A 72,089-nucleotide genomic window follows, 5' to 3' on the forward strand; every position below is an offset into this window, starting at 1 on the left:
AAAAAGTGAGCTATGTATCCTCCTCCACATACAATTCAAAGCCTCCCCTATTGTTGCACCTGAGGCCTTATGTTACTGTTAATTAGGTATTACATTTACATAGGCATTCTAATTATGGAGTAGAACCCACAGGCTGATTTTCCTTCATAATACAGTCCCCATAGTGGATCCACTTCAACCGATGGATTCTTTTACATGTTTGGAGGACCTTTCGGAAATGTAAAGTTTTTAAATTCCTTTCAAATGCTTCAAGAGGCTCTAAGTCTGTATCACTCCAACCCTTAGATTACCATGATTACTTTCTCTTTCCACACCTGTTGACACACATGTGGAACCCACAACACTGCCCAGAGAGAAGGGAGAGTAGCTAAAACACACATATACAAGATATTTGGCAAGGGAAAATATTTAAAGCACAAAACCTTTCTTTGGAAGGACAATCCAGTCCCACCCAACATTTGTGTTGATCGAACTGATCATGCATTCTCCACTAAAATATAATACGCAATACTTTGCCTCTGAAGGAAGAAATTGTTCATACTAACCGTTATTATGCATGGATTTTGCAATTAATAGTCTACATATTATAATATAAGGCATCTAGGATCAGATTAATCACAATTTCATGCAACACAAAGCAGCAAGACATCTTGCAGTTCTGTGTTGTGTTGTATGAAGAGGCGAGGACAGGAAAGAGCCATACTTAACATCACATGGCTTAATCCTGTTCTCTCCTTGCACAGTCCCAAAATGCGTTGCCTTGCCCCAGTGCAGGCACCCTTGAGTCATGGTACAAGTGCACCTACAATGTAAGCAGAATTCCTAAATGTGTTGCTGAATGAAATAATTAGTTACGAAGAGCTGGGCTGTTTTTAATACAAATACATTTTTATATATTGTGTGCTTTCACTTTTCATACCTATTGAGCATCATGTGTGCTTTCAGTGCGAATAACATCCTGTGTGGTGAGTCACCATTTGTAAAGTACCCATCTTTAGTGACATTAGTATACTTAAATCCTATTGTGTTCAATGTATTATTCTAAATATAGTAAAAGCAAGCATTTAGCCTTGAAAAGACCTCAGACCTGTGAGCCGCCCAAGCATGTTGGCTGTCCTGAGTTCAGAGGATCCTCTTTAAATTAACAACAAATGGAGTGAAGAGAAACACTATAAATGCCATCCCCAACCAGATGATTTGCTAAAAGGAAAGGAACATTGATGTCTACTATTTTGAGATTGACATAAGTACCTGGAGAGCAGGCATTCTATCTATGTATATGCATGCCTCTATGAGTGTTTGTATTTGTCCATTACCATGCACCACTATTACTCTATGCCATTTGCATTTACCTGCAAGACTCTGCTTCTTTAGCACTGTGTTCCCATTGATTACACACATAGTTTCTGAATATGATGTCAGGCAAAAAGCCTCCGACCGTTGGCCGAAGACTTTCCGACCGACAATGCGGTTCTCAATTCCGACCGCAAAATTACTATCAAGGAGCTTGGAATTTAAACCGGCCAGTCATTTTGGCTGGACTCCAAGTGACTTAAGGAGCCCGTTGGCCAGTCAGAGATTGCCAATAGGACCCAATAGGGCGGCCACTGCTCAGGTGTATCAGCATGACCCCTGACCTCCTGGCCACAGTCCCGCTCTCTGCCCAAGCAGCACCACTGTTGTGCCTTCAGCCGTGGCCCCCGACATCTCTCTCCTGGGTAGGTGGTCGAGGACCTCCTCAACCCGGAGGCTCCTGCCTGCACTTCATCCCTGGAGGTCCAGTGAGAGAGCCTTACTCTTCTGCTGTTAAACTATCGTCTGTGTGCATTTTTTGCCTATTTTTTTCTTTGTGTCTTTTGTCTGTCTCTTTACTGTAATTTAAGGGTAATTTTTGTTCCTGTTTGTCTGTGACTATGTGTTTGCCCTTTTTATTCATTTTGTGTGCCTCTGTTTTTGTCCTCCATGCCCACAGTGGCTCCCTTGTAGCCCCTCCCCTCTGCCATTCCTGCTCCCGCCTCCCAGCAGCACTTACCTCCCCCCTTCCCTACTTAATGGGGGCCACTGACAGCAGGTATGCCGCTGGTGTGGCAAAGGCGTGCCAAAGATAAGCCTGTCTGCTCCCGTCCACAAACCAACAGCTACCAGTGCTAGAGAACCTGGATCTCTGACCACGCACCGCTACGACACTGCTTCGTTCCTGGCAATCAACTCTGATTGGAACAACAACTGCCATATGTCTTCAACAAAGTCCACCCTCAGCCAGTGCTCCTGCTGACACTGCCGCTGAATCTTCACCACCCTCTCCACACCCACAGTGTCACCCCCACGCCGAACGTCAGCACCCCCGAAGCCCTGAGGTACATCTGGGACCTCCTCAATATCATCTTTCCAGACGTCGCCTTCTTCACAGAAACATGGACCAACTCCACCTCCACCCCAAACATTTCCACCGCCATCCATGATGGATACAAGATCCAGAGGAAAGACCGCCCAGGAAGAGGACTCGTCATTGAAGACAAGAGCTCCCTCTGACTCGCCACCTCCAGCACAAGCGACTCCCTGTCCACCACCGAGCACCTCCATTTCCAGATACAGACCAGCCCCAGAACCACCCTACGCGGCACCCTGGCCGACAGGCCCCTTGGACCATGAACCGCATTCACCTCTACCATTGACGACCTCGTCACACCCGAAGACATCGCTTCCATGGACTACCTGCTCATCGGAGACCTCTACTTCCATCTCAACAACCTCAACAACCCCAAATCCTCCACCATCCTGGATAATCTCGCCAACCTCAAACTGAAACAATTCGTTAACACCCCCCCATAAGGCCGGACACACCGTCGACCCCATCTTCACAGAACATAATAACATACACTTTAGCCACATCACTCAGCCCCTCTGGATGAACCACCACAGGGTACACTTCCATGTCAACAAACCCACCACCCCCCCAAACTTGGACCCTGCCCACCGCAAAGGAACTGAAGCAAGGTCACCAAGGAGCACATCAACGCCACCCTCAAACCCAATGCCCCTTCCCCTCGACCAACACCAACCTCGCCACCAAAGAACTACACAGATGGATCACCAACTGCACAGAGGAAACTCGCACCCCTTCACAGCCCCGACAGACAGTGCCCCCATGCGGCCACCTGGTTCACTGCCAACCTCCAAGAATGCAGACACACTTGCAGACGACACGAGAAAAATTTGCCACACAGCAAAGCTTCGGAAGACCACACCACATACAAGAACCCCATTACAAAATACCACCAACTCATCAGATCAACCAAAAGGACATTCATCCAGAACAAGATCACTGTCAACTCCAGCAACTCGAAGGAACTCTATAACATCATCCTAGAATTCAGAGAAGCCCCCAGCAAGGCCACAGACATCACCCCCTCCCAGGAGTTACGCAACAAGCTCAGCGCCTACTTCCATCTGAAAATAAAGTCCCTCTAGGACAACTTCAAAGAACTGACACCAGAATGCGAAACCACCTACTCCCCCAGCAACGCCAGCCAAGCCACCATCTCCGCCTGGATCCCAATCACCACCACAGACACCAAATCAACCATGAAAGGAATCCACTCAAGAGCACCCACAGACCCCTACCCTCCACACATCTTCCACAGAGCCGCCGCCGCTATCGCACCGGAATTAGGACGCACCACCTTCGAAACCAGCACTTTTCCGAACGACTGGAAACGCACAGATGTCAAGCCCCTACTCAAGAAGCACTCAGCAGATCCCTCGGACCTCAAGAACTACCGACCCACCTCTCTCCTCCCCTTTGCGGCCAAAGTCACTGAGAAGAAACTCCCAACTAACAAAATTCATCGAAGAGAACTCCATCCTCGACCCCTACCAATCCAGATACCACAGTACCGAGATCGAAGTACTCGCCGCCACAGATGACGTCCGCACCCTCCTCGACCAAGGTCACTCCACGGCCCTGATCCCCCTGGACCTCTTCGCAGCCTTCGACACCGTCTCCCACTGCACACTCACCGCCAAACTCCACGATGCCCTCAAATGGCTTTGCTCCTTCCTGACCGGAAGAACCCAAAGAATCAGACTACCGCCCTTCCTCTCCGAACCCACAGAGATCACCTGCGGAGTACTCAAAGGATCACCACTCCACCCTACGCTCTTCAACATCTACATGGCCCCACTCGCCGCCATCGCCAGACAGCAGAATCTTAGCATAGAATCCTATGCCGACGAAACCCAGCTCATCCATTCCCCCAACAATTAACCCATCACCACCAGGCTCAGCTTCCAGGAAGGAATGAAGGACATCCCATCCAGGATGAGCAGCAGCTGCCTAAATCTCAATTTAGAGAAGATAGAGGGCGTCATCTTCAGACCCTCTCCCACCGCATGGGACAACACCTGGTGGCCCACTGCCCTCCGCAGCCTGACCACCCCCACGGACCATGCCTGGAACCCAGGCATCATACTCGACCTCTAACCTCTCCATGACCCAACAGATCAACGTTGTCACTTCCACCTGATTCAACACCCTCTGCATCCTTTGCAAGACCATCAAATGGATCCTCCCGAATCAAGAAAGACCATCACCCACACACTCATAACCAGAAGATTGGACTACGGAAATGCCCTCTATTCCGAAATCAACAAGTTTCTGCCCTGCAAATTTCAGACCATACAGAACACTGCAGCCAGACTTGTCCTCAGCATCCCTCAACAGGAACACATCTCTTAAAACCTGTGAGACCTCCACTGGCTCCCAGTCGAGAAGAGAGTAACTTTCAAGATACTCACCCACGCCTACATATGCCTCAAAACAACTGGACCCCAATACCTCAAAGAAAGAATCTCCTTCCACATACCCAAGAGAAAGTTCTGATCAGCTGACCACGCCCTGGCCAAAACCCCATGCATCCTTAGAGCCAGAATGGGTGGAAAAGCCTTCTCATACATCGTGGCCAAGACCTGAAATGAGCACCCGATCAACATCAGATGGGCAACTTCAAGAAGACCCTCAAGACCTTGCTCTTCGACTGACCGGAGCTGCCTACCCCCCCCCCCCCCTCCCAGCACCAAGAGACCCTCGCGGGTGACTAGCGCACTTTACGATTCCCTGATTGATTGATTGATTGATTGATTGATTGATTGATTGATTGATTGACTGATTTCACAGCATTTCCGCCGTCAGTAATACAATGTTGTTTCTGACAGATTTTCCGTGCCGGCATTTCCGACACGGAACGGCTTTTAGAAGGTGACTTTTGGGGGCTTCTGTGCCTACAGTTGTGGGCCTGGGGGACACCTATGGTGCCCCCCAGTAACTCCCTGCACCGTGTGGCAGGCACCTTGAGGTGCCTGCCACAGGGTGCAGGGATTTATATGAACTACCAGCTGTAGCACAAGCTCCCATAGAGAAATCGGAGTGTTCAACCAAACAGTGTGCGGTCCTGAATCCTTGACGGTGTAGATCGGAGGCAACTCCAACCAACATCATAATTGGCAACATGGATGTTTCATTACACTACCAGATTGTGTCTGTAGCAGACTGCCTGTAGTTCTGACAAGCTCTACTGGTAGCACCAAAGCAACATATTCTTTTAATGATTATTGTAGGACATATATATATATAATATGATTTGTGTATGTCTCTGTGGTGGTCTCTGAAAAGCACTCCGCTGCACAAGAGACCAGGGCTGCTCTATACAAACATCATAAATAAACAAATAAATAAATTGTGTTATGCCGCAGGTTGATAGGGAAGGGATGTTACATACATATATTCATAACTCTTCAGTGCTTTGCAATAAAATGCTCATGTGTAATTTTTGAATAGCGATTCTACTGCTACTACTACTACTTTAAGGGTCACATGTACCACCATGTGCTATTGCGACTCGCAATTTACAAATTTGAGCAACTAGCTATTTGCGAGTCTCAAAGCAAACATATACCAATGTGTCTCAGTCACGTTTTGCAATTCCCAATGTGGTCTCAAATAACCTGACTCATCAATTTTCATGAGGCAGATCGGATTTTGCAACCCATTGGGAACTGCCAATAACACTGGGATGGTAGCCTGCTGGGGATTGCAGACCCCCATTTATGTGTTTATTTTTTTAAATAAGTGGGCTGAGGAGGGTTTAACTAAGCATTCATTCATGTTAGTGAATAAAATGTCAAGTTGTAAAATATTAAAATGTGTAAATTACGATGCAATTATGTGAGTTCCAAATGAAAACCTTGAATTTAACAAAGAGAATAACAATAATACTCAGGACAAATCTGTTTGATACCTACTGGTCTAAAAGCAAGTACAAAGAAGGCAGAATGCGTCAGATGAAAGAAAAATTCCACATGGACAACAAAGGCCCAAAACGGATGCCTGTGAAATGTTTTCATTCCAGCGTAGATCACTTCTGACTTCCCTTTGTTCTTCGCAGTACAGATTGCACCGAAGCAAGAACTGAAGGATTTTTAAGACATTTGACAGAGTCGTTTTTGACAGGTGATCAAATCACTGAACACGTCTTCATGCAAAACCGTGTTCAAATGCAATTTAAGCATATAACTCAAGACAACCTGAACATGCCTTCCTGTGCGCTGAGGTGCATTTGAATAACAGAGTATGAAAGCAGCATTCCTACTAACAACGGCTCGTATCCCATGCCTTCATGTTTGTCACCTCCCGTAACGCTGCTGGTTGAGGATAGCATACAAAATTTGAAGAGCAATTCTTTAACCTAAGTGTGCCTGCAATCCATGAAAGCAAAGAAAAGGGCAAGATGTATTTTTCCTGCAATAGGGTTGTTCACTTTTTTAAAGAAAATAAAAATCATCAAGGTGTTTGAATTTACGATGCTAAATTTGCATAATGTTTCGTGGTAACCATCTAAATGTTATTTAGATATTGTGAACACTTAAGTTAGGCCCAGGTATAATTTTAGTTACGCCGGCGTAATCCTGGGTAACGTTCGCCATGTTGCAATACACTTTGGGGCTTATTTACAAGCCCCTTGCACCACTTTTGCATCAATTTTAACATGGGAAAGGTGACGTACGGGTGGTCTAAGGTGCTTGTAAATAAGCCATTTTATGCGAATTTCCCGATACCAAGGCACTCTGCCATGATGCATAATTCCGCTCAGGTAAAAATTGTATTGCGGGTAAATGGCAACAAAACAAATTAATAGAACATGAGCAGCCGTCTTTGCGGCACTTGTGTTTTTTATACAATTGTTTATCATAAAATTCATCTTCATGTAAAAAACTAATAGGAAGATACATTTTACTCGAAAATATAGTGTTAAAAACTGGGGGGCATATTATCAAGAAAGGGCGTTACATTATCGCCGCTTTTATCGGCAGGAAACTGCCGATAAAGCGGCGATAATGGGCTTGATAATATGCTCTATGCAATTCCAAACGATGCCCATGTTAGATGTCTTCACATCTGACATTGGCATCGATTGGAATTCATAGAGCATATTATCAAACCCATTATCGCCGCTTTATCGTCAGTTTCCTACCGATAAAAACGGCGATAATGTAACAAGCTTTCTTGATAATATGCCCCTGGGTTTGCATTTTGCATAATTCTGTGTTACGCAATATATCTGAACTTTCACTTAATTAATCAAAACAATAGTAATCGAGGGGGCATACCATCAAGGCCATGCGATAATTATCGCTCAGAGCTCTTAGCGCGAGGATAATTATCGAGGGGGCATACCATCAAGGCCATGCGATAATTATCGCTCAGAGCTCTTAGTGCGAGGATAATTATCGCCGGCCAACTCTGAATTATATCGCAGAGATAGCATGCTATCAGCAATGCTCATCTCCAAAGCGATAAAATTCAGAGCCCAAGCTGCCAATACAGCGATAATCGCAGAAGGTTTGTTGAAAGCTTGCTGATAGGGCAAGGCATACTTAGCCATGATATCCACCTTACATAGGATATCATGGCTAAGTCAGTTTTGAAGCAGGCATAAGGAAAGCAGTGATAAGAGAGGTTATCGCTACTTTGCTTGTCGCTCTGCAGGTTAGCATGCCCATTGATAATTGGAGTGAAGTAGTGTGGCTCACTAGTTAGAGGCGGCAGACCCGAGAGCAGAGGACGGCCCGGGACCAGGGTTCGATTCCCGGCGCTGCAGGTTTCTGGACCAGGCTCAGCGGACTCAATAATTCTCTCGCCTCGGTGCCCACTCTGATCAGCGATCACACTCGGCAACTCTGGGCACTAGCTTGCCTCATCTTCACTAACGGCCCCACCAGACCGCCGGGGATGCCTGGTCTCACCCTGGAGATACACATTAAGGGACCATCTCTCAGGGAAGCCAGGAAGGGTTTCGCAGGGGTCGAAGCGCCTTGGGACCCTACGGGTAAGTAGTGCGCTATATAAATGCCAATACACACACAGAATTCAATTCTCCAGTTATGTCAGGGAAGTAACGCCCACTTTGCATCTCATTAGAGATGCAAAGATGGGCGTTGGGGGAAAGGGCAATAATGCAAGTATTCACGTGATAGCGTGGTCTTGCTGATTAGGCGATAAAATTATCTCCGCTTTCAGTCCGAAAAAGGACGCTAAAGTGGCGATAATTTTATCTCCGGGGCTTGATGATATGCCCCGAAGTTTGCACAACCCTTTTTTAACTGGAGTTTAGGTACCCAAAATGTGAACACGTTTTGTCCATACACATACATTTAATCTCCCTGACACTATCTTAATTGCAGCTGTGATTATCAAAGTTATCTGCAGGGAATTTAACTGTATGTGGGACCCAGCCAATCAGAAGGCTCTTTTTGAAAGTGATGTTTGGAATAATGTTTTCTGGCTGAATATTCTTTTCAGCATTATCACGCGATGGGTACTATAGATAATGTACCAACGTATTATTCACATGAAAAGGCGGAACCCCTCAAGGGCCCTTATGGTCCGAGTGCACCACGCTTCAGAGCTGCGTATATTACTCATTTAATGCATACAATAGTACAATGTGATGTATTTAAACGGATCAAGCTAGGATGTGCTTCTCATACTGAAATGTAAAGTGTAATGATTTCTCTTCTTCCCCAAACAGATTCGAGTGGAGCCTAATTGTGCTGGAGCAATATATTTCGCTACCTTCAAATGGCATTGTGAATTGAGTAAGTATTGCTGCTGTAACCTTTCCTCCTAAAGCTTTTTGTATGATGCAAAGAATCGTCTACGTTCGCGTCTTGTTTTCATTTTTGTTTGTTGTCTGAATATTTCTTCTGCCTCATTCCTTGCGGTACATTGATAACTGTATAGAAATTAACCGATTTGCTGGTTTTAAGACCCAAGATTCGTATCTGATTCTGTTAAAATATGTTGAAAATTGCGGCCACGACCATTAAATGAAACTTAAAGGACAGACCGTTGTTCCTTGTCCTGTTTTGAGCACCGCATTTAATAGTTAACATGCATATCACTGAGAATCATTTAATATTGTCAGCCCCTGATAACTGTGTGATTGTCAGCCCCTGATAACTGTGTGGTTTTCCCGCCTTGTGAAATGCACCACAGTTAGGAAGGGCAATGTCAAAGGCGCCATAGATCATTTGTTTCATTCTTTCATTTCTCCATAATGTACAGAGCAATATCCTGTTGTTGCTATCAGTCTCGAAAGGTTTCCGGGCTTAGTTCATGTGCCCCAATAGCAGCCATGTATCTCTGTATCTGTTTGTTTCCTTCCAGCTGCCTTCTCTTACAAAGAAAACGGTTTTTAGGCTTCTGATAAACTACACTTGCTAGACCAGCGTGTGACAAAAACAACGAATACATTTTAATAGACGTGTTTTTTTTTCTCAGATATAAAGTCTGTGCATTTTTCCACAGAGATGTAAACATCTGGATTCAAAATTCAATTCTCTATATTGTAATTCGAATTGAATCAATGGCATATAACATCACCTTAAGTTGCTAAAGTTTAACGTTGACTACACACAGTTGCAAACAATAATAATTTAAAAATGGTACCATCAATTTGCAATGCGCCTACCGGGTTAATAGATGACGGTCACAGCTGCAATGCCCTTGGAGCAAAGGCAATAATTACTCAAATATCAGCTTTAAATATATTTTAGAAAAACAGCCATTTATCCTTAGCTAATTGTATGAATTCTGAATGTACACATATTTAAATCTCGAATTTGCACTTTTCTATTTTGGGATACATATATTAATTCAACTACGCAACTACTCGTTGGAGTAGCCTGGGTTAGAAGCATGAAGTTACAGAAGGCTTTACAGTGCAGAGAAACAAGCCATCTCCTTGTGCTTCGAAGGGAACTGTAAAGAGAGAGAGATTATGGGACGGTACACCACCATATCAAATGAGGACAGTAACGGTATTTTTATAAAAATCTACAAGTATAGTTTATGATGTATTTTATTATGGCTCACATATGTCTACATCTTCTCCTCTCCTATCGTTTATGTGCAGGAAATCCTGCCATGACTGGGGAGTTCTCCACACATGTTGGCATACTATTCAGTAATAAATGGAAGAGAAACAGAGGAGAGTGGTTGAGAAGCAAGGAATATTCCCAAAGAAACATGCACCCTTCCACAAAAGAGTAATCCCATTGCTAATATCATATGGCTGAGATACCCGCCACCCCCTCTCAACACAATCCCCAAAGGAGGGAAACCGGAAACAGTTCTTGAAGTTTTTGGAAGTGGGAGGGAGTGACCCTCCCGGCCGTATTTATTAAAACAAAAAATTAAAAACATTTAAACATTAATGTACAATTTCATACCACATTGCGATGTTTGGCTAACCTTAACAGATTCTCTAATACAGAGGTTCTCCTAGCCGAACTAACATCCTACAAAACATTTACTTGAAATATTGAAATTGTACATCCTAACGTTTAAGGGCCAACGGCAAGGTCGTAACCGGTGTCAAGATCCCTAACCAGACATACCCCCCCCCACTTGGGAGGGGCGACAGCACTGAGGCGTACTCAAGTGCAACTACTACCAATTTCCCTTGACTTGACGGGGGCACTTATCAACTCGACGCCAGTTAAAGGTCGTTCGAAGACTCGTGTGAGGTATCTAGAAGGTATCGTAGACCTCCCCCCAACCCCACACAACTTACCGCATCTGCCGTCGCAGATGTCACTGGCCCCGGGAAATTCCCCAGGAGGGGGCTGTAACCCCTCCTACACAGGAAGGGGCCTTGACCGCCTTTCCTCTTCTTTCGGCGACCCATCCTTAGAAGGGACCGCCTCCCCGTTGAGGGGCCAAAGGCCACCTCCCCCGAGCGCTCCCATCCGTGTTGGGTGACGCCCACTCATAGGGATCTTCCAATTAGTGCTCACCGATCATGACCTTACCGCCCGACCAAAATAAATACGACAAATGCTAACGAAACTACATTGGCCACTATGACCGAAAAAGCCTGTTTATAAATGGACCTTACATCCGAAGTTCTTTAATCACAAACTTGTAAAATTAGACCAATCTTTATTACACATTCAACATCAACACAACACTACAATAACCTGTAAACGAAATAGAATAATTGATCAATTTTATTAAAACAACTGGCTGTCCTCAGGGGCTGGTGGGTGGGTCAAAATTGGCTCTTCGTTCCGTCTCGAGCTCACGTGCAGCGAGGAGGTGCAGCTTCAGAGCACAGGAACAAGAGGATGTCTTCTGGTCTTGCGTCCCTTTTTATCCATCTTCAGGGCGGGCGTAAACCCGCCCCTGCCTGCCCCGAGGGCGTGGCCGGCCACGTCAGTGTCTAGGCCAGCCCACTCTAGGGCGGGAAAAAAGCGCGCCCCGGCTACGCCGCTTCGGGCATTCCAGCCGAGACGCGCCTCCCGCCCAAAATGGCTTCCCGGGGGATCGAGGCACTCTGCCATACGTTCGGGGGGACCGAGTGGTCGCCCCTTTCCATATGGCTGAGATACCCGCCACCCCCTCTCAACACAATCCCCAAAGGAGGGAAACCGGAAACAGTTCTTGAAGTTTTTGGAAGTGGGAGGGAGTGACCCTCCCGGCCGTATTTATTAAAACAAAAAATTAAAAACATTTAAACATTAATGTACAATTTCATACCACATTGCGATGTTTGGCTAACCTTAACAGATTCTCTAATACAGAGGTTCTCCTAGCCGAACTAACATCCTACAAAACATTTACTTGAAATATTGAAATTGTACATCCTAACGTTTAAGGGCCAACGGCAAGGTCGTAACCGGTGTCAAGATCCCTAACCAGACATACCCCCCCCCACTTGGGAGGGGCGACAGCACTGAGGCGTACTCAAGTGCAACTACTACCAATTTCCCTTGACTTGACGGGGGCACTTATCAACTCGACGCCAGTTAAAGGTCGTTCGAAGACTCGTGTGAGGTATCTAGAAGGTATCGTAGACCTCCCCCCAACCCCACACAACTTACCGCATCTGCCGTCGCAGATGTCACTGGCCCCGGGAAATTCCCCAGGAGGGGGCTGTAACCCCTCCTACACAGGAAGGGGCCTTGACCGCCTTTCCTCTTCTTTCGGCGACCCATCCTTAGAAGGGACCGCCTCCCCGTTGAGGGGCCAAAGGCCACCTCCCCCGAGCGCTCCCATCCGTGTTGGGTGACGCCCACTCATAGGGATCTTCCAATTAGTGCTCACCGATCATGACCTTACCGCCACAGGCCGGATAGTTGACCGGCTATCCGGACCCCCCACACAACTCCTACCTAAAGGTCATGTTTCAACGATTTTAACCATGCTAAGAAGTCTCCTAAGAGTAACTCATTCCCCACCCAAGACAAATGCACACCATCCCCCAAATACATACTGTCATCATTAATACAGCTATGAGAAATAGAATGCAATGTCCTGGAACGGAACAACCTACTAACTTTATTGTTAAGCTTTCTAACAGAATGGTTCAAAGCAGGAATAGAGATAGCTCCCCGCCACACTTTTCGTGGAATCAAATGGGACCATGCAATCGTGCACCCCGGAACTCTCCTCGCCAACCAACTTACAGTGGAAAGCATTGCCTCCAGGAGTAGTCGTCTACCGATGGTGACCAAATCATTGCCCCCAACATGCACTATAACTATAGACGGCGGTGACCTTGTCCGCCCTAACAAACCCTCGAAAAATGTTTGAAACTGGTCAATACAGAGACCGCCCCTTCCATAGAAGGACATCCTGTACCCGTATTCCCCAGCTACGTGAATCATGTCACCTGCTTTGAATACGTCTGCGGCACGCCTCACGTATGAGTGGCCCACGACCCACACCTCCTTTTTCACAGCCGGTGATGTCTGACCGCTGGCCCGGTGTAGGGTCGACTGCATAGTCCGCCCCGCCTCGTAGGCTTGCGTAACTGAAAACCAAACAAAAACAAGAAGCGTGAGTACATTATTACAGCTTCACAACATGTGCAACCGCACGTATCTTTTATAACAATTGGAGGACCAACGCCCCACTCGTTTCACTTGCTCAACATTAAGACCCCTGGCTGTAGCTTCCGTAGCAGCCCCTATCCGAAAGGAATGGGTCCCAAATTCGCCCGGGTTCAAGCCCGCAGCGGCAATTGACATCGCAAGCACCCGCTGAAACTGAAATTTCGTCAGTGGGGTGGCGTCAGCGTGTCTTAACAAAGTCCCCCCCCATGATGCCACCCTTCGTGCTAGGTAATCCTCTAAAGACTTTACCGGACATATGGAAGACCCAGGAATCCTGCGTATGATGACGCAGTCACCCATCCCATCTTGATCAGTCTTGGACTTTACAAAGGAGACAGTCATTGTTTCTCCCCTGATCTGAACGTGTTCCTGGCACAAACCCCCCGCCACATCCAGTTTGTTCCTTGCAACTAGTTCGCTTACCCGCATTGCTCCGTGAAATGCTAGCGTAAAAGCGGCTCGGAACAGCACCGCCTCAAACTGAGATGAACATGTGGCCGGGAGTGTGGCCAACAACTGGGACAATCTATCCAAACCTATCGGGCGCCTTTCATCTACTCTGCGACCCTCAAGGCGTTGCCACCCACGCAGCGCTTTCTGTACAACGAAAGACGCTGTTGGGTCCTGGATAGCGTGTGCTCTGGCAACAAAGGAAATGGCAGCACGATGCCTCTGGGCCGTTGCCACCGATTTCCCAGCCCTACGTAAGTACATCAGGAAATTCACTACCCATTCCTCGTGACCCCAAAGTCGCTCTCTATCACTCCCCAAAAATGCTAAATAGGCCCGAAACGCCCCTTCGTATGCCTTCCTCGTCCTTGGTGCTAGACTCTCTCCCACGAGGTGACGAAGTTCGGGGCACCGAGAGACCAGAGAGCTTCGGGAAAGGGTGCCGGCTCTGGGTCCGCTGAGGGGAGGAAACCCGAAAAAGCCTGCATTTGAAAACGAGACAGTGCGTCAGCCGCCTGATTCATCACCCCTGGAACATGCTTTGCTCTGAATAGCACGTTCAATTGCATACATAGTAAAACAATTTCCTTAAGCAGTCTTAAAATCAGTTGACAACGTGCTGCCTGACTATTGATGCACTCGACCACGGTCATATTGTCAGACCAAAATATGACAGAGTGATCTTTGAACCCATCGGGCCATGTTCTCAAGGCCACCAAGATGGGAAACAGTTCCAGGAAAGCAATATTACTCGTCAGACCATTCTCATGCCACCATGTCGGCCATCTTTGTGCCGACCATTTCGTGCCGAAGATGGCGCCAAAACCTATGCTTCCTGCTGAATCTGTCCATAGCCCCAGCTCTTCAGAAGACACGGCTGGTTCATTCCAGACGATTCTACCATTGAAGTCCGCCAGAAATGCTAACCAAATACGCATGTCCTGGCGGATCTCGGCCGATAGTCTCGTGCGATGATGGCACTCTTTAAGGCCGACCATCGCTTGGGCAATTGAACGGGAAAAGGGGCGGGCCATTGGTATTACCCTCAGGGCAAAATTCAACTGTCCCACCAACTGCTGTAATTGTTGCAGCATAACTTTTGATGCATTTATACACACTTGCAGCGCAGCCCTGAACTTCAACACTTTCTCAGCTGGCAAACGGAAACACCCTTCAATGGAGTCCAACTCGATCCCCAGAAACTCGAGGCAAGTCGTAGGACCCACTGTTTTACCCGGCGCCAATGGCACACCAAACTGTTTCATTAACACACAAAATTCTGCCAAGGCCCGGCCACATTCAAGATCCCCGGCTGCCCCAAGAAACAGAAAATCATCAAGGTAGTGCATTACATCTTGGAAACCTGTTTTCTTTGTGAAGACCCATTGTAGAAAACTACTGAATTTCTCGAAATAAGCACAGGATATAGAGCACCCCATTGGCATACACCTATCCATGTAATAACAACCCTGAAACATGAATCCTAGGAGACGCTGGTCGTCTGGGTGTACCGGGAGCAATCGGAACGCTGACTCGATATCTGACTTTGCCATCAGCGCCCCGGGCCCCAGGCGATTTAAAATGGCTACGGCCTCATCGAAGGATGCGTACCGCACCGAACACACTTCTGGATCGATTGCATCATTTACGGAAAGACCTCGTGGAGCTGATAAATTATGAATCAGTCGGAACTCACCGGGGTCTTTCTTGGGGACTACCCCTAAGGGAGAACAAACAAAATTCTGGACCGGGGGTACACTAAACGGGCCGGCGACCCGACCTCGAGTCACCTCTTTCCGGATCTTATCCTGTACTACGGTTGTATGCTGCAGGACGGAAAGTTGATTTTTACACTTTTCCACACCCTGAAAGTCCCCTACCGGGATGCGGAAACCATACGAAAAACCGTTCCGCAGCACCCCAGCAGAAGTACGATCCGGGTATTCACTGAGCCAGGGAATCATCGCCAGGGTATCAATTGGGGTAGGTAAAGGCGCCGCTCGGACTATATTAGACCTGTTTGGCACCTCCTCTCCCCCCATTATCACCCGTTCTGGCTCTGCACGAGGACTCAGGATGGGACGACCCACAACCACTACATTCATGTTTGAATTTACACGATCCCTGGGGTCTAGTACATTTACCTCTGTTGTAATTAAAGCAGAAACCCCTTTTTCCGGTATTGCCGGCAGGTTTCGAGTAATCGTCGGCACCCGTACCTGATCGAAAGGGCGTCCCCGTATATTGCCGGGAGGATTCGCCAACATTACTTCCCACCAACGGCATTTTCAACATTCCTGACTCCTTCATTTTATCCCAAGTCAAGGAATCATAACAATCCCAGGTTAAACTTTTATTATGCTCCTTTTCCTTTCTGAACAGATTATCGTAACAGAACCAATGATTACCCTGGTGCGATGTCGAGTACCCCATGATTCGTGATTGATAGATTGGGAACTCGGAAAGCAACTCAGGTCTACGTTCCCCCAAGATTGATGTAAAGATTCCCCAAGCATTGCCCCAATTGCCGATATTCTCATTCACTTTAAAGGCGGCCATTTTTGCGCGCCAAACACTCGGATGCATGAGATCCTTCTGACTCTTTACATGCTCTACCTCATAATGATCAACAAGCAATGAGAAAATGTTCACATACTCCCCCGCCCAAATCTTTTCCTTAATTGCCAAAGGAACATGTTGCCCCAACTTTTCTCTCCGAGAGGGTGTTGACTCATCCCTCGCGATCGGCAATGGCCGCTTACCTGCACCTGACGCTGCCTCTGTGGTCGCAATCGTCCCTGGTGTCTTGTCCCCTACTGCAGCCGGCACGGGCACCTTGGCTGCTTCCCGTTTCTCACGCAATTGCTTTATCAGCGCCTGCGCATCGACAGCCGTGGCGCCCTCGTTACCTTTACCCAACCACGCTGCCAATTGTGCTGCCAGCTCGGGCGGCATATCATCCTCGGACACGGGGGTGACCACAACGGGAATCGGATTCCCCTCCTCCGGCACGGGAGTTGGAGCCTCGAGCGGGGCACTGGGACCCGGGATGTCTTCACCCGCTGCCCCCCTCCTGGGCCTCTTGTTTTTCCCTCCCGGGGCTGCTCCCGCCAAAGGACGTTTTGGACCCCCTTCCTCATTCTTGTCCACCCGCTTCTTGAGCTCGGACATCTCCTTCATGAGAACACGCAGCATCTGGTCAGTAGTCATGCGCTTTCCCACCTTCTTCGGCATTCTCCAACAAAGTAACTGTAAAACAAACAAGAACGATTAAAACGCTCAAAATTGGCTCTTCGTTCCGTCTCGAGCTCACGTGCAGCGAGGAGGTGCAGCTTCAGAGCACAGGAACAAGAGGATGTCTTCTGGTCTTGCGTCCCTTTTTATCCATCTTCAGGGCGGGCGTAAACCCGCCCCTGCCTGCCCCGAGGGCGTGGCCGGCCGCGTCAGTGTCTAGGCCAGCCCACTCTAGGGCGGGAAAAAAGCGCGCCCCGGCTACGCCGCTTCGGGCATACCAGCCGAGACGCGCCTCCCGCCCAAAATGGCTTCCCGGGGGGATCGAGGCACTCTGCCATACGTTCGGGGGGACCGAGTGGTCGCCCCTTTCCAAACTGGCCTTTTTTTTAAAGTTACTGCAGACACAAGGGGCCCACAACAGTAGTACAGGTACTCGAACTGAGAGCCGGAGTAAGTCCAGCACCACACATAACTTATCATGGGTACTTCAACACCCACTCATAGAAAATAATGGAAGTAGACTAAAAGGCCATAGGAACTAATGTTTATTTACATTAGGATATTTTAAGTTTTGAAAACTATAAATACATGTAATTTTATGTTAAGCAGAGTACATATAAATAATACATAGCTGTTTATTATAAAATATGTTAATATCCTATTTAAAATTAAAAACAAATGTAACTTTACATTTTGACAATATTTACATATTTTGAGTTAATTCTATATATAAGGTTTCATATTTTTGTGACATAATAAATAAATAACCATTTTTATACTGTAGGTCAGATTTTTTTATATTTAAATCTCAAGAAAAATAGTTTTAATTTGAACTTTCAACTTTACACTGGTAAATTAGGCACCACCTCCTGGTTTCAGGAGGTGGAGATGTGTTTGTTAGGCTTGACAGCCTTAGGCTGGTCTTCCCCCAACCTTTTGCCTGCCTCCCTCCATTTTACTGTTGTTGTTTTTGCTGGCTTTAGGACTCTGCACACTTCACCACTTCTAACCAGTGCTAAAGGGCATGTGTCTTTCCCTAAAACATGGTAACATTGGCTCATACCCAAGTGGCTTATTTAATTAACTTATACATCCCTAGTAAAGTGCACTACATGTGCCCAGGGCCTGTAAATTAAATGCTACTAGTGGGTCTGCAGCACTGCTTTTGCCACCCATCTAAGTAACCTTCCAACCAGGTCTCAGGCCTGCCATTGCAGGACCTGTGTGTGCAGTTCACTGCCACTTCAGCTTGGCATTTACAATCCCTTGCCAAGCCTTAAACCTCCCTTTTATTACCTATAAGTCACTCCTTAGGCAGGCCCTAAGAAGCTCTAAAGGCAGGGTGCTGTGTAACTAAAAGGTAGGACATGCACTTTCATGTTTACATGTCCTGGTAGCAAAAAAAAGGAAAATTCATTTTTCACTGCTGTGAAACCTACTTCTTTAATAGGCCAAATTTATAAATTCTTTAAATACCATTAAGCTCTAATTCTTGATTAGAAAGGAGTAGCTGCATCATGTTTCAAATCCTTCGAATAGTAATGATAAATCCTCTTTACTGGTAAAGTCGAATTTGACATTACTGTTTTTGAAATACCACATTGAGAAAATTGACAATTCTCTGCTCTTACTGCTCTGTGTGCCTTGCAGCCTGTCTCCAATACATGTCTGGGCTGGGTGACAATTATACTTTGTGCATTCCGCCAAGACAGCCACAAACACAGGAAGGCTAGGTGCGGCCAAGTATCCATCTATATACATCTGCATTCGTATGGCTCTTCCTGGGCAGGAAGAGGCTCAAATTTACACTTTGAAGGGTAGTGGCTTGAATCCACACAAAAGACTGATTACCCCCCAGAGATAGCCTGCTACACAGGACTGGGGTGAAACGGATACTGGTGCACTACAAAGCCATTCCTTGAACTCTTCCTCACTTCAAAGGCATATTTGTATATATTTATATTATAAGCTTGTCCCTTTAATGATTCTCGCTGAATCCAAAAACAGAAACGGACTCCACTTTATTTTGTGTGTTTTCTTTATTGATTCTTGTGCTTTGGTGCCATGACGCGTTTCGGCCTCGCAGGGCCTTGATCACAATATGTGAATGGGGGTGAGTGTCTGAAAAGTTTGGGCACTCCGTTCATCATCTCCTTGTGTTTGCTTTGCTCGCTCTAAGTTGGAAGGGTATGCCCAGACATGGGTCCCTTGCTCACTTTGCCACTGGATTCAAGCTAGCCTGGCTGATGAAGGGTGTTACCCAGAAACCGGTCACAGGATGCTTGTTTCCGGTTCAGGGAAAGACCTTGCTTGGCAGTTTGGGCTGGACTGTTCCCATGAAGCACAGGGTCAAGACTGATTTGCGTATAGCTGGGTCTGAACTGAGGTGGCGAAGTGAGCTAAAGAATGATGATGGATTTAACCCAGATCTGTAACTGGGGGTGAGTGTCTGAAAAGTTTCAGCACTCCTTCCATTATCTCCTTGTGTTTGCTGTGTTGCCACTTACCCTGACGAGGACTGTAGTCCCAACTTGGACATCGTGCATATCTCTGCCAACTAGATACATAATTTCTAACATTTTTGTATTGAATTAACACTTTAAATGGTAAGCAACCTAAAATAGTACATATAAGAATAAACTTACATGTGTTTATTTATTGTAGCATAGGCTTACTTTTCTGAATAGACACCATAGCGTATAGATTTTTGTGATACACAGCAAACTTGGAAGCATGCAACCTGACCTCATGCCCCCAAAACAGGCTGTTCACAAACTTTGTATTCACATAAGGGATTCTCAGTACAGAACAATGCCTCTTACACAGAGTGTTAAGAAATATCACAAACACTAACCTGTTGTTTCTGAAGATTCCACAAGAAAAATGTGGACCTTGCCAGTAACATGATCTGTTGTGTCCACTACACATTAAACACTACTGGCCTCATTATGATGTTGATTCAGAAAAGGGGGTGGTGATGAACAGAGTGTCTGAATTAAGCAGACCACTATTACCCAGTCCAAAGATCAGGGCTTGATCCATCACCGTTATTTAGCTCACTGCACCATCCTAGCTCAGAACCCGGCTATATGGAAATTAGTCTGTCCCTGGCCCAGTGCATCATGGGAACAGGGCAGACCAAACTACCAAGCCAATTCTTCACCAGAAAGGAGACAAGCTTCCGGGGACCGGTTTCTGGCATTTCAGCCGTCGTCGGCCCGGCTTGCTTGAATCCTGATGGTGCAGTGAGCAAGGGACTCATGTCTGAGTATACCCTGCCACACCTATAGTGGCCAAAAACGATTCAGAAAAGGGGGTGGTGATGAACAGAGTGTCTGAATTAAGCAAACCACTCTTACCCAGTCCAAAGATCAGGGCTTGATCCATCACCGTTATTTAGCTCACTGCACCATCCTAGCTCAGAACCCGGCTATATGCAAATTAGTCTGTCCCTGGCCCAGTGCAACATGGGAACAGGGCAGACCAGGTATACTCAGATGTGAGTCCCTTGCTCATTGCACCATCAGGATTCAAGCAAGCCGGGCCGACGACGGCTGAAATGCCAGAAACCGGTCCCCGGAAGCTTGTTTCCTTCCCAGTGTAAGAATTGGCTTGGTAGTTTGGTTTGCACTGTTCCCATCATGCACTGGAACAGGAACAGACTAATTTGCATATAGCCAGGTTCTGAGCTGGGATGGTGCAGTGAGCTAAAAAACGGTGTTGGATCTAGCCCTGATCTCTTGACTGGGTGAGAGTATTCGGCTTAATTCAGAAATTCTGTCCATCACCACCCCTTGTTGTTAAATATTTTGTCCACCCTAAGCGTGGAAGGGTATACTCAGATGTGAGTCCCTTGCTCATTGCACCATTAGGATTCAAGCAAGCCGGGCCGACGACGGCTGAAATGCCAGAAACCGGTCCCCGGAAGCTTGTTTCCTTCCCAATGTAAAAATTGGCTTGGTAGTTTGGTTTGCCCTGTTCCCATCATGCACTGGGACAGGAACAGACTAATTTGCATATAGCCAGGTTCTGAGCTGGGATGGTGCAGTGAGCTAAAAAATGGTGTTGGATCTAGCCCTGATCTCTTGACTGGGTGAGAGTATTCTGCTTAATTCAGAAACTCTGTCCATCACCACCCCTTGTTGTTAAATATTTTGTCCACCCTAAGCGTGGAAGGGTATACTCAGATGTGAGTCCCTTGCTCATTGCACCATTAGGATTCAAGCAAGCCGGGCCGACGACGGCTGAAATGCCAGAAACCGGTCCCGGAAGCTTGTTTCCTTCCCAGTGTAAGAATTGGCTGGGTAGTTTGGTTTGCCCTGTTCCCATCATGCACTGGGACAGGAACAGACTCATTTGCATATAGCCAGGTTCTGAGCTGGGATGGTGCAGTAAGCTAAAAAACGGTGTTGGATCTAGCCCTGATCTCTTGACTGGGTGAGAGTATTCTGCTTAATTCAGAAACTCTGTCCATCACCACCCCTTGTTGTTAAATATTTTGTCCACCCTAAGCGTGGAAGAGTATACTCAGATGTGAGTCCCTTGCTCATTGCACCATCTGGATTCAAGCAAGCCGGGCCGACGACGGCTGAAATGCCAGAATCCGGTCCCCGGAAGCTTGTTTCCTTCCCAGTGTAAGAATTGGCTTGGTAGTTTGGTTTGCCCTGTTCCCATCATGCACTGGGACAGGAACAGACTAATTTGCATATAGCCAGGTTCTGAGCTGGGATGGTCCAGTGAGCTAAAAAACGGTGTTGGATCTAGCCCTGATCTCTTGAGTGGGTGAGAGTATTTTGCTTAATTCAGAAACTCTGTCCATCACCACCCCTTGTTGTTAAATATTTTGTCCACCCTAAGCGTGGAAGGGTATACTCAGATGTGAGTCCCTTGCTCATTGCACCATCAGGATTCAAGCAAGCTGGTCCGACGACGGCTGAAATGCCAGAAACTGGTCCCCGGAAGCTTGTTTCCTTCCCAGTGTAAGAATTGGCTTGGTAGTTTGGTTTGCCCTGTTCCCATCATGCACTGGGACAGGAACAGACTAATTTGCATATAGGCAGGTTCTGAGCTGGGATGGTGCAGTGAGCTAAAAAACGGTGTTGGACCTAGCCCTGATCTCTTGACTGGGTTAGAGTATTCTGCTTAATTCAGAAACTCTGTCCATCACCACCCCTTGTTGTTAAATATTTTGTCCACCCTAAGCGTGGAAGGGTATACTCAGATTATTTATTTATTTATGGAACTTGTAGAGCGCGCGGCTACCCCCAAAGGGGGTGTCCCGGCGCTGAGACTGTGAGCTAGAAAGGGGGTTGATCCTATGACAGTGAAAATAGCCAAGTTTTAAGACGGCTACGAAAGAGTGTTTCAGAGGAAGCAAATCTAAGATCTAAGGGGAGGCTATTCCATAATTTAGCCGTCATAACTGCAAAGGCTCTGCCGCCCATTCTGGAGCGACGGAACCGAGGGACAACAATGAGGCGCAAGTTATTCGACCGCAAAGATCGGGCTGAGTGGGATAGTACTAATCTTTTGCGTAAGTAGTCTGGTCCTGTCCCATTGAGGGCCCGAAAGGCAAGAGTTAGCATTTTGAACTTGATGCGACTGGCGATTGGAAGCCAGTGCAGTTCTTTGCGGTAGGCTGCAACCGAATGCCGAAAAGGGATATTGCCAATCAGCCTCGTCGCCGCGTTCTGAACGATCTGTAAGCGTTCAATTTGATATTGGGGGGCCCCGGCGTAGAGGCTGTTGGCATAGTCCAAATGTGATGTGATTAAGGCCTGCGTGACCGCTCTGCGAGCATCTAATGGCAGAAAAGGGAAGATCTTTCGCATCATCCGCAGTTTCGCAAAACAGGCAGCAGTGACCTTATTAATTTGGGGACTACACGACAGAGCATCGTCAAACTGAAAACCCAGGTTGCGAGCAGTGTGAACGGGAATGGGGGGAGGGTTCAGTACAGTCGGCCACCACAAGGTAGAGGGAATTGTAATTTTTTGATTAAAAAACAAAACCTCCGTCTTGTCAGTATTGAGTCGAAGATGGTTAGACGCCATCCAGGAACATACTTCGCCCAGACAGTGGCGAAAACTGGCGAGGCTGGAGTCAGAGTGATCTCTAAAAGAAAACATGAGCTGTGCATCATCAGCCTAAGAGATCACTCTGACCCCACATGACTCAACCACCTTAGCCAGAGGGGCCAAATAGACATGAAAAAACAATGGGCTCAAAGCGGAGGCCTGAGGTACTCCACAGACAAGGGGCTTACATTCAGATTGGAAAGGTCTGAGGAGGACCCCCTGCGTTCGACCTTGAAGAAAGGAGCTAATCCACGACAGAGCAGAACCGCCCAGTCCAATCTGCTCCAATCGATCTAAAAGTATCTTGTGAGACACCATATCGAAAGCGGCGGATAGGTCGAGGAGGACCAGCATGGCCTCCTCTCCCCTATCCACACACTCTCGAATGGTTTCCGATACTTCCAGAAGTGCTGTTTCTGTACTAAAACCAGTGCGGAAACCTGATTGGGAGTCATGAAGTATAACATTGGTCTCCAGATATTCCGCGAGCTGAAGTTGAACGGCTTTTTCTAAAACCTTCGCTGGTTTGGGAAGGAGAGAGATGGGGGGGTAATTACAAAATTGCGTAGGGTCTGCATTTGTCTTTTTCAAGATGGGAACTAGCATGGCTTCTTTCCAGGTGGTAGGAAATTGGCCCAGCTGTAGAGAGGTGTTCCAGATAGAGATGAGTGGCTCTATCAGGAGGGGAGCAAGGTCACTCATGACTTTGGGGGGAGCAGGGTCTAAAGGAGAACCCGATTTGCACTGAGTAAGCAGTTTAAGTGCAGCTTCTGTGGTAAGATCCTTAAAAGCTTTCAGGGCTGGTACAGTGTCATTCCTATTTTTGACAAGAGAAGGGGATTGTGCAGGTATAAGGACTGATGGAAAGGAGGAGGAGATTTTCTCAATTTTATCTTGAAAATAATCTGATAGGCCATTACATTAAGTCTGACTGGAGAAATTGTTAGGTGTCATAGCGGGAGGCTTGACAAAATCTTTGACAATGTTAAACAGAGTTTTTGCCGAGTTGTCTGAGTTTTTGATTTGTAAGGCAAAAAATTCTCTCATAGTTGACTTTTTTAGTTTAATAAATTTCTTTAAAGCCCTTCTGTAGATGCTTTTAGCTTCTAGATCATAAGATGATCGCCAGCTGCGCTCTAGTTTTTTGCAGCGGCTTTTCTCCTCACGCAGGGCAGCAGAGAACCACGGGGCTGAGGGGCGGGATCTTGCGGACGAGACCGGCACCGACGGGGCCGTGACATTGACAGCAGACAACAAGTCAGCATTAAACCTTTCTACACAAGCATCAATATCTCCCATGTGAGGTTCCAGGGAGCATCGAAAGACAGGCTCGATGGCCGAACAGGTGACTTTATGCCATTTTCTCCTATGGTCCTTTCCCAGTTCCACCGGATTCGGTGCGGGTAGCAACAGAATATCGAACATGAGAAGATAGTGATCGGACCAGGTAAGGGGAAGAGGAGGGTAAATAGTGATGTCTGGGAGATTAGAAAAAATTAGGTCCAAGGTATGGCCCGCCGAATGCGTCGGGCCCTGGATCAATTGCGTCAAACTAAGGCTCTGTAGGGTGTCCAAAAATCGAATAGCCTGGGAGCATGAGGGATCTTCAACATGTTGGTTGAAATCACCAAGTACTATGAAGTGCGGGTGCTTAAGAGATAAGTCCGCTATAAGATGGATCAGCTGCGTTAATGAGGAGGCTGAAACCCTAGGTGGGTTATAAACTAGAATGCCAGTCAAGAAGACTGCTGCTGAGTCTGAGATAGAAAAATACATGGCTTCAATCAGCCCAATATTTGTAAGTTTTTTAATAGTCAGTCGGAGGTGAGTTTTAAAAATAATGGCAAGGCCACCCCCTGTTTTACCTTCTCGGTTGATACCCATGAAGCGATAGTCAGGAGGGGTGGCTAAGTAGATGTCCGGGTTTGAGGAATCTTTAACCCACGATTCGGTGAGAAACAGTATGTCGCAATCATGTGAGACAAGTGTGGACCAGATTTCGCTAGCATGACGGGGAAGTGATCGGCAGTTGACCAGTCCGGCCTTTAGTTTTACTGGAGTCCGTAGGTTAATAGTAGGAGGTAAAGTACGTTCACTCCAGGGAGGAATAGTCATATTGCAGTACGTGCAATGGAAGGAACATCCGTCTAAGTTACTTGGAGGACAGCGGGCAGATAGTACACAGGAACCTGACCTCAATTGTAGGAGTTGTTCTCTAGACCAACTAATTAAGCCAGTATTAATCAAATAGGCCCTAGGCCCTAGGCCCGGGCCAGGCGAGGACGGGCGCAGACGGGCTTGCCTTGCTCATTACACCATCAGGATTCAAGCAAGCCGGGCCGACGACAGCTGAAATGCCAGAAACCGGTTCTTCGGAAGCTTGTTTCCTTCCCAGTGTAAGAATTGGCTTGATAGTTTGGTTTGCCCTGTTCCCATCATGCACTGTGACAGGAACAGACTAATTTGCATATAGCCAGGTTCTGAGCTGGGATGGTGCAGTGAGCTAAAAAACTGTGTTGGATTTAGCCCTGATCTCTTAACTGGGTGAGAGTATTCTGCTTAATTCAGAAACTCTGTCCATCACAACCCCTTGTTGTTAAATATCATTATGATGTTGAGCAGACCGTCACCGACAGGCCATTGGTAGCAGTCCATCTCACATCTGAGACTGCGGTCTGACCGCTGCATAATGTTGTGGTTGGTTGGAGCGCAGCGGGCAGAGGACTGGCAAATGCCTCCAACAGGCTCTAGTAGCCAATCAGAGCATCAGTCGGAGCATAATCCCTTCAATGGGGGCAGTGCCTGCAGAGGGACGCCATAGGGATTATGATGTTCCTTTTCCCTCTGCCTTTACATGGAGGTCTGTCTGCCATGTAAAAGTCGATGGAAGGGAACTTTGGGTGCCTCTAGTATGGCCCCTGCCCCATGTGGACTTCCGTTTTGGGTCAGCATACATTGTGCCCCCCAAACATCCATACACCATGTGCCAGGCACCAGAGGGTGCCTGGCACTCAGTGCATGGATGTTTAAAAACATGCCTTTTTCAATTGTGGCTTGTGCTGCAGCCCATTTCTGGGCCACAGTACAAGCCGAAATTCAAAAAGGCATTCACATCTTCACTGCGGTCGGTTCGTAATAAGGTGGGCAATCTCCACCCTAAAAAGAATGGCAGTTGGGCGATCGTCCGACTGCCATCATAATGGGAACCAAATATGGTTGCAAACTAGGCAGGAAGGGTGTAAGGGAGAATAGAAACTTTGGCTCTGGCATTCCCTTGGCTTGTCTCAAGACAATATATCCTCTTTTTGAATGGAGCTACAATTGCTGTAGTAATTGAGTCAGTCACATAGATGTGATACCGAGATAATAGAAGCAAAAATACATTTTCAGTGACCGTTAATTTCCACGACCATTATTTATCAGATTACATAACTATAGTGTTATTAAAATCAGCAATGTCTTCCTTTATGTATTACAAAAAATCCAAAGGAAGGTGAATGCTCCCCAAGTTCCAAAGTTAGTAGTTCACTCAGTGATCGCTTTAAGGGGCACATTTACTAAGAAGTGACCCAACGTGGTATTAAACTTCTTAGCTTAACACTGCGCCCCACCACTTACAACAATATGGGGCAGCCCTCCATTTCCCCCTGGCTGGCAAAAGATTTAGCTGCCTAGCCCCAACGCAGACACCCTTGCACTATAGGCAGCATCAAAATCAATTGGTATTGCAGTGGAACACCCACTGCAACACCCATTGCCCACCCCTTTCATGCTAGGAATAGTGTGAAAAAAGAGGCCTTATTTACAAAGCAGTGTTCAGCCACATTAAGCTGCTTAACGCTGCCTTGTAAATAGGGTGAAGCCCGTATCACCACCATGATATTGGTATTACTCACGTTCAGAACACGCCAGTCTGGCATGTTCTGAACGTGAGTAATACTCTAACGAGGACGAGGCGCCTATATTACAACTCAGCGCCTCTACTCACTACTGCTTTATTGTTTTATTTTTCTCACTAGATTATCAGTTGGTCCTAGTAAAGGGACATATGAGTAATTTCACTGTGGATTTTATACTGTGGCACAGTCTTGGAATAAGGTTTCAGATAAATAGCATTCTGTTTAGGCACACTTTTGGTAATTTGACTAATGGTTTATCCACTTGGTGATGGTCTTTTGGGTTTTTGATTTTAGACTTTCGATTGAGTTAACCTTTTGCATGAAGTTGGTCATGCTGCTTTCACCTTGTTGTCTTTTTGTGTTGGGCTGACTGCATAATTCTCCTTGTACCTTAGGGTATGATTTATGCTTTTGCTATTATGTTTGTATTAGATATTACTGTGCAACTATTCTGTCCTGAAGATGGTCCTAAGGATCGGTTTGACCAACGAGGACCGAAACGTCGACGCACAACGCCTTTTTTGCTAAAAAACTGTAAATTCACTTGAATATAATTTGTGAATTTCATTGTGTTAATTCACTTGTATGTGGTTCCATTGTTTGTCCACATTATATGCGAAAGGTGTTCTTTGCACTACTATAATACCTCCTGTAATTATTTTGGCAGTATTTCTGTTGCCGGACTTTTATCTCCAAAAACAGCTACTCATTCATTGAAAATTAAAATAATGTATATTTTTGATACAATTGGAGTGTTGTTATTGAATCCCTATGGTCACTATAACTAAGTGTTCACGTTTGTGACACATATAACATTGAAATTATATTGAAATGATTCCTTCCTGGACATTTTGCTTCTGCTACGCCAAAAGATGGCATAAGATCCAGAGAGGAGAACCCAAAAGCCTAAACCACCATCTATGGAACGAGATGGAAAGCAAGAGCAACATTGCGGCTGTGTTATATCTTAAGTACTCCTTAAACTCCCTGTGCCTACAAGAAGCCTGGAAACTCAGTGGATCTCACAATACCTTTAAACAGCTCATTAACAAATCAGTCAGATCTATGTCGCTAATCGAAGACAAAACAAGTCTAGCAACCCGGGCCCATGGCTGAACAGTCATCCAAAGCTACACAAGCAGCCTGTGCCAAAGTTATCTAGGGGTCGAGTTCACTAGGCGCACAAAGGTGAAGTTCCTACGTTTACTGCTGGGCCAACTTCCAGTTCAAAATCATCTCCCCCCATGGAAAAGGCCCCAAGAATCAGTCAACTGCCGAGTATGTGGGAACGCAAAAGAAGACATCCTGCACCTATTATGTTCCTGTAAAGGCTTGGACACAGAGCGCAGAACCCACCTAAAGCAGCAGTTAAACAGGCTGGGTATAAGAACACGTCGGCAGGCAGTAAAGGCTTGCTTTGATGGAATGAACATTCAACTAGCAAGTCATGTTGTCAAATTCCTGGCGGAAGCAGAAAAGAAACAAGACCGACAGAGAGCAGAAACATGATGACGCTAATCTAAAACTCAAATGGTCATGGCAAAGGGTTCAATCATATGATAGTTTGATTCTATGCTCAGCCTGAAACAAGCATAAATGCCTGTATTAATTACTATGTATTTATTTTTAATATGAAGCTATTCACATTTTATATTGTATTTAACTAATGCTTTTTTTTATATGCTAACATTTGCAATGGTTTTAATTAACTGAGCAATAAAGACTTACTTACTTACTTACTTACCATGGATCGAAGTGATCGTGTGGGAATATAAGGAAAAAGAAGATCAGTCAGGATTTGTGGGGATGCCAGTTTCAAAATTTTATAGGCTATACACAGTGTCTTGAACTGCACCCAGCCAGCCAATTGCCAGTGCCACCGCATTGCACCACACAAAATAGTTTTTTTTTAAAGAATGCAGATTTATGTGTTTCCCAGATGAAGTTTGGCATAGGTTTTGTAATGAACGAGAAACCTAGCTCAAAATTTTTATATCTGTTGTGAGAACATGATATGGCTTTCATCAAAGTCCCCTCATCCTCCAGTGGACTCAAATGATTTTTCCATTATCTTTTATATTCCTCAATTTTTGTTTGCAACAAAGGCTAGGTGAACAGGGGCAGGTCACTTGGTTTTCATAATTGTGTCACTGATGACATCTCAAATGGTATCATTGTTTAGATCAGTGAAGACATCAGTGATGACATCATCCAAGCTTCATTGGTACACATTACTCTATAAATATTATGTCATTAGAGGCCTGAAAGTAAGTACAATATAGCTCGGAATAATCTGAAGCATCATTAATGCCATAACAGATACAACTCCCTTAGGTGTGCCAAGGTGTTGTTATGTGCAACATTGACCCGAGACCATACACTTCATGGGTAGTCTATTTCACAATAACACTCAACCACAGATATTTGGGGAACCCTCATTGCACACAGTGTTCAATATGTATACACTGTTTATAGCAAGTAACTTCCTCAAGATACCCAATGTCTGTTCAAAATGAATGCCCTACTATGCACAGTTTTCATCTAAATCAAACCCCTCGCAGTCAGAGCAAAAAAGTGGGTACTGTAAATAGTGTTTACTCTTTGGAGAGGGTTTACTCTGTACCAGATTGTTTGCAGACTGTAAAACTCTCATGAGAAATACACCACAGAGTATTATAAAGTAACTAACATGAACAGTGTACACTCTACAAAATACTTGTCAAAAAAGAAATTTTTCGCTTCCAAAAACAAGGTCTAAATGTTCTAAAGATCCTACTACTGACAGCTTTCATACTGTGGTGACAACTTTACAGATAGCTCATCTTCTGAAGCAAAAGAAACACATGTACATAGGTTAGTATATAATGTAGTTGTCATACTGAGAGGATTTTGTCTAACAACTCAAGGTTGCTCACAGTACTTAGTATCTATTATGTAGAATCTATGCCAGTTGGAACTTTTTATGCAGAACCAAAAAATGTCTGCAGGACATGCTGAACACAAGTCGTCTACTGTCACCAGTGCACATACTTGCTCTTCAGTACAAAGATGTATAACAGTGATGTCATAAATAATGCCATAGAACATGTCATGAGTGATGGATTAATTGCAAGCCCTGAGATAGTACACTGATACGATTTCTGAGTGTAGCTGATGGAGGACACAACAGGAGCTGCTGCCTGGAGCAGGCTTGCTGCAGACATGGGCCCGTTCCCAAACCCTGACACTCAATACCTGCAGACTTGGGTGATAAGGCTAAGGCCAACCAAGGTATGTCAGGATAAGGAGGAGATATGAAGTTTTCCGGCAATCAGCAGCACTGTACGGAAAGGAGCACAGTGTTGTGATCCCTAGGAGAATGACTGCCAAGGCTCACTTGCTGTAGGTCCGGAGGCACTGCTGGAGAGTGCCACAGGGGACAAAGGGAGTATTGTGGGGCACAGTGATGGCAAGATCTCAAGCGACTCTTTGAGCTACCTGTTTTGCCCTGCCTGCCTGAGCATATAAACTGGTAGGTGCTCGGAGGAGTGCTGGGGTACCCAGAATTGATTGTAGTGCTTTTGTGTTATGAGACCCGGAGCAGGCAAGACACCAGGAACGTGGGGAAGGTGCCTGGTGCATTTTGCCAAGCCCTAAGCATCCCTAAGAAGTCCCCAGTGCCCAAGGGAGTTGAGCTGCATGGGTGAGTACTCTTCCTCTTACTCCTCATCACAAAAGGGTCTGAGCATGCTCTTGCCCACCTCCCTAATCCACAAGTTAATACCCTAAGGGAGGAGTGAGGTGGCACACTTTGAAATTGGAAAGCCAGCCAATAGTCTAAACTATTATCAAACACCAGGGGGTGCAGAGGTGGAAGGGCACAAGGACACAACCCCCTGGCACCAGTCGTTCAAGCTATCTGCTTTCCCATATCCCACCACTGGATTTTCACAGAAGGCAAGCAGCTCATAGTGGTGGTTGGTGTCTGTGGGGTTGGTGTCTGTGGGGAGCAGGCGCTGAAGTGAGCAGAGTTAGTCTGGTGTAACTTCCTCCTCCCTTGCAGCCTACTACCTCATGCAATCCTCTCCATTTGTCCATAGTGGTAAAGGAATCCATCTGTGGAATGGGCAAGAAGACTACAGCCAGCTACCTAGCTATACTGATGCAGCCTATGCCATGTGAGCTGGAAAATCATGGAGTCCAATGGTGATCCAAAAGAGGAGAAGAAAAATGTCAAGTCATACAGCTCCGTCAGACCAGATTTTATCACCAACTCTAACAACACCAATAACAGCCCACCAGTCTGCATCAACAATGCATGTGATCAAACTTATTTTGTATGGAGGGGTGGATACAAACCCCTTACAGCTAAAAAACACCTCCAAATGTAATTTTCTAAAAGATGCAGGGGGAGTCATCTACTCCAGCAACACCAACATCAAGGGGCTTCCCATTCTCCTAAGCACCACCTTGATTCTTTGGACAAAGGCTCTGCCCCTACCTCGATTGGAAGAGAGCCCAGATGTCTCAAGACTCTCAACAGCCTTGAAACCACCAAGGATCCCTCCTTCAATGAGGGCGTCCATGTTGCTCAGGGCAGGGACAAGGAGCCTCCTGTTCATGTTGGTGCAAGTATGCAAGTATTCCCTTCAGCCCCTCATTCCAAGAGAATCCAGAGATGGCACAGATAACTGACTCCAAACCTATGGCTGTGCATGAATCAATGCAGCCTTTGTTCAACTCATTGCTGGGAGGGGAAGACTTGTCGCATCTAACTACTGAAATGTAGAAAGAGGAGAAAAGGCGGGTCGCTCTTGGGCCTGAGGCTCTTTCAGCCCAAAAGGCAAGACCTGTCGGCACTTGTCCAAATATATCTGGGCAATCCAAGGGAGCGTCTTAACCATTTAATGTACAGGGCCATGAAGGATGCGATAAACTTCAGGGAAAAGGATCAAAGAATTTGGCTCACACTGAGGATCACTCATAAATTCTTTGGAAACGTCTATCTTATATCCACTCAAAAGAATGAGAGAACATGCTCGCCTCTTATGGAAATGAAGCACTGGAAAACTCCAGCCCCATCACAACTGGCAATGAGGCACCCCAAGGGATCCAAGAGTCACTCTGGGCAACAGCACTTGGAATCCTGCAGAGCTCTGTAGGGGCAATGAAAATTCAAGCCATCAAAATGGACAAACAGATCAGGCTCCTCACGTAGCTTCAATCAACATAAATATCTCAAACCTCAATAACTTGCTAAAAAGGACTCAGGCAGACACACAAGGGCGTAACTGGAGATGCAATTGCAGCCAAGTTTTTGACAAATTATCTACACTTCCAGGCTGTCTAAGCTAGTGGGTGACTTTAAGGAAGTGGTTAATGTGAAAACCCAAAAGAACAAACAATGGTTGCAAGAAGAGAATCAATGGTCGATGGCCAGGCAATGTTCAAGGCAACAGTTCAGATGTGACTACATGAGATGTGGCTGGGAAACTGCAGCATGAGAGCTCCAGATAGGTCACTACTGAAGGCAACTACCAGAGCACCTCAACCAAGGACACTAACCCCGGAGATATTCCCACCTCCTCACCTGGACTGCACAATTCTGGCATGGAACATCAAAGAGCAGAAGGGGAGAGAAAGAAAGGGTGGCAATAAAAATCTAGCACAGAATCAAAATGAGGTGGCCTACCCAATCGTCCACATTAGAAAAAGACCAGCCATTGCTGCCTTGGTTCTAGAGCAAAATCCTTCAGCTCCCTTGAAGAGGCTCTCATGGTCACAGACTCAACCCCAGAGCGTTCTTCTGTGTCTCAAATGACCAATATCACAGAACATTCCCAAGCAATTGACACACAAGACATCACGTTAGGCAAATTAGAACCCTATGCAACCCTCCCATGGATAGCTAACTGAGGCTGGTCAACGTCTGGCTCAAAAAGACATGCTGGGGTTCCCATGCAACTCTCCCTCTGACAGCTATCCTGGGCAAGACGTCCTCAGACTCAAACACTCATGTCAGGGGTCCTTTTTTCTCTCTTTATCACATGCACAGCAATAAGAATGGGGCAACAGTCATGTTCCTTGGACTTGAGGGAGAACCCCATAACTGGCATCCTCTAACAGACTCCACCACAAGAGATCTGTCTCCTCTTGCCTCCACAGATCTGAGGTAGCCAATCATCTACTGAGACACGTGCTGGCCTCCATGACAATTCACAACTTTCATCTGCAGTGGCATGCACCCTATTCTAACCATAATACATGTCATGGGGCTTATTTGACATTTTTAACTGGGGTAATATCCTCAAGCTTGTGGGATCAATGGCCACTCTCAGGGAAATTACATTGCATGACATCTCTTCTATCAAATTAATGTAAGTCCTGGCCAGAGTAATGAAATGATCAAAGTAACCAGGAGATCCATAGAGTTGGCCCAGAAGGTCCTGGAAAAACTACCCTTCAAGCAGTGAGGGATTATTATTACTCTGCCAAGGAAACCTGGATACCAGCAAGTTCTAGAAAGCCTGAAGAAAGAGGTCACCAGCTTGACTTGATCTATACCAGTCTACTCCATCCTTAGAAAGGCCCTAAGAAAATCCCAGTCCCCACAACTGAGCAAAACAGTGGGTGCCATGATATGCTGGCTTCTGGCTCCGAGGTGGCAATAAATTAGAGCTGGTTATCCAGAGCATTAAATTTGACCAGACTGTTACGTTGACAAAATACCAACTTAACTGACCACTCAGATCGGGTGCTCAAGGTATGCCCCTGGAATATTAGTGTATTGGCAAAGAAGCTGGGAGGCCTTAAAACCCTTAAATATCTCGGCTCTTTTCAAATTGTCCTACTACAGGAGACTTGGTCACAGAAGGCTCTTCATCTGGAGGGCTATTCAAATCACTTCATCTCTGCAATTAAACAACAAAAGCTTGTGCGCCGAATGGGTGGTCTCGCCATTTACGTATCCATCTCCAGTGCAATTAAGTCTTGGGAAGAAGCCAGCGATAATGTGGGGATACAAGTAGTAGGACTAATACTCAAAGATTCTAGTGGCCAAACCGTGAGAATCACCTTGGTAAATGTTTACATCCACCCAAATGCTAGATCAAGAACAGAGTTCTCTGACAAGCTGATTCACATCACTATAAGCTTATGGTTGGAGAAATCCAGCAATGACCTTATGATATCAGGCGACTTAAATATGCCTCTAATGAGTGCACTACCTGTAAATGAGATCATGAGGCGCAAGAAAGCCATTGGATGAAACCACCTCATGATACCCCTGGGAGGCACAAAGACGACAAGAGAGGTCGGTCCTTACAAGGCAGTCTTTAACATCTCAGTCATAAAGCTTTAAACAGCTGCATACTCCTGGACAAATCACCTGGCCTCTCATATTGAACAACAACTGGGGCATCATTAATTGACTAAGCTTTTGCCAGTTTCCCCCTGCTGAACACCATCTCCTCCTTTGGTTTTGGAGAACAAATGGATTGTGATCCCTGACCATAAGAGATTACCCTTAATATTGGTCTGGATGTCTATGAATGCACAGCAGACCATGAGATCAAATGCACAAAATCAATGTTAAATGCAACAGATGCACCACAGACATTCTTTCAACCCTGGCCTCAAAAGCTAGATAACTGTTGGTATTCTCCCATAAATTTAAGGGAGGCCCTCTGTCTTGTTGAGTATGATTTACTCAAGAATACACAAGTTAACATGCTAAGCCTGTCCTAGCCAAAAAGAAATCTAAAACCCAAAGTATGATCCTCCCAAAAGGATGGAGAAAAAATCACTTGATAAGGAGGTCCAACTGGAGGACAAACTTGCTGTGAAGAGCCCTCAAAAAGGCGCCAATGGACCCAATAGTACTATACAAGCTAAAGAAGGAAAGAAGAAAGTTAAAGTAGGAGACAAAGAATAACCAAAGGGAGAGATGGAACTCCTTGTGGTCAAAATTACTGCATGACACCAGGTCAAACATCTCTGTGATTTTTTGGCAGACTATAAATGGAGTAGGCAAAAGTATTCAAAATGTGACTGCCTCCAACATCTCAGATCCAACCTGGTACTACCTCCTGCTTGACCATATTAACCAGCCTGCATAACCGGATCAGTCTTATAGACAGCGAGTCACCTCAGCCCTGGAGCAGTGATCACAAAACATCCTGGAGCAGTAGCACTGCCAGTCTAATCCCGAAACAAATTGCATAGAGTTTGCAGAGAGGGGACTCCAGGCCTTGGCGGAATCTCACCAGCAATTTATAAGGAAGATAGGTAATTGGATTGGACATCTGGGCGGCACAACTAACACCACTTTTCTGCATTATCTTGCTGATGAATCGCATTTCTCCTTCATGGCAGGGCTATAATAGCCTTGCACCAATATTTAGGAGTGGAGAAAAGGGAGTCCCTGGGAATTATCATTTGGTAGCTCTAATTGATAATGACGCCAAAAATCCAGCAGTGGTCCTGCTAGAAGAGCTACAGATTTGGGCTGAGGCTAATAACATAATTCTGCGAAACCAAACCGGCTTCACTATTCACTAAGTATACAGGGAACTCTGTCAACCTACTATCTGACCAGGAGAAATCCAACAGCAAACCAGTTTGCCTGGGCTTTATCGACTGCAAATCTGCATTCAATAGGGTCAACAGGGGGAAGCTTTGGTAGAAATTAGCCCTCATTAACATCCCAGATGGCCTGCTAAGGGCCCTGGAATCACTGCACCAAGCAACATGGGTAAGAACAAACATCTGAGACAGGTCTTGCTTGTCTAGGCCAATTTAAACCATGCAAGGTCTCAGGCATGGCTGAGTCTTTCCATTAACATTATTCAACCTGTTCTTATCAAATCTGACTCTCATATACTTAATTCAGTCACTTCCAATCTGTTCACTCTGGCTAAAGTTTTTAAATGCCTAGATCTTTGCACACACACGTTCTAATGATAACAGCTTAAGCACATTATTCACCCTGTGCTCTGATGCAGTTTCTGTTTTATTTTGTTCTAGACAGATTGCACTTTATCGGAAGCTTCTGCACTTTTTACAGGTTTATTAAACATAATAACTGCTCACGGGCATATTAATCATGATAACTGCTCAATGCGAATCAATATTGCATTAGGGTGAGGGAGATCAAGCTAGAAAACTAGAAACAGCCACACACTACTGGTGCACCTTAATTATATACACTCCTCCCCATGAAGTCAATTATAATAACAGGCTTGGGGTCATTTCACCTTAATCTAGAGAGTCCCTTTTAAATCTCTTCATGAAACATACCTCCATTTGATGGTTATGTTGGTTTTTAAATTGCAGTTACAAAAATGTAACTTTCGTTTAGAAAGATGAAATTTTCGTACTTAAATTAGTTGATGCCTACTGTTTGTCTCTGGAATAAATGATTGGGGTGGGTGGGTAATAGCTGGCTTCTTGCATTCCCTCGAGGCAGTCATACACAAAGGAAGGGTAGGAGTGACTGAGTAGCAACCTGCATGTTGATGGGTCATCCTGAGCAGAATGGAAGGGAGGAGCTAACACTTTACATCTGAAAGGGCTGTATCCTGTACCCACTCCTAGGATTGCATACCCTTCTGGAGTGAGTCCAGAGGCAGGGCAAGAAAGCCAGGGTCTTGTGAACATAAAAGCATCTCTTTGAATGCTCCCTACTTCAAAGGCTCAACTGATTATAATATATGGGCCTCTGACACCATGAGTTAGGAACATTGTGGAACTAGAGACATTCTGCCAGGAAAAAGAACTGCTATACTGTAGGAAGGACTGTCACTTTGCTGAACTGCTTTGCTGTGTTGGCCTGTATCCCAGAACCTAAGTTCTCTCCAAGGGCATGTTGGCTTGCATCCAATCCAGGATCCTTGAAAGTGAATTTAAAGTGATGTCCATGCCAGAACCTGTGCAGTCACGCGGGTGCGCTGATTGGAACTGATGCATTTCCTGCTGCAAGATCAGGATAGACGCATCACTGCCGTTTCAGGTACCAGAACATACACACAAAAATCATTGCACCAATCACTGATGCATCTCCTGTTGTGAGATCAATGTATCAGTTCTGTTGCAGGGACCAGATAGATGCATCAAACTTGGACCTGCCGCTTCACCTCAGCAACCACTGCTTCAGAACCAATTCATTGCTGCCACTGCATGGAGACGAAGGACATATCTCCCTTCCAGCGTGGATTAACCAGGTGCATCAAAAAGGGACCTTTGCACTCAGAGTAGCCACTTCGCTCAACAAAACTGACTCATCGCCATAGTTGGGTAGTAAAATCTGGTGCAATGCCCCATCGGCATGGGGATCATAAATGCCTTGCGTGCTGTGACAAGGACTTTTTCTCAGCAGGTCCTGCCTGGGTCCTGTATCTAGCCTGTGCCCCATTGTGGGCATCCTGAACTCTATTCTTTCTCCCCATCCAGCGTAACCAATAAGCTCTTTGACTGCTTTTTGATTCTAAGCATTATTTTTGCATGTAATCTTTGAAAAATCATATCTCAACTCCTACTGATTGGATTTATGTCATTTTGATCTTGTTGTATTCATAAAATCATTCTCTATTTTTCTAAACTTGTGTGGAGTCTTTTTCTGGTGTTTGCACTGTGTTACTGTGTTATGTGTGCACAAAACCTTTACACATTCCCCCTTATGTTAAGCCTGACTGCTCTTTGCCAAGCTCCCAGAGGGTGATCATAGGTTAATTTAAAGTGTTTTTCTGACTTACCTGACTAGTATTGTGTTTTATGATTGGACAGGGAGTGTACCTCTGCCAATCAGAATCCCAATTTCTAACACTACTTATCTGATAAAATGTAAGAGAAAGAAAAATTGGTGGAGGCTTCTATAGCACAGGAGGAGACGTTTTTGTGTTTCTATTTCCTGCATGATTGGTATGTATGGTGGGAAATGTACTTTACTACATTGAAAATCTGCTAAATAAACAGCATGAAAAGTCTCAGTATAACAGAGGCCATAGCCTGTAATAATATGTAAGAATTAATAAGAATACTGAAAAACATGAAAACAAAAACCGAAAACAAAAGTAAGAATACAAAAGGGGCAAAATATTAAAAACCTGGTCAATCACCATATTTGAAATCAAATGATATATCTATATATATATATGTATATGTTACTATTTACTTTAAATGATTTTGGAGATTTGAAAGACAAATGGGCAAATGAAAACAGTGCTTTCATGTTCTGGTACACAGGAAGGAACCATTTAATAGCTCACTTTTACCTTCTGTAATGTTCTCTTAATCATTATAAGAGGAAGGTGCAGAGGGAGCAAGAATACAAGAATTTCACCATATTCATTTTTACAATAGCGTGGTCAAACTAATGGTGAACAGCTGTTTTCTACACAGCCAGGGGCACATTCATCAAAGCAACATACAGTACAGAAAGCTAGCTTGTTGTGCTGCGTGATAGGTATAAGGCAGGAATGCACCATCTTCTACCTGTGCAGACGCAGAATGTGCTGCCTAGTGTCAACACAGGCACCCTTGCATCATGGTGCAAGGGTGCCTGTGTTGCATGCAGGATTGTTTTTGTGCGTGAAGGGATACCTTCCTGCACAAAACAGTCCTCTCAGGCATGCAGAATGCAGCACACATAGATAGAGGAAGTAACAAGGAGAAATAAAAATATTTCTGTTCGTTATGCATCCCAATGGGGAGGCAAAGCATTTTGATGCATTCCCACGTCTATCAGTAATAGTAAATCTCAGAATACTTTAAAATCTCTGGTGGACACTAGGAACACTTGCACTCTACCTATCAAATGGCTTCCTAGGGCAGAGTAATGCAATGCAGCAATTTGCGTGGCATTGTGTTACTCTAAGGGCCGCATTTATGAGATAGGACAGCACTACAAGTTTCTTGGTGCAGTGCCCTACGCCAATGTGAAAGGGAAGGAATGCACTGTATTTATTAAATACGGTGCATTCCTTTCCCCCGCATTGGCATACAATGTGCTGCCTAGCACCAACGCAAGCACCTTTACACCATGGTGCAAGGGTGCCTCCGTTGTAGGCAGGATTGTTTTTGTGTGGGAAGGGGCACTATTGGACTTTGCCCTTTTTGCAGGGTCATTCCTGAACTTTTGCCTCCCTCCTGGTATTTTTTCTGACCTGGTATTGGAGGGTTCAGGGTGTGTTTAAGGTTTTGGGGTGCTGGGGTATTTTTGGGGTTCAGAGTATGTTTAGGTTTTTGGGTGCTGGGATATTTTTAGGGGTCAGGGTGAGATAGGATTTGGGGGTGCAGGGGGCATTTTTAAGGTTCAGGGTGTGTGCCAGGGTATAGGTTAATATTATGATTATTTTTTTGTTTTAAAGTACCATTAACGTCTTGTAATGGTATGCATAATAATTAACTGCAAAGTAAAAGCAATTTTTATGTATTTGTATATATCTGCGAAGTAAAAGCATGTGCACTAAAATCATGCGTAGTAATGGTATTTGAGAAGTAAAAACTTCGAAGTAAATACCTGCGGAGTAACGGTATGCTAAGTAACATCATATATTCTATGGGCAGGGTGCATTATAGATAAAAGGTAGGACATATTTCTTAACTGTGTGGCATGTCCTAGTAGTGACAAGCAGCAATTTGTGGTTTCTCACTACTGTGAGGCTGCCCTCTCATAGAAATGCATTGGGGATTCCCTGATAAGTATTTCAGTGGAAATTCCTGAGATGAGAGGACCAGCGTGATCAAGTTTGGTATGTTTGGAATAGTGGTAATAAATGTTGTGTAATGGTGTGTCCAGATTTATTATCACTATTTTAGAAATGCCACTTTGGGAAGCTGGCATTTTGTGTGCTATGTGTCTTTGTGAATCCTGACGTGTATTGCATGTCTGGCTCTGGAGTGACAGGGGCTGGGGAGGTGCTGTGGCTCCAGAGGGGCTGGGTGAGTCAGTGCTAGACTGAATAGGCAGATCCGCATTTGGAGTAGTGGGAGGAGTAGCCCCTGACCCTGAATAGGTCTGTGCCTGCCTTGTACAATGCGGCCTCCTCCCACCTGTGGTGTCTCTGGGGCCAGGACCTGCAACATCAAAGGGGACTGTTGTGCACTGTAAATACAATATTGAGTGCCCCCCAGAATTGGTTTTGACTGGATCCCCAAGCCCTGTGCTAGGGCAGAACAAAGACTTGGCTGGTATTAATATTGGGGCTGTGACTCCATGTAAAGTGTGTGCTGCTTGGTGCTTACTGAGGGCCAGCAGGCTGCTGGACTGCCAGGAGGAACTGCCACCATGGACTGATCTGCTTCTCTGCTGCCCTGCTTAGCAGCTGGTGGAATTGCTGTTTTGTCACCAAGACCCGGTGTGGTGGCCTGCCTGTGCACTTCTTGAAGGGAAGTGCTGCTTGCTCCTTGCTGGTGTGGGGACCACTGTGTCCAGGTCCCCTACTGCTGCTGGGTATGTGAAGGAACGTGTAGAGCCCCTGGATTGTTTTTTGGATTTGTGCTCACGAGTGCTGAGCCTGCAGGAGTCGGCCCACAAAACTGGAAGTCAGGCAGAGCCACAGCCAGGCAAGGCTGAGCCTGGAGTAAGGCGTGGCTCTCGCAAAAGAGAGAGAAGCCATCAAAATCACCTTTCAGGCGGGAGCCCACCCCGCATTCTTCTGGGTCCAGGGCCCCCAAAGAAGAAGTCAGGCGATTGCAGCCTGATTGGGCCTGGCCGAAGGAAGTGCGGCAGGAGCCATGGAGACTTCACTCCGAGAATCATCCGTCGTGCAGAAGAAGGACCCACAAGAATTCAGGCAGCGTTGAGGTCTGAGTGAAGGCAGGGCCCACGAGCGAGATGGAGAGACAGAACGGAAGCCAGGCGGCTGTGGCCTGGTTGTTGGTAGCGTGCTGACCGCGAGAAGGAGCCTCACCTCGTAGGATCGCATCGGCTGTGGCTGGAAAGCTGCCAGAGTACAGAAGTGCGAGGAGAGGGGATGGCCCCAGTGCTTGTGCCACCAAGGAGACCGGAAAGTGTCTGGAAAGGCCCTGGTGAGTGGGACCTGTGCAGGGTGTCCATGGCAACGGAGTGGCCCGGTGAAAGGGGCTCCCAAGGCACTGTTAGTGCCAGTGACCATTTTTTTACAGCTGCACTGCCAGAGTGCGGGCAGCTGCAACAACAGAGGAATTTTCTGGTTTTCCATAAGAGCCCTGACATTTGATGGATATAGGGCATTCCCCCGAGGAAGGTCAGTTGGCCTGTGAGCACCTGGTGTGCTGGTAGTGTGCAAGGTCCTAAGGTGATGTATGTAACTGGGCAGTGTTACTGAGGTGCATTGCTAATGTGATTTACGCCAAGTGTATGCACCAGTAGTTACTGGTTGGTTACTACTTACCCAAGCGTAATGTGTTTATGCCCATTTGGAGAACCGCAGCCTTAAGGCCCGGCGGCGCAGGGTACGCCTCAATCCCCGGGATTCACCTGCCTTGTCAAAACAGAGACACAGACTCTTCGTCTGGCGTAGAAGATGGTATTTATTAGCTGCAGCTAGTACAGTGGTCTTAGAAGTCGTCAGTACAATGAGGTTCAAAAGAGACTGCCACTTAACTCCGTGGTGCACAGGTTTATATACAATACAATACAATGCAAAATGCAATCACACACAAGCATGAACTATAGGCAAATGTTATAGACAATGTTTTAAGACCAAAGCAACTCAAGTTCCCGGTTCTGTTTGTCATTCGACCCCTTAAGTAAATCACAAATGAATCCACATAATTCGATTTACAAGCAGAGAAAACACAGCTGCGTGTTGTAGAAGGACAGTCGAGAAACCGGAGAATGCATGAGACATTTAGCTAAGGACAGCGGATAAGATAACTTTAAGGAAACAATGGTGTGAAATGACATGGAGTCCGGACGGGGATTAATCAGCTCAGACAGGAATTAGTATACTCGGCAGACCCTGACACTCGTTATTAAACATAGGCGAGGAAGCCATCTGACACGCAAAGCAGAAACAAAAAAAAAACATCGCTTTCGCCGAGCTGCCTGAGTGTTGGCAACACAAAATGGCGGCGATCTCAAAATGGAGGCTGAGCACTAACAAATTCGTAATTTGCAGAACCTCAGGCCCTCCTTTTGCCATTACTCAGGCAAAAACAAACCAACTCATGCTAATCTGAGTCAGGGTCAACACTGATATTCATGAGATCCTCAAGCTGTTGCTGTACCATCATTCTAATATTCTCTGTCTTCTGAGCAGCAGATCGTGGAACACATAAAGTAGCCAACAGGCCACAAACTGCAGGACCACACTGAACGCATAAGCAACAAGAGAATATGATGGCTAAAATTGCTCCAAGGAACGTTAAAATCTTCCATCCCCAAGTTGACAATATTCCCCAAAACCATCCCATAAAAGACCAATCTCCTTCGTCCTGATGAATCGACTCGGAGACAGTGTGCAATTTGGAAATGGCTTGGTATACTGCTGGAGCGTCATCTGGAATATAAATGCAGCAACTAGATCCGATCAATCTATAGACACCTCCTCAGTCTGCTAAGATCAGGTCTAGCGCAATTCGATTTTGAAGCGTCATAAGACAGTCAGCTTGAAGTTCTGCTGTAATGTTACCGATCGCACCTGCAGTAACATTAATAGTGGTCTCGACCACTCGGACCAGTTGCCTAATGTGTCTGCTGTTAACCATCGGGCCATAAAAGGGAAGGAATCCTTTAAGGAAATCTCCTCCCTCTTGTTCTGCTGTGTCTTTGGCATCGAATACGCCTCTGCTATGTCTAACTCTATGATGGTCTGACGAAGCCGTATATGTAGGGGGAAGGAGGAAAGCTATGTAGCAGGTTCCAGAAAAGTTGGAAGGTAACCAAATATAAGCTCGATCATTACAAACAAAGTATGTTCCTTGAGACGGAACTAGAGGAGGGAAATCAAGAGATGAGAGGACATATGTGTATGTACATTTCTGGTTATCGTCAATTTTCTTGCTGTTCATTTGAAGACAAAGATTACCTTTATGGGGCACAGTCCACACTGGGGAAGACTCGGCTTTTTCTAGTTTTGTCACTGAGAATGGAGACATAGTGGGTAACATTCCATCCATCATAAGCTTTCTTTTCATCCGATGGAATCTTACTCTTTTCTACAATCTTGGCCATTACCACTATACTTTTGATCACGGAGCTGTGGCTAAAATCTAGTCCATTCCCAGACGTTCTCACAGGGCTTCTAAGTCTATTGTGGTATGCGGCTGAAAACATTGTCAAATAGGCCCAAGCTGAACCTTCGTATGAAAAAGGAAGGACCAAAAATGGCATTCCCTTTTGTTTATTGTGTGGCATAAGTCCGCACACCCAACAATCAGTCATATTAATGGCCAACTGATGTTGTTGCAACAACTGAATTTAACGTATTGTTCATATACTCGGCTCTCCTTATCTGTTCATGAGGGGCTAAAGTATGCATTTAGTGTGAAAAGACAGAAAGACGAGAAGGCAAAGAAGTCGTAGTATTAGCAACATTTCTTGATTGCAAAATGTGGACGATCCATCCTGTGCAGGCTAATAAAATACAAAAAAACATAAGAACACACAAAGTTACGCCAAATCGACTACGTAATAATTTACAATATTTTGATCTCATTTCTTGCTTCCTATTTTCCCTACCTACAAATATTGTACCATCCATCTTTATCTAAAAATAAATTCGCTCAGGGCACTCTTCCTTAATCACTCAGCTAATCACTTCTGTATATCCTGAGGCACTAGCCACTTACTAAAAGAACAAAGTCAGGTTACAGTCTGAGTCTCCTCCCGTGACCCTGCGACGGAGACAGATGGCACATCTAATTCTAATATCACACAAAAAGGCAAAAAGGGCCAAAAAGAAATGTCTTTAATTAATAAAAAGAAGTGTTCAAGAGTTCAGTTCATTGGGTCTTGTTCTTAAGTTGTAGCGTGTTTTGCTCGGCACGGTCTGATCTTTAAATAATGTTTCTGGGTTGGTGGCATCTATTCGACGATGCACAGGCACAGCAGCTTGAAGAATATAGTCATCCGCTTTTTCAGACTGAGTCCCATAAATCTGAGCATCACTGAATGGAACAAAACAAGGAACTGCTGCAGTGTCCGATTCTCTTACACCACTGTGAATCCACTGATCAAAGGGTAATGGAAGTGGCACCTTTTTACAGTGTACTCCATGCACCCAGTTTCATTTGCCCACCACCTTGACAGCTGTGTGAGTAACAAGCAGAACTTGCGTAGGCGTAGACCAACGAGGCTCCAAATTTTTAGTCCGTTGAAAGTTTTTCACGCAGACCCAGTCACAGGGCAAGATAGTGTGACCTGGGTTTGTGGAGGCCTCCGGCAGAACACTCTGTACCTGTTGACGAATAACGCCTAATTTAGTAGTCAAATTATGTAAATAGTCGATTAACAGAGGATATGGTATGTCTGAGTATCTTTTGGGGCAGGGGACGCCCCAAACATTAGCTGGGCGTCCAAATACTACTTCATATGGGCTAAGACCCATACGAGAGTGCACAGTAGTTCTGGTTGATAAAAGAGTAGGAGCAAGGCATCAGGCCAAGCAAGACCTGTACTGGCTTGAATCTTTGCCAGCTCAAGCTTGAGCATACCATTGTAGCACTCAACCAAACCCGCTGACTGTGGATGGTTTGCCGCATGGAATTTTTGTTTGATTCCAAGGCCAGAACATACTTTCTGCATTATCTGGCCCACAAATTCACTTCCATTGTCACTCCAGACAATGCGCGGCAAACCAAACCTAGGAAAGAATTCCTTAATCAACACTTTAGCATTTGACAAAGCAGTGTTATCTTTCAAGGGGTTGGCCTCTATCCAATGGGAAAAGGCACATACCACCACCAGAACATACTTGAGGTTGTTGCAGCGATCCATATGGATGTAATAGATCTGCAACACCTCAAAGGGATATGACGGGGAGCAAAATGACCTGCTGGAGTTGGGGTTCCCTTTCGTGGGTTATATATTAAACAAACAATGCAATGTTCAACCACATTTTCTGCACATTTCGGGATTCCTTAATTCTGCCATACCGGAGCCAAAAGCTTACATATGCCTTTTGCACTAATGTGAGCTGGGCCATGAGCCATAGTCACGACCGGTGATACATAAGCGTCAGCTAACAACCATCGCTGATGTTCCGACAACTCTGTCCAACAACCCGTCGAATCCACATTCCCATCCTTTCTTTCCACCTACTCAATTCGTTCTCGGTAGCTTCTCCCTTAATCGTTTTCACACTCTCAATCGTATCTTCACACATTCCAATTTCCCTCACCCAATTTGCAGGACCTGCCACATACATTCGACTAGTAGTGTTTCTAGCTGTAGTTTTCGCTACCTCGTCTGCAAACACATTTCCACGACCCACATCATCTGTTATTTTCTTATGCGCGCTGCACTTTATGATCGCTATCTGTGCTGGTAAAGTAAGTGACTCAAGAAGATCAGTCACTAACTGACCATGCTGAATCTTTGTCCCGTGGGAGGTAACGAATCCTCTCTCCTTCCACAGCTTTCCGAAACTATGCGCAACACCGAAGGCGTACTGACTATACGTGTACACATTCACTCTCTTTCCCTTGGACAGCACACACGCTCTAGTCAAAGCTATCAATTCAGCTGCTTGGGCTGAATTATGTCCAATACGTGTCGTCTCAACAATTGTGCATAAGGTGGTGACGGCATAGGCAGAAGTGGTTTCTCCATTTGGAAGCTTAAAACAAAAACCGTCCACCCATAGGATCCCGTCCGGGTCCTTGAGCTGAGTGTCCTTTAAATCAATCCTCCCCTTCGTCTCTTCTTCTGTTCGAAGAAAACAATCATGCTTTTCCTGATCGTCTTTCTACTCTGGGAGTGGCAACAGTGTAGCTGGATTTAACGTGTTACATCTTTTGATATGTATATGGCTCGCTAGAAGTGTCAGCTCGTAACCAGACAAACGAGCACTCGTGAGATGCTGCGTCTTAGTTCTATTTAACAAAGTATTCACTGTATGTGGAACCATAACAATAAGTGTGTTATCCAACACTAATCTGGCAGACTGTCTAATAGAAATTGCGGCAGCTGCTGTAGCTTTAAGACAACTGGGCAAAGTTTTAGCTACTGGGTCTAATGTAGCGGAGAAATAGGCACATGGCCTTTGCTTATCTCCGAATTGCTGTGTCAAGACTGACAACACGCAACCTTCTCTCTCATGAACGTACAATGTAAAGGTCTTACTATAATCTGGGGTACCCAACACTGGAGCGGAACACAGGGTAGTACGTAAATCAACAAAACTTTTCTGACATTCATCCGTCCAAGGGAGCGGATGGGGCGTATCTTTCAACGTTAATGCCACCAATGGTTTCACCAAAAGTGAAAAATTGAGAATCCATTGTCTACAGTAGGAAGTAATACCCAAAAAGGCACGTCCTTCTCTCTGTGTGGTGGGTACAGACATCTGTGAAATAACATGAATTTGTTCCGGGGTCAATCACCTTCCCTCCTTCGACAAGAGATGACCTAAATAGGTCCCTTCTTGTCGGACATACTGCAACTTGAAGGGCGATACCTTGTGATTCAAAACAGCCAAATGATGCAACAACGCAACAGTCCTGTTCTTACACACATCTTCCATATCAGCAGCCACCAACAAATCCTCCACATACTGAACAAGCGTAGCACCTGGAGGCAAGGAAAAAGTTTCAAGTTGACATTTAAGAGCTTTGCTATAAATGGAAAGACTTTCACAATAGCCTTGAGGAGCTCTCTTAAATCGAAAGCTTCGGCCACCCAAAGAGAAACCAAAGATGTCCCTACTTTCTTCAGCAATGGGAATGCTAAAGAAAGTGTTCTTAAGGTCTATCACCGAAAACCTAGCCGCCGAAGCAGGAATCATTGTCAGTAATGCTGTAATGTCCTGAACAACAGGGAACTGTGGTACAACTATTTTATTGACTTCCCTTGGGTCAATAACAAATCTATAGACAGGAGGCTGTGAAGGATCCGTCCTTTTAAGGATCGCAAGAACAGGACTGTTACAAACATTTCCTCTAGTCTCTTCGACCACACCTTTCTGAATGAAGTCATCAACAATAGCCAACAATGCTCTCTCTCCATCACTAGAAATACGATATTGAGGAATGCGTGGCATTCTAACATTATCTTTAACTGTAACAACGTACGGTGGGATCGCAAGATGACCCACGTCATTCGGGCCCGTGGCCCAAAGACTTTCTGGGAGAGAAAGTAACTCAGGAGGAAACTGATCCCGAGATAAATACATGGGGGACATCAATCTCTTTCCCAACGTGAGATGTACACCCGAAGGGGAACAATACAATGTTGCATGCAGTCTTTTTAACAAATCCAAACCCGGTAAATTCTCACCACAACCAGTTGTCAAGATAACTGGAGCTTCCAAATCATAAGGACCAATCGAAACAGGCAAGGGGCAAGAAACCGGAATACGGACTGGAGCGCCAGAAAATCCCACAGAAGTATTTATTAAGCCAGACAAAGGTGCCCCAGGGAGTTTAGAATAAATGATAGAACTTCTCTTCGCACCAGTATCCAAAAGAAATGGTTCTGAAACACCCATTGTATTGACAGTGACATATGGACCATTTTGATCTACTGGAATCGACACAACTCCCTCACTTCGTCCATGGGTGTCCTATTCAGTCTGAAAATTGTCAGCCCTCTCTTCAACGTAGTAATCATCATTGTAATACTGCATAGACGGAACTGTCTGCTGATCAAATTAATTCGAAGTAGATGGGACAAGAGAAAGCTGCTCCTGAGAGGACGCACCTCGTCCTCTACCTCTAGATCCTGTCTGTGAGAAGTTGGCCCGATATGCAACGTTCGCTATTCTAGCGACCGCTATGTATCGTTCCAACGACCGTTATGGTGTTTGGTTGTAAGTCAACCTATAGACCAGCTATCCTAGTAGCGTGGATACCAGCAGTCTAAGGCTAAAGACTCGAGAGGGCGTGTTAAGCCAGCTGTTTACCACACATGTACCCCTTGAACACCCAGTGAAAGGACACCACACAAGTGTTATGAAAATAAACAGTATATTTATTAAGAATCACAACAGCCCTGTACTCTTTGTGAGGACAGGGTACTAAGCACAAACCAAATCTCTTTAGCAAATACTTCAAGTGCACAATTAAAACAAGTGTCCGAGGACACGGAAAGTTTAAGGTCTCGGGCGGACCCGATAAGGCAAGTCGGAAGCGAGGGACACGGGACCCTAGAGTAAAGAGGCTATGCAGGCACCGAAATGCCGAGTTACCTAGCCACGAGGGCTGCGGCTGCACAAGTCTTACAGGCGTCGGGGTCTTCGCTGACGAACCAGGAGCCGGAAGAAAAGGAGTTGCTGGCCGGCGACCAGTGATGAATAGTTCGTAGAGATCCAAGCCTGGATCAGAGATCGTTGACACCTGAAAGCAGAGGGGACCAAGTTCGTACTACTAGCCAGTAGTCAGAGGGTACCAGGAGGGCACCGGTTGGCCGTCACCTCGACCAGGTGAGTGGGCGACGCTAGGCTCTGCAGTCTCACGGACCAGGAGGCGTTGTCGGCGACCACGGTGGAGGTGCGAGCTGTCCCACGAAGGATGATGCTGTCGGCGTCGCTGGGCCCAGGATGGGGCAACAAGCCTTGGCAAATCTCAGGGCCACGTGGTGGGCCTAAGATGGCGTCTTGAGTGGACCAGGAGGGTCCGGGGTGCTTCTCGCAAAGATGGAAGCAAGGGCCAGTCTGGAGCAACCAGACCAGCAGAGTTGTTTGTCGGTCGTCGTCAAGGACGGGCACAAGCCAGCGGCTAGTGACCAGACAACGTGCTGAGCAGCGAGCAGAAGGGCCCCACGCAGATCGTGGAGATGCTGGGAGACTGCACTTCGGTGCTGGAGCGGCTCAGGGTCGGGGCTTCTCGGACCCCAGAGCACTCACCAGAGAGTTACCTCGATGGTCGTGCTGGTTTAAGAGCGTGCAGGTTCTGATGATGGCCGGTCCCTCGAGGTCTCGTCGCACCCACAGATCACAGCTGAGCTGATGACGTGGGTAGAGGTCAGAGGTGCCAGGGAAGCCGGTTCTCGTCGAGCTGGGCCGTCGGATCCTTGAGGAAGGACTTGCAGCAAACCGCAGAGTTCTTAGATGGTGCCCGCTGATGCAGGGTGACTACTCCTTAGTCACAAGGGAGAAATCTTGAGAAGAGTCTTGAAGTCCTTTCGTAGAAAGTATTCTTGATTCAAAGATGATCTAATTTGGAAGGGTCCCCGCTCCGGCCTTTATTCTAAAGAAAGGGGTGGGTACATGACTAGGTCCTGCCCTAAGGGTGGGACCAGGAAGGGGGGTAGTTACACCCCTCTCCCCTGCCGGACTTTCCCCAGGCCAGGGCTGTCGCCCCTGGAACTGGTTCTAACCGGCAGATGCGTAGTGAGCACCGGGGTGCCACTCCGCAGTCACCTTCTCGCAAAAGCCCTACCTACCCAGAATACACAAACCCTGTCTGGGACGGTGCGAACACCGCCCTCGACAGGAAACCCTTTGTCCGAGCGCTCCTCGCTGGAAGGACTCCCAGCAGCAGGAGGTCAGACTCGTGTCTGTGGTGGCAGCATCCATTTTGTGGAGCTGAGGCTTTAGTTAACTTTAACCGGGGTTCACAGTTACGTACATGTCGTGTCCCTCTAGAAGGGTGGAATGCTAACCTCATCGCCAGAATTGGTGAGAGGGCAGCACCCCGATTCGTATGACACCTTACTCGACATGCCTTGATAACGCGACACCGAAGTTACCGATATGGTACGCGTTATCATGGAACAGCCATTGGGTCTTGATTCCGCAAGCTGCAACCGGGCTCGGCTCGGGCCTGAACCTAGCTCACACGAGCCCACGCACTCTGCCTTCAGGATTGTTAAGGCCTGCCATAGGAGTGACTGATAGGAACTCGGGTGTCCATTGTATGGTTAGATATAGAACTACTATACCTAAAGCGAAGGGTGCTTACACGACTTCGCCCCAGCTGTCGTGCAGCCAGTTGTGTCAAATTTAGGAGGCCAGCCAGGGGTGGCATAATACATGCTGCAGCCCCTGGCGGCCCTGGGTACACCTATGCCCTGTGTTACGGGGTCTGATAAGGTGGCCCAGTACCAATTGGTAAATGCACCTAGGGTACATCTCGTAATTTAGAAAGAGAACAGCCAGGCTGTGGGTCTGATTAGCAGGCCCACAGCCAGAGAAAGTCGTAAACCAGTGAAACAAAAGCGAAAAATCCGGGTGATCATAGGATTGCAGACCCTACTCTCCTACATGACCCCCCCCCAAACGTCGGAACAATAAGCTAACCTTGACCAGGTGAGTCTTCTTGTTCTAAGTGGAAATATCTGGAGAGCCCATCGGCATTGCCATGATCAGTACCAGGTCTATGTTCCACTGTAAAGTCCATCCCCTGTAGGGAAATGGACCACCTAAGCAGTTTGGGGTTTTCACCCTTCATCTGATTTAGCCACAAGAGGGGCTTATGGTCGGTCTGAATCTTGAAGTGAGTGCCAAACAAGTATGGCCTCAGCTTCTTCAGGGCCCAAACCACAGCAAAGGCCTCCCTCTCAATAGCTGACCAATTCTTCTCTCTAGGGGTCAGCCTTCTGCTTATAAAAGCAATGGGCTGGTCTTGACCATTAAAATTCAGTTGAGAAAGAACAGCTCCCACACCCAACTCAGAAGCATCTGTTTGGACAATGAATGGTTTGGAGTAGTCCGGACTCTTGAGGATAGGCGCCGTGCACATGGCCTGCTTTAGGTCATCGAATGCTTTTTGACAGCTCGCTGTCCACTGAACCTTTTTTGGCATTTTCTTGCTTGTCAGTTCGTTTAATGGTGTCACGATGGAACCATAGTTCCTGACAAACTTCCGGTAGTATCCAGTCAGGCCCAAGAAAGCTCGAACCTGAGTCTGGGTGGTTGGAGGAGCCCAGTCCCTGATTGACTGTATCTTGCTCTCCAGTGGCTGAACCTGGCCTCCACCTACAAGGTGGCCCAGGTATACAACCTGTGTCTGCCCTATCTGGCACTTGGTGGCCTTGATAGTGAGGCCTGCTGCTTGCAGCACCTCTAAGGTCTTCCGCAGGTGGACCAGGTGATCCTCCCAGGTGGAGCTAAAGACAGCAATATCGTCAAGATACGCCGCACAGAAGTCATCCAGCCCAGTAAGGACTTGATTCACCAACCTTTGGAAGGTGGCAGGTGCATTTTTCAGACCAAAGGGCATCACCACGAACTGATAATGCCCACCAGGGGTTGAAAATGCGGTTTTAGGCTTGGCGTCCTCAGCTAACCTGATTTGCCAATACCCAGCTGTCAGGTCAAACGTACTTAAGTAGTTGGCCGAAGCCAGCCTATCAATAAGCTCGTCTGCCCTTGGTATTGGGTGGGCGTCAGTCTTAGTGACTGCATTGAGACCCCTGTAGTCTACGCAGAACCTCATCTCTCTCTTACCACCCTGGGTGTGAGGTTTCGGCACTAGAACTATGGGACTAGCCCAAGGGCTATCCGAGGGTTCAATGACTCCCAGCTCCAACATTTTCTGCACTTCACTCTTGATGCAGTCTCTAACGTGATCCGGCTGCCTGTAGATTTTACTCTTGACGGGCAGGCTGTCACCAGTGTCAACCTCATGGGTGCACCAATCGGTCTGACTGGGTGTTAGAGAAAACATATGTCTGAACGACTGAAGAACCTGTTTACAGTCGCTCTGTTGATGTTCGGAGAGGCTGCCACAAAAGACAACACCATCTATCGATCCATCGTCAGGATTCTGAGTGAGCAGGTCGGGGAGAGGGTCACTCTCTTCTTCCTGTCCCTCATCTAGGGCCATGAGCAAACTCATGTCCTTCCTGTCGACATATGCTTTTAGCCTGTTGACATGAAGCACCCTGTGGGGGCTCCGGGGAGTTCCCAGGTCGACCAGGTAGGTGACCTCTCCCTTTTTCTCCAGGATGGTGTAGGGCCCGGACCATTTGTCCTTGAGTGCTGCTGGGGCCACTGGCTCCAACACCCACACCTTCTGTCCGGGCTGGTAAACAGTCAAGACAGCCTTTTGGTCATGCCAAGCTCTTTGGAGTTCTTGGCTGGCCTTAAGGTTTTCAGATGCCTTTTCCATGTATTCAGCCATCCGCGAGCAGAGGCCAAGCACATAGTCCACTATGTTGGCTGCAGGCTTTTTGAGAGGTCTCTCCCATCCTTCCTTCACCAAACACAGGGGTCCTCTTACAGGATGCCCGTACAGAAGTTCAAAAGGGCTGTAGCCAACCCCCTTCTGTGGGACTTCTCTGTAGGCGAACAAGAGGCAGGGGATCAGGACGTCCCATCTACGCCGAAGCTTTTCCGGTAGTCCATGAATCATCCCTTTTAGGGTCCTGTTGAATCTCTCAACAAGCCCATTGCATTGTGGGTGATAGGGTGTAGTGAACTTGTAGTTGACACCACATTCCTTCCACATAGCAGTTAAGTAGCTCGACATAAAGTTTGCACCTCTGTCGGAGACGACCTCCTTAGGGAAGCCCACTCTGGAGAACACTCCAACTAGGGCTCTTGCCACAACAGGTGCTGTAGTGGTCCTAAGGGGAATAGCTTCAGGATACCTGGTGGCATGATCCACTACCACCAGTATAAACTTGTGCCCTGAGGCTGTCGGTGGTTCCATGGGACCGACGATGTCGATCCCCACCCGTTCAAAGGGCACCCCCACCACAGGCATTGGTATAAGGGGGGCCTTTGTCGTGCCACCTGACTTACCACTGGCTTGGCAAGTGACACAGGAGCGGCAAAACTCCTTGGTATCTTCGTTCATGTGGGGCCAGTGAAAGTGTGAGACAAGCCTGTCCCACGTTTTCGTCTGGCCTAAGTGACCTGCTAAGGGAATCTCGTGGGCCAAGGTAAGTAGGAAACCACGCTGAGACAAGGGTACAACCAGCCTCCTGGTCATGCCAGGCTTGGGGTCTCTTGACTCAGTGTACAGGAGTCCATCTTCCCAGTATACCTTGTGGGTACCTGTGGCGTTCCCAGCAGCCTCAGCAGCAGCCTGCTGTCTGAGGGGTTCAAGAGAAGGGCAGTCTAACTGGTCCTTCCCCAGGTCCTCCCTTGAGGGTCCCCCTGAACCCAAGAATTCAACTTGATCAAGTTCGAACTCCCTAGGCTCAGTTTCCCTCAATTCCTGTAGGTCAGCCTCCTCTGAGACTTGATCCACGACCTGGGGCAAGGGGGAAGGCGCAGCCTTAACCCTACCGCTCTTTTTCTTGGGAGGTGTATGGTCCGTTGTTCCAGGATCCAGCACCTGTTCAGTGGGGCATTTCCTGACCTGTGACCTAGTCACAGCGAACACATGTGCTGGCAACCCTAACATTTCCATGTGAGTCCGGTGCTCCACTTCTGACCATTGTGATGACTCCAAATCATTGCCCAACAAACAATCCACTGGGAGGTCTGGACTAACTACAACCTTCTTTTGGCCAGTTACCCCTCCCCAGGAGAACGCTACAATTGCCATACTGTGATTGGTAGTGACATTGCTTGCATTGGTCACCAGGAATTCTGTACCTGGCATGATCTGTCCAGGGTCCACAAAGTTAGGCGTCACCATGGTGACGCTGGCACAAGTGTCCCTATAGGCCTGAGCCATCTTTCCATTTATGAAAGGCGTCTGTCGGTATTTGCCCAGGGTATTGGGACTTACGTCAGGGGACACGTCCGCGTCCCCTGTACTGACAAGGACAGCCTGAGTGAGTGTGCCAACTAAGTTGTCACGCCCCTCAGAACCCAGGGTTAACCCTACTAAACCCTTGGGAGGCGCACTACCACTGCTGACTGTACTAGGGGGCACAGGTGCCTTAGGGGCTGCAGTGGCAGGAGTCTGCCCTCCTCCTTTCTTGGTGCACTCACTAAACCAGTGAGATTTACTTTTACAGTACTGGCACCATCTTTTGGATTGGCCTTCTTTCTTCTTTTGGGGAGCCTGACCCCCACCCTCTTTGGGTTGTTGGGGACCTGTCGAAGACTTCTGGTCATTTTGTTCCCCCTTAGAATCTTTACCCTTCTGGTCTGCTTTCTTCTGACCACCTTGATTCTGGCCCTGGTTCTGTTTAACTCTCGTACGAACCCATCTGTCTGCCTTCTTTCCCAATTCTTGGGGAGAGGTCAGATCCGAGTCGACAAGATGCTGATGCAACAACTGGTTCTGACAATTGTTTAAAATTTGTTCTCTCATCATCAAATTATACAATCCTTTGTAATCAGTAACCTTACTGCCCAGCAACCAGCCCTCAAAAGCCTTAGTGGCACAATCGACAAAGTCAGACCAATCTTGAGACTGCGTTTTCTGGGTATCCCTGAACAGCACCCTGTACTGCTCAGTGGTTAGGCCGAACCCTTCAACGAGCGTATTCTTCAAGACTTGGTAATTGTTAGCGTCCTCCACCCTTGTGGTGAGGAGCTTGTCTCTTCCTTTTCCTTCAAAGGAGAGCCACAAGATAGCTGCCCACTGACTCTGGGGAACACCCTGCACAGTGCAGGCCCTCTCCAAAGCAGTTATCCACTTGTGGATGTCGTCCCCTTGTTTAAAGGGGGGCACTATCTTACCAAGGTGTTTCGTATCAAAACTCCTTTCCCTATTGCTAGGTACATTGCTGCCACCAGTGGGGACTGCCCCACTTAACTGTTGCTCTCTAGCAAAGGCAAGCCTTTCTTTGGCCAGGGCAAGTTCTTCCCTTTCGATCCTCAGATTAGCTGCCCTTTCCTTAGCTTCGTACACTCTCCTCTGAGGGGACGTCATCCCTCTCTGAGAAGAGTTGTGAGAGCCATTGGTTCGAAGGGATCCGCCAGAGTCTCTTGACAGAGATCGGGGTCGTCCATTCCCAATGTTAAGCGGACCTGACAGTAGCGCCGTGGGTCCCCCAGTACCACTATCATGTTTGCTTAAGTTGGACCTGCTTAGTCTAACGACTTCTACCTGTCCCTTATCTGCCTCATCCCCAGAGGGATCCTCATCATCCTCCACATCTTCGTTCTCAGTTGCGAGGTGGATGAGGTCAGGATCGTCTCTGGTTCCCTCGAGGGGAGGCATGTCTCCTTCTGGATTAGAAGAGCTAAGAAGTTTCTCAGCCCTTCTGGCATCATAAGTCTCCAAGAGACCAATCAGAAAGGACGTTGTGGGGTTAGACCCCTGCTTGATCTTCCTGGAGTGACACAGCTGTCGTAACTCCTTGAAGTTCAGCACAGTATATCCTGAAGGGATGACCTGTGGAGGGTCAACTGACACAAGGGGAGACCCAGAGTTTCCTCTTTTGTCCGACATACTGCTTCTAGTGTGGTGTAAGTGATGCACCTACCTACACTACGTGTTTACCTACTGTTCCCTTGCTAAGAGTTGTAGCCAAGGTGTGCTAAGCCTTGAGGAGCTACAACAGCTGGTTCAGTAGAACTCAGAGTATTCTAAGCTTTAGTTATATGTACTAATAGTACTTGTGCGATCTTTCAACAAGATATTCTTAGGATACGTGTGGTAAATCAACAGCAAGCTCAAATCCCAACCGCTGCCACCAATGTGAGAAGTTGGCCCGATATGCAACGTTCGCTATTCTAGCGACCGCTATGTATCGTTCCAACGACCCTTATGGTGTTTGGTTGTAAGTCAACCTATAGACCAGCTATCCTAGTAGCGTGGATACGAGCAGTCTAAGGCTAAAGACTCGAGAGGGCGTGTTAAGCCAGCTGTTTACCACACATGTACCCCTTGAACACCCAGTGAAAGGACACCACACAAGTGTTATGAAAATAAACAGTATATTTATTAAGAATCACAACAGCCCTGTACTCTTTGTGAGGACAGGGTACTAAGCACAAACCAAATCTCTTTAGCAAATACTTCAAGTGCACAATTAAAACAAGTGTCCGAGGACACGGAAAGTTTAAGGTCTCGGGCGGACCCGATAAGGCAAGTCGGAAGCGAGGGACACGGGACCCTAGAGTAAAGAGGCTATGCAGGCACCGAAATGCCGAGTTACCTAGCCACGAGGGCTGCGGCTGCACAAGTCTTACAGGCGTCGGGGTCTTCGCTGACGAACCAGGAGCCGGAAGAAAAGGAGTTGCTGGCCGGCGACCAGTGATGAATAGTTCGTAGAGATCCAAGCCTGGATCAGAGATCGTTGACACCTGAAAGCAGAGGGGACCAAGTTCGTACTACTAGCCAGTAGTCAGAGGGTACCAGGAGGGCACCGGTTGGCCGTCACCTCGACCAGGTGAGTGGGCGACGCTAGGCTCTGCAGTCTCACGGACCAGGAGGCGTTGTCGGCGACCACGGTGGAGGTGCGAGCTGTCCCACGAAGGATGATGCTGTCGGCGTCGCTGGGCCCAGGATGGGGCAACAAGCCTTGGCAAATCTCAGGGCCACGTGGTGGGCCTAAGATGGCGTCTTGAGTGGACCAGGAGGGTCCGGGGTGCTTCTCGCAAAGATGGAAGCAAGGGCCAGTCTGGAGCAACCAGACCAGCAGAGTTGTTTGTCGGTCGTCGTCAAGGACGGGCACAAGCCAGCGGCTAGTGACCAGACAACGTGCTGAGCAGCGAGCAGAAGGGCCCCACGCAGATCGTGGAGATGCTGGGAGACTGCACTTCGGTGCTGGAGCGGCTCAGGGTCGGGGCTTCTCGGACCCCAGAGCACTCACCAGAGAGTTACCTCGATGGTCGTGCTGGTTTAAGAGCGTGCAGGTTCTGATGATGGCCGGTCCCTCGAGGTCTCGTCGCACCCACAGATCACAGCTGAGCTGATGACGTGGGTAGAGGTCAGAGGTGCCAGGGAAGCCGGTTCTCGTCGAGCTGGGCCGTCGGATCCTTGAGGAAGGACTTGCAGCAAACCGCAGAGTTCTTAGATGGTGCCCGCTGATGCAGGGTGACTACTCCTTAGTCACAAGGGAGAAATCTTGAGAAGAGTCTTGAAGTCCTTTCGTAGAAAGTATTCTTGATTCAAAGATGATCTAATTTGGAAGGGTCCCCGCTCCGGCCTTTATTCTAAAGAAAGGGGTGGGTACATGACTAGGTCCTGCCCTAAGGGTGGGACCAGGAAGGGGGGTAGTTACACCCCTCTCCCCTGCCGGACTTTCCCCAGGCCAGGGCTGTCGCCCCTGGAACTGGTTCTAACCGGCAGATGCGTAGTGAGCACCGGGGTGCCACTCCGCAGTCACCTTCTCGCAAAAGCCCTACCTACCCAGAATACACAAACCCTGTCTGGGACGGTGCGAACACCGCCCTCGACAGGAAACCCTTTGTCCGAGCGCTCCTCGCTGGAAGGACTCCCAGCAGCAGGAGGTCAGACTCGTGTCTGTGGTGGCAGCATCCATTTTGTGGAGCTGAGGCTTTAGTTAACTTTAACCGGGGTTCACAGTTACGTACATGTCGTGTCCCTCTAGAAGGGTGGAATGCTAACCTCATCGCCAGAATTGGTGAGAGGGCAGCACCCCGATTCGTATGACACCTTACTCGACATGCCTTGATAACGCGACACCGAAGTTACCGATATGGTACGCGTTATCATGGAACAGCCATTGGGTCTTGATTCCGCAAGCTGCAACCGGGCTCGGCTCGGGCCTGAACCTAGCTCACACGAGCCCACGCACTCTGCCTTCAGGATTGTTAAGGCCTGCCATAGGAGTGACTGATAGGAACTCGGGTGTCCATTGTATGGTTAGATATAGAACTACTATACCTAAAGCGAAGGGTGCTTACACGACTTCGCCCCAGCTGTCGTGCAGCCAGTTGTGTCAAATTTAGGAGGCCAGCCAGGGGTGGCATAATACATGCTGCAGCCCCTGGCGGCCCTGGGTACACCTATGCCCTGTGTTACGGGGTCTGATAAGGTGGCCCAGTACCAATTGGTAAATGCACCTAGGGTACATCTCGTAATTTAGAAAGAGAACAGCCAGGCTGTGGGTCTGATTAGCAGGCCCACAGCCAGAGAAAGTCGTAAACCAGTGAAACAAAAGCGAAAAATCCGGGTGATCATAGGATTGCAGACCCTACTCTCCTACACTGTCTGAAAATTAACACGACCTCGGGAAGCAGACATCCCATTATTACGCTGTAATAAGACCAGACAACTATTCTTGAAATGTCCTTCTTCCCTACAATATGCTTGCATTGATTAGGAACTAATGAAGGTCGCGGTGTAAAATATTCAGGCTTGTGCAACAGTCTCTGAAACTGTGGGGGCTGCTGAAACTGAGAGGTCTGCTGATGCTGATTCAAGCGAGGTGGATACGCCTGCTGTAAAAGAACTTTAGTTTTCAAATCTTTATTTTTCTTCTCTTGCTTCTCCTTCTCCTCTTTATCCCTATTCTCATATTACTGTGCAGTAGCCAATATTTTAGCAGGGGAAGAGACAGCCCATGCACTTTCAGAACTCTTTAATTTTTTCGATAATTCTGGAAGCAAATTATATACAAACTTGTCCACAAACAACCGCTGACCACCCTCTACACTCAAGTCCTGACCGCTATGGTCTATAAACGTTTCTTCGAAGCGAGTGAAGAAATCCGAGACACTTTTATCTTTCTTTTGCTTGCATGCGGCCAACGTATCCCAATTTACTCGTACTGCAGGCATCATTGTCTGCATCAACTCAATTATTCTACCTGGAAGAGCCGTAATCAAATCATCGTGCTTTGCACCACCCACCTGATTCGCATCCGCAGCTCTAAAGCAGCCCAATCACCACCCAATTCAGCCAAATGATTTTCCCTACAAATCCGTGCCCATATACCTTGCGGAACAACATTTCCAAATAACATATCAATGTCGGCCAAATTCATAATACAAGCGTCAACTGTTTGGGACAATTCTTTGTAATATCCAGCAGGATTTTTACAGGGGTCGGGAAGAGATTGCTTAAGCGCCAATACTTCAGACCTCTTCCACGGTTCGTGAACCCATATACGCTGGAAATGAGCAGGGACAGGGGGTGGACCAACCACCGCTTCTCTCCATACGGGAGGAACTTCACGCATCGGATAATTCTTGCTACCTTTTTTATTGGTGGGATCAGCCTCCGAAAAAGACAGGGACAGAAACATTGTTCGAAACGCAATGAGTCTAGTTACTGCCTCTTCAACTCGGTGTCCTACAATAAAACCTTTATCAAAATCAGCTTGCAATTTCAGGAGGTCCGAAGGAACTGTATCTAACTCCATATCTTCCCAACTTCTAATAAGCGTTTGATACATAATGTTGAAAACATATCTCTGCGTGGGCTCCCCCCATTGATGAAAGCAACTCATGATATCTTCAGTACTATATTCTGGTCCATGCTCGATCCATTTACGAGCGAGAGAACCCAAAACTACTTTCTCGTCCGCAAGAGGAAGTTGACAACGTGATTGTCGTCTAGAGAAAGCTAGAGACATTTTTATAGACCTAACAAAAGGAGAGAAGAAACTTGAAACAGCATCTGCTATCCTCCTCTGTGAAATAGGAGAATCCCTCGAAAGGATAGGAGGTATTACAGATGTAGAATGCAGCGGAGACTGAAACGTAGCAGACTGAAGAGTAGGAGCGGGAGAAGGTGGGGGCTGAAGTACAAGCTGCGAGGGCGGAGCAGAAGCAAGCAAGGAAGCATTAAGGGGCTGAGCCGGTTGCTGGACAATTGGTAATTGAGCAACCACTTGTTGAGCAACGGGAGGGGTAACGGAGGTGCATTCGCATTCTGAACATAGGGCGGAGGTGAATTCAATATCAAGACAATCTTCTTCTAATTCCTTACTTTTATCTGAAGAGGAAGTAGGCAACATCGGATAGCATCTATCTATCGCCATACGATGTTGTCTCTCTGATACCTCCTTCGCATCATCTACTTCATTGTCCTTGAACTGCTGGGCAGGCTGCAGGACTGACATGTCTTGTGCTTTCTTATCCTTTTTCGCTTGTTTGATTTCTTTCTGTTTGGCTTCTTTACGCCAAAGGCAAAAGGAGTCAAACATAGCCGGCCCTGCTTTTCTTCTAAACAGAATCGTTTCTAAATTATCTAATGTAGCAGGATCAAAGCTACCATTCTGGGGCCATCTCAAATATCCACTATTTTTCGTATATTGGACCCATGTCTCGTTAAAGGTAAGGGGACCAATACCATGTTTCGAATAGAGCTCATAAGGGAGAGTTCCAACCGGAGGGATCGGACATGATTCCTCCAACTGGGAATCCCTCGTACAACCCAAACAACAAAATCTTTTTAACTTACTCAGCCCAGGCATAGTCACTTCTCTAGACTGATCACAAACAACAAGGGGTATAGATCAGTGAGACAGTACAATTGTACTTACCCCTTGGCTTCAGCTATTGCAATATCTGAATAGAGACTAAGAACAAAACAAAACAAAGGTCTGTGGGAGAGACCCACCAAATACTTAACTAAGAATCGTTCTGCACCAGCGAAGGTCCGTCTATCGTCTCGCTATACCAAAACTTCAGAAGGGTCCAAGGCAGGGCGACAGTCAGGGCAGCAGTCGTCAGCGGCCATCGAAGAGGAGTAGCCGCGCCGTCAAAGACCTTCGGTCCACTTCCGACATACAGGGGTCGATCACGTGGTGCGCTTCCTCCGGAGTTTTCTTGCGGGGCTCCTCACGACCCTCGGGCTCAACCGCTACCACTGAAGTCGCACCACGTTGGGCGCCAGTTGGAGAACAGCTGTCATGATTAACTAACCTATACACCTCCTGCTCTGCAGCAAGTAGGTTTTTATCCCCTCAAGAAACCCACCCCTGTCCCGTGCACCCAGCACGCCAAAGTGAATGTATGAATGCTAAAATTCATGTAATGATGTTAACCTTTGGTTGGTGTATTTTTGAATGGATATTGGAATCTTTACATTTCTGAATCATGTAATACCGCTAATCATGATAAACCTTTACATGCTGAAATACTAAATTGCTTTGCCGAGTTTTTCTGTCTTTATTATAAGTTTCAGAGAATCATAATTGCATAGTCAAGTGGTGCTGCTTTTCGTTACGAGTATCAAAGGTAGAACTGCCATCAGGGAGAGGCTTCTGACGTACACGCACGCTGGCAAAATGTGCGCGGTGCGTCATCTTCTCTTGGGTGTGGCTCAGCTATAAAAAGCCACACCCAAAGCTTCCCGATGCTTCGTCTTCTGCCGCGCCCTCGAGAACAACTCACCTGGAGACTTCCTGGGATCCTGGACTCCAGTCAAGGCCTGAACATCTTCGGAAGGACTTCGGATTTCTGCACGTTCTTCAGCGCGCATCCCTGAAAGAAAGAAAAGACATAAGCTAAGTGAAAATCTTTCTATAATTAATGCAAGGCGCCCTACGCAAGCAAGCAGCAACCGATTCAAAGACTTGAACTTACCTGGCAATTCTTTAAAGACATTTTGGAGCATTTGATTGAAGTCACAATTCGAATTCTGAAAAGAAAGAAGAAGCTTTGAGAAAATATCAAAGTATTAGATAGCTTGGGACAATAAGTTTTGATATTTGAGATTTGCAATTTGTTTTTGTGTGTGAATATTATTTCATTTTAGGTGGTGAAGGCGAAGAATGTTACGACAGAGCGTAATGAGTAAGTGTGAAGTACAAGAGAAGTAGAAGTGTAAAAGTTATGAATGATGTGAATAGGAAATAGAAAGAAGTAACTTATTCGCAAATGCTTATTTCTACTTAGGAAAGAGAACTTGACTTCTCCTTCTTGAATTCAACACTTCTACTTCAACAAGCCACATCGCCTCATCCCTCCTCGACGATAACACGGACGCGACGCTTAGATTCTTACTGTCGCAGGTAGGCCCTTAAGGAGTTTTAAAGGAGGACAGTGAATTGTGAAATGCAAGTAATTAAGGTGTGCAGGAAATAAGGATTAAAAGTTACAGGAGTTTCTTTGTTGCCTCGCAGGTCGACAACCCAGGAACCGGTAGCGTCCATTTTCCGGCCTCCCTCCCTATTTTCTATTTGATTACCTAGGTGTTCTACTAAAATCACTAGGTGTTGCCTAGAAATTTGGGGAAGTTGGTCCATAACGTCTCTGCGAAATCCATCTGCAAGCAACTCACAGGTAAGAGTGCTTGTAGTCTTGACAGAAGACGAAGCCCACGACGATCATTTCGCCCAGACGTTATGGATGCTTCTGATCCAATTTCTTTGCAAGACATTGCAAACATGTTAACAGCAATTCAGGAAGAAAATGCTGCCCTTCTTAGGGATGTCACTGTGATTCAGCACAATATACAATCTGGACCTAGTACTTGGAGCTTTTCCCCTAGTCAGAAATATGTGTTAAAACCAGCCACTTTTCAACCAGGGTTTCAAACCTTGCACTCAAGTTCAAATTCTTCCACTACCCCAACTCAAATCCAAGTAGTGACTCCTATGCCCGTTCCTTTAGCACCACCGGAAAGGTTTTATGGGGATAACAACAAGTTTTCTATCTTTTTGAATCAATGCCAATTACATTTTATTGCTAAACCAACAGCCTTTCCAGATGATTCTTCCAAGATAGCTTTTATTTTATCCTACTTAGGTGGTGACGCAGCTCAATGGTCAGTACCAATAGTTGATCGAAATGACCCTATTCTTTATGACCTTAGACGCTTTAAAAATGCTATGAAAAAACTGTTTGCCAAACATGTATTTGTTCAGTCTGCTGATCATGAACTTCTACACTTGAAACAAGGATCTTCGGATCTATTACATTACATATCCCAGTTTAATAGACTAGTAATCGAAGCACGCTGGCCCGAGGAAAAGCGAGTGTCTATTTTCTATAAAGGTCTCAAGGATCAGCTAAAAGATATGGTCACACAAATTTTAGACCCACCAGAAGATATAGAGGATTTTATTGATTTAGTGGTAAAATTGAATCATCGTTTATCTGAACGAAGAGGGGAGAAAGGAAAGGCTGACACTAAAGTGTTTTCCTTTAAGGAAAGGATTAGTAGTGTGAAAGCTGAAACTTCACCTAGGGTGGATTTAGGAGAACCTATGCAGATAGGATCCATTAAAGGACCTTTGAGCAAAGAGGAAAAAGACAAAAGGAGAAAATTAAATCAATGTCTTTACTGTGGAAAGCCTGGACATTTTGTTAAAGAATGTCCAGTTCGTCCAAATAAACCTAAAAGCAAAGGCTCAGAGGTAGGGTTAATACAGCAGTCAGAAAACTAACTGGCTCGACAAATCAAGAGGTCAGATTGTCGAGTATGTTATCTAGCTTGGCCTCCATTACCCCTGAGATAACGTCTCATCATCTCAGTATAAAGATTTCTTTACAGTCACTTTTAACAAAAGAAAAGGTTTGGACAGTTGACGCTCTAATTGACTCTGGAGCTTCAGGCAATTTTATAGACACTTGTTTCTTAAAGGATCTAAAATTTGGAACTGAGCCTAAAGAACATCCCGAAGTTGTAAAAGCTGTAGATGGTAAGGAGTTATCATCTGGACTGATTCAATTTCATACAGAAACGCTCTTAATGTCTTGTTTAAATAAACATGAGGAAAAAATAACTTTTGACATAATTGATGCCCCCCAATTTTGTTTAATTTTAGGCATACCCTGGTTAGTAAAACATAATCCAAAGATTGACTGGGTGAAGAAGACAGTGTTATTCGATTCTGAATTCTGTCAATCCTCTTGTTGGCAATCTCCAGAATCAGAATTATTAGTTAAAGGTAGTGATTTTCCTTTTAATTCAAAGAATGTTTTGTTATTGGAAGGGGTTCCTAAAGAATATACAGACCTTCTTGATGTGTTTTTGATAAAAAAAGGGCTAACACTTTACCACCTCATCGAGATTTCGATTGTCAAATTGATCTTGTACCGGGAGCTACTTTACCATGTAGTAGAATATATGCTCTCACTGAGAAAGAAAATGAACACTTGAGAGAATATTTAGATGAGTATTTGGCTAACGGTTTTATTCGCCATTCAAAATCTCCAGTATCCTCCCCCCTCTTTTTTATCCCGAAAAAGGGGGGAGAGTTGCGAACTTGTATTGACTACCGAGCCTTGAATAATGTTACCATCAAAAACAGATATCCGCTTCCCTTGATACCCACTCTTTTAGATCAGCTGAAGGATGCCACTGTTTATACTAAATTGGACTTAAGAGGTGCTTACCACTTGGTAAGGGTACGAAGCGGAGACGAGTGGAAAACAGCCTTTCGTACCAAGTTCGGTTTGTACGAATACCAAGTCATGCCATTTGGACTCTGCAATGCACCAGCTGCATTCCAATTTTTTATAAATGAGGTTTTAAGGGAATTCTTGGATATTTGCTGCATTGTGTATATAGATGATATTCTCATCTATTCAAAAGATACCATGGAACATGTAAAACAAGTAAGAGCTATTCTTCGAAAACTACTTGACAACTCCTTGTACATTAAACTAGAGAAAAGTATTTTTCATACCACAAGAGTAGAATTTCTTGGATATGTTTTAAGTCCCAATGGAATTGAAATGGACCCAAAGAAAATTCAAGCAGTACTGGATTGGTCTAGTCCCTCCTCAGTAAAACAGGTTCAAAGTTTCCTAGGATTCGCAAATTTCTATAGGCGGTTTATCTGTGTTTTTTCCCACATGATTACCCCAATAACTAGATTGTTAAAAAAGAATGTTAAGTTCGAATGGGATAAGGAAGCTGAGGAGGCTTTTCAAAATCTCAAGAGACAATTTACCACAGCTCCCGTGTTGATGCATCCTGATCCTTCTCAACCCTTCATAGTAGAAGCGGATGCTTCTCAACTTGCCATTGGGGGTATTCTATCCCAGAGACATAAAGAAACCGGTCAGATGCATCCTATTGCATTTTATTCAAGAAAACCCACACCTACCGAGCAGAATTATGCCATCGCTGACAAGGAATTGTTAGCCATAAAAGCAGTTTTCGAAGAATGGCGTCATTATTTGTTAGGGGCTAGGCACCCTGTAACAATCTATACAGATCATAGGAATTTGCAATTTTTGCGTTCTGTAAAAGCCCTGACAGCTAGACAATTGCGGTGGACGCTTTTTTTTAATGACTATAATTTCATAATCACTTACCGTCCTGGAAAAGAGAATTTGAAGGCAGATGCTCTGTCTCGCATAGGAATTGCGGAGGAAAAAGACTGTTCTCCTGAAGAGATTCAACCAGTATTGTCTGATCATTGTTTTAAAATAGGTGTGATTGTATCTGATGTAATGGAAGACATAAAAGGAAAGATAAAAGAAAAATCTATGGAAGAATGGCATAAGTTGTATCCTTTGTTACAAAACAAAAATGATTTGTTGTACATGAATGAACAGACGTTAGTACCCACACAAGAACTCCAAGAAAAGGTGATACAATTACATCATGACACTTTAATGTCTGCTCATCCAGGAGTAGCTAAGACTAGTCATTTAATAAAAAGAAACTTTTGGTGGCCTTCTTTGTCTAATGACGTTAAATCATATGTTGAGACTTGCGTAGTTTGTTCTCAAAACAAAACACAACATCAAGCTCCCAGTGGCCTTTTGCTTCCTCTCCCGATTTCACCTCAACCTTGGCACACATTGTCCCTCGACTTCATAGTAGAGCTTCCTAAAACAAAGGAAAGTTATACTACTATTTTAACTGTGGTTGATCATTTTACTCGAATGGTTCATTTTGTCCCGTTAAAAAAAAAATCCTTCTGCCAAGGAGTTAACTCAAATTTTCTCTAAGGAAATAATTCGTTTACATGGCATTCCTTCTGTAATAATTTCAGACAGAGGACCTCAGTTCATATCCCACTTTTGGCAAAATTTAGGAAAAACTTTAGGCATGGACATTCGTACTTCTTCTGGTTATCATCCTCAAACGGATGGCTTAACTGAAAGAACTAACCAAACTATCGAACAATTCTTACGTTGTGCTCTAGAAGAAGAAGAAAGGGAATGGTCTGATATATTATGGGTTTTAGAATTTGCCTATAATAATATGGATAATTCCTCTACTACTTTTTCACCCTTCTTCAGTACTTATGGGTTTCATCCTAAAAATATTCCAGGTTCTGTAAAAATTCCATCCGAAATACCGTCTTTAGAAGATCATATCAAAAGAATAGTCCATGTTCAAGAACAGGCTCAATATCATTTAGCACAAGCAAAAGAAAAGCAAAAAGAAATCTCAGACCTACACAGAAAACCACCACCCAAATACTCCGTAGGAGATAAGGTGTGGTTAGCCACAAAGAATTTGAAGATTAGAACCTGTAAAAAATTCTGTCCCAAATTTATCGGACCATTTCCTATTGAAAAAATAATAAATCCGGTTAGCGTAAAACTGACTTTACCAAACAGATATATTTTTCACTCGGTATTTCATGTGTCTTTAATCAAGCCCTGTGATCCTAAAACTAGATTTAAAGGAAAGCCCGCAGTCATACAGATTAATGGAATGCCAGAATTTGAAGTTCAAAAGATTGTAGATTCAAAAAGAATTCGTGGGAAATTGTTTTATTTAATTCATTGGAAAGGTTACGGTCCTGAGGAACGAACCTGGGAACCTCTGTCAAATTTGCAGAATGCTCCTCGATGTCTGAAACGTTTTCATCTTCAAAATCCAACTAAACCTAGACCAGTTCCTCAGATTTTGGGAGGGCTCTTGAGAGGGGAGTACTGTCATGATTTACTAACCTACACACCTCCTGCTCTGCAGCAAGTAGGTTTTTATCCCATCAAGAAACCCACCCCTGTCCCGTGCACCCAGCACGCCAAAGTGAATGTATAAATGCTAAAATTCATGTAATGATGTTAACCTTTGGTTGGTGTATTTTTGAATGGACATTGGAATCTTTACATTTCTGAATCATGTAATACCGCTAATCATGATAAACCTTTACATGCTGAAATACTAAATTGCTTTGCCGAGTTTTTCTGTCTTTATTATAAGTTTCAGAGAATCATAATTGCATAGTCAAGTGGTGCTGCTTTTCGTTACGAGTATCAAAGGTAGAACTGCCATCAGGGAGAGGCTTCTGACGTACACGCACGCTGGCAAAATGTGCGCGGTGCGTCATCTTCTCTTGGGTGTGGCTCAGCTATAAAAAGCCACACCGAAAGCTTCCCGATGCTTCGTCTTCTGCCGCGGCCTCGAGAACAACTCACCTGGAGACTTCCTGGGATCCTGGACTCCAGTCAAGGCCTGAACATCTTCGGAAGGACTTCGGATTTCTGCACGTTCTTCAGCGCGCATACCTGAAAGAAAGAAAAGACATAAGCTAAGTGAAAATCTTTCTATAATTAATGCAAGGCGCCCTACGCAAGCAAGCAGCAACCGATTCAAAGACTTGAACTTACCTGGCAATTCTTTAAAGACATTTTGGAGCATTTGATTGAAGTCACAATTCAAATTCTGAAAAGAAAGAAGAAGCTTTGAGAAAATATCAAAGTATTAGATAGCTTGGGACAATAAGTTTTGATATTTGAGATTTGCAATTTGTTTTTGTGTGTGAATATTATTTCATTTTAGGTGGTGAAGGCGAAGAATGTTACGACAGAGCGTAATGAGTAAGTGTGAAGTACAAGAGAAGTAGAAGTGTAAAAGTTATGAATGATGTGAATAGGAAATAGAAAGAAGTAACTTATTCGCAAATGCTTATTTCTACTTAGGAAAGAGAACTTGACTTCTTCTTCTTGAATTCAACACTTCTACTTTAACAAGCCACATCGCCTCATCCCTCCTCGACGACAACACGGACGCGACGCTTAGATTCTTACTGTCGCAGGTAGGCCCTTAAGGAGTTTTAAAGGAGGACAGTGAATTGTGAAATGCAAGTAATTAAGGTGTGCAGGAAATAAGGATTAAAAGTTACAGGAGTTTCTTTGTTGCCTCGCAGGTCGACAACCCAGGAACCGGTAGCGTCCATTTTCCGGCCTCCCTCCCTATTTTCTATTTGATTACCTAGGTGTTCTACTAAAATCACTAGGTGTTGCCTAGAAATTTGGGGAAGTTGGTCCATAACGTCTCTGCGAAATCCATCTGCAAGCAACTCACAGGTAAGAGTGCTTGTAGTCTTGACAGAAGATGAAGCCCACGACGATCATTTCGCCCAGACGTTATGGATGCTTCTGATCCAATTTCTTTGCAAGACATTGCAAACATGTTAACAGCAATTCAGGAAGAAAATGCTGCCCTTCTTAGGGATGTCACTGTGATTCAGCACAATATACAATCTGGACCTAGTACTTGGAGCTTTTCCCCTAGTCAGAAATATGTGTTAAAACCAGCCACTTTTCAACCAGGGTTTCAAACCTTGCACTCAAGTTCAAATTCTTCCACTACCCCAACTCAAATCCAAGTAGTGACTCCTATGCCCGTTCCTTTAGCACCACCGGAAAGGTTTTATGGGGATAACAACAAGTTTTCTATCTTTTTGAATCAATGCCAATTACATTTTATTGCTAAACCAACAGCCTTTCCAGATGATTCTTCCAAGATAGCTTTTATTTTATCCTACTTAGGTGGTGACGCAGCTCAATGGTCAGTACCAATAGTTGATCGAAATGACCCTATTCTTTATGACCTTAGACGCTTTAAAAATGCTATGAAAAAACTGTTTGCCAAACATGTATTTGTTCAGTCTGCTGATCATGAACTTCTACACTTGAAACAAGGATCTTCGGATCTATTACATTACATATCCCAGTTTAATAGACTAGTAATCGAAGCACGCTGGCCCGAGGAAAAGCGAGTGTCTATTTTCTATAAAGGTCTCAAGGATCAGCTAAAAGATATGGTCACACAAATTTTAGACCCACCAGAAGATATAGAGGATTTTATTGATTTAGTGGTAAAATTGAATCATCGTTTATCTGAACGAAGAGGGGAGAAAGGAAAGGCTGACACTAAAGTGTTTTCCTTTAAGGAAAGGATTAGTAGTGTGAAAGCTGAAACTTCACCTAGGGTGGATTTAGGAGAACCTATGCAGATAGGATCCATTAAAGGACCTTTGAGCAAAGAGGAAAAAGACAAAAGGAGAAAATTAAATCAATGTCTTTACTGTGGAAAGCCTGGACATTTTGTTAAAGAATGTCCAGTTCGTCCAAATAAACCTAAAAGCAAAGGCTCAGAGGTAGGGTTAATACAGCAGTCAGAAAACTAACTGGCTCGACAAATCAAGAGGTCAGATTGTCGAGTATGTTATCTAGCTTGGCCTCCATTACCCCTGAGATAACGTCTCATCATCTCAGTATAAAGATTTCTTTACAGTCACTTTTAACAAAAGAAAAGGTTTGGACAGTTGACGCTCTAATTGACTCTGGAGCTACAGGCAATTTTATAGACACTTGTTTCTTAAAGGATCTAAAATTTGGAACTGAGCCTAAAGAACATCCCGAAGTTGTAAAAGCTGTAGATGGTAAGGAGTTATCATCTGGACTGATTCAATTTCATACAGAAACACTCTTAATGTCTTGTTTAAATAAACATGAGGAAAAAATAACTTTTGACATAATTGATGCCCCCCAATTTCGTTTAATTTTAGGCATACCCTGGTTAGTAAAACATAATCCAAAGATTGACTGGGTGAAGAAGACAGTGTTATTCGATTCTGAATTCTGTCAATCCTCTTGTTGGCAATCTCCAGAATCAGAATTATTAGTTCAAGGTAGTGATTTTCCTTTTAATTCAAAGAATGTTTTGTTATTGGAAGGGGTTCCTAAAGAATATACAGACCTTCTTGATGTGTTTTTGATAAAAAAAGGGCTAACACTTTACCACCTCATCGAGATTTCGATTGTCGAATTGATCTTGTACCGGGAGCTACTTTACCATGTAGTAGAATATATGCTCTCACTGAGAAAGAAAATGAACACTTGAGAGAATATTTAGATGAGTATTTGGCTAACGGTTTTATTCGCCATTCAAAATCTCCAGTATCCTCCCCCCTCTTTTTTATCCCGAAAAAGGGGGGAGAGTTGCGAACTTGTATTGACTACCGAGCCTTGAATAATGTTACCATCAAAAACAGATATCCGCTTCCCTTGATACCCACTCTTTTAGATCAGCTGGAGGATGCCACTGTTTATACTAAATTGGACTTAAGAGGTGCTTACCACTTGGTAAGGGTACGAAGCGGAGACGAGTGGAAAACAGCCTTTCGTACCAAGTTCGGTTTGTACAAATACCAAGTAATGCCATTTGGACTCTGCAATGCACCAGCTGCATTCCAATTTTTTATAAATGAGGTTTTAAGGGAATTCTTGGATATTTGCTGCATTGTGTATATAGATGATATTCTCATCTATTCAAAAGATACCATGGAACATGTAAAACAAGTAAGAGCTATTCTTCGAAAACTACTTGACAACTCCTTGTACATTAAACTAGAGAAAAGTATTTTTCATACCACAAGAGTAGAATTTCTTGGATATGTTTTAAGTCCCAATGGAATTGAAATGGACCCAAAGAAAATTCAAGCAGTACTGGATTGGTCTAGTCCCTCCTCAGTAAAACAGGTTCAAAGTTTCCTAGGATTCGCAAATTTCTATAGGCGGTTTATCTGTGTTTTTTCCCACATGATTACCCCAATACCTAGATTGTTAAAAAAGAATGTTAAGTTCGAATGGGATAAGGAAGCTGAGGAGGCTTTTCAAAATCTCAAGAGACAATTTACCACAGCTCCCGTGTTGATGCATCCTGATCCTTCTCAACCCTTCATAGTAGAAGCGGATGCTTCTCAACTTGCCATTGGGGGTATTCTATCCCAGAGACATAAAGAAACCGGTCAGATGCATCCTATTGCATTTTATTCAAGAAAACTCACACCTACCGAGCAGAATTATGCCATCGCTGACAAGGAATTGTTAGCCATAAAAGCAGTTTTCGAAGAATGGCGTCATTATTTGTTAGGGGCTAGGCACCCTGTAACAATCTATACAGATCATAGGAATTTGCAATTTTTGCGTTCTGTAAAAGCCCTGACAGCTAGACAATTGCGGTGGACGCTTTTTTTTAATGACTATAATTTCATAATCACTTACCGTCCTGGAAAAGAGAATTTGAAGGCAGATGCTCTGTCTCGCATAGGAATTGCGGAGGAAAAAGACTGTTCTCCTGAAGAGATTCAACCAGTATTGTCTGATCATTGTTTTAAAATAGGTGTGATTGTATCTGATGTAATGGAAGACATAAAAGGAAAGATAAAAGAAAAATCTATGGAAGAATGGCATAAGTTGTATCCTTTGTTACAAAACAAAAATGATTTGTTGTACATGAATGAACAGACGTTAGTACCCACACAAGAACTCCAAGAAAAGGTGATACAATTACATCATGACACTTTAATGTCTGCTCATCCAGGAGTAGCTAAGACTAGTCATTTAATAAAAAGAAACTTTTGGTGGCCTTCTTTGTCTAATGACGTTAAATCATATGTTGAGACTTGCGTAGTTTGTTCTCAAAACAAAACACAACATCAAGCTCCCAGTGGCCTTTTGCTTCCTCTCCCGATTTCACCTCAACCTTGGCACACATTGTCCCTCGACTTCATAGTAGAGCTTCCTAAAACAAAGGAAAGTTATACTACTATTTTAACTGTGGTTGATCATTTTACTCGAATGGCTCATTTTGTCCCGTTAAAAAAAAATCCTTCTGCCAAGGAGTTAACTCAAATTTTCTCTAAGGAAATAATTTGTTTACATGGCATTCCTTCTGTAATAATTTCAGACAGAGGACCTCAGTTCATATCCCACTTTTGGCAAAATTTAGGAAAAACTTTAGGCATGGACATTCGTACTTCTTCTGGTTATCATCCTCAAACGGATGGCTTAACTGAAAGAACTAACCAAACTATCGAACAATTCTTACGTTGTGCTCTAGAAGAAGAAGAAAGGGAATGGTCTGATATATTATGGGTTTTAGAATTTGCCTATAATAATGTGGATAATTCCTCTACTACTTTTTCACCCTTCTT

This window comes from Lissotriton vulgaris, chromosome 8, assembly GCF_964263255.1.
Source record: "Lissotriton vulgaris chromosome 8, aLisVul1.2, whole genome shotgun sequence".
Taxonomy (NCBI): Eukaryota; Metazoa; Chordata; class Amphibia; order Caudata; family Salamandridae; genus Lissotriton; species Lissotriton vulgaris.